Here is a 72089-nt window from a genome sequence, read left to right on the forward strand (position 1 = left end):
AAATCTGGAGGGCTAACGTATTTCCAAGTAGTGAGAAGAAAGCCCACCTACCACAGTTTTGTGGATTTACCTGGTTGTGCTTCTGAGTTCCATTACATATTTGTCTGGACTTCCATGTGTTGCCATGGATGAACATCCATAGTGCATGAAGTCTTGCTGGGGTCGTTTCCAGGAAAAGCCAGCATGATTCTTTGAAGGTAAAAAATTGTTCCCCATTTATGCTAAGTTCCTCTAAAAGAATTCTTTATTTAGACTGTAAACTATGGTCTTTTGCTGTTTCTAAAAGCATAAGTAGACATCACCTTCACCTTGCTACCTCTTATGTGCTGTATGCCAGAGAATCTGCCAAGATGCCTATATTGCTGCCATTCATCCTTAAAGGTCAGACAGGTTTTACTTGACACCCTTCAAGAGTGGCAGGTCCTTCCTATTCCTGTCTTCAGAGGTGGAGTCATGCCAGCCTGCCTCACCATTACCATTTCTGTTCACTATTAGTAGGTATTCAGAGAGAAGGTTACAGGTACAATGACATTCTCTCAATGAGTCATTCTTCCATATCAACTTTTAAAGAAATGGCACTTGATTTCCGTCCTTTCAACAAATAGGTTTGGGAATGTTTAAAAAATCCCTAAAATAACAAATATTCATACTATTGCAAATAGTCTGGGACAAACAAAAACCAATTTTAATGGGAAGTGATGCACTGAAACTTTTGTATTGAAATGCACACTTGATCAGAATAGAAAGCATGATTTTAACAATACCAGTTAAGGATTATTATGTTTCCTTACTGAGAAACTGAAAATAGATTTGAGCATTTTCTAAATCTTATTCTCACACACATAAGCACACACAGACACACCTGTACCTATTTGCATATTACTTTAAATATATTAATTTAAGCATATGCATATTTTTCTTTTAAATTGTTTTTCTGATTATATGGTTATCATTCATTTAATTTGAATAAAATTTTTCATTTTTCTCATAAAGTGATAAGTTAAAAATTCCTTGCTGCAGGTAGAATTTCTTTGATTATTAAAATCAAAATTTTGCAGCCAAAGTGGAAAAAAAAGGTTAAAAAAAAAGTATAGGTTAGGTGTGGTGGCTCATGCCTGTAATCCCAGCGGCTTAGAAAGCTGAAGCTGATGGATCACCTGAGATTCGGAGTTTGAGACTAGCCTGGTCAACATAATGAAACCCCATCTCTAATAAAAATACAAAAATTAGCTGGGCATGGTGACGCATGCCTGTAATCTCAGCTACTTGGTAGGCTGAAGCAGGAGAATTGCTTGAACTCGGGAGGCGGAGGTTGCAGTGAGCTAAGATCACAACACTGCACTCCAGCCTGGGCAACAAAGTAACACTCTATCCCCCCTCCAAAAAATAAAATAAAATAAAAGAATATTACAGAATAATATTTTTATAAGAGTTTTAATTCCACCTAGAGTAAACATAATAGATGAATACGTTCCATGGTTATAACTGTATATTTTAAACTAGATAGCTTAGTTACAACTGACAGATAAGTTTTTCCCTGGAAGCAAGTATGTTTATAAAAATATTAAAAGTGCTAGGGTAAATAGATGTCTATCTAAATTTGCATCTCATTTGATGAATATTAAACACTTTTTGAAAGGGTGAGATAAATCAACGCTCAGACCTAATTGATCTAAATTGAACACATAAAAATATTTTCCACTGATAAAGTTGATTTCAGGAGTTAGGATCAGTACCAATACATAAAATAGTCTGGCAACTAACATCTTTAAGCAACTGCTAGTTCCTTTGAGCCCCTTTGATATTTGCTGTATTCTAAACTCAACAGGAAAACTACAAGTAAACAGGAACTAATTAAGCAAAGATAGTATAAGCAATTTAAAAAGTAACCATTGGAGTTGGAGTACCTGAATTGCATCTTAAATTCTATATATACAATAGGATTTTCCTTATTTATTAGAGTTTTCACTGCCTTTAAAAAGAAAGAAAAACATAGAAAAACATCCTATAGTGTTCTAGTCTCCTCATTAAGAGATACTTTCCAGAAACAAAATAACAACCAAAACAATAGAATATATTTGCCAGATCTCAGCATTCCTTACATGTAAGACACTAAGTTAGAGAAAATGACACACAGGTAAAATGGAGACACATTTAAAAAAAATGCGTACTTAAAAAATGTGTATTTTAAAAAAATGCACACTTAAAAAAATAAGTAGGCAAACAAAACTATTCTTGAAATATTGCGTGGCACTGTCACATTTTTTTCTTTATTGAAAAGTTTTGCACCCTGAGAAGCTCTTACAAAATGCATCATGTTATTTTTGTGAAGGCGGCAGCAGAACAGCAGTCGTGTGATCACATTTTGACAGACTTCAGGAGCATGCAAATAGCATTAACACAAGAACGCTGGTCTATGGCAGCGGACGATGATGTAACAGACAACTCTAATCAATCAGAATTTGACTTCCCTTTATTCTGACAAGGATTCTTAATATAAGTTATCAAAAGTAGTTTAAAACTTGTTAGTCCTTCTGCCCTGTTTTAATAGAACAGGTACATACCTCAGTTGCCATCTTTTCCTTTATTGAAAAACTGACAAAGCATTACAAAATGCTTCTGCCTTAAACATTTGAGGCCAACTGTAAAACATCAAGATGTGCGGTAATAAATGCATCAGTGATGATGTGCTGTGAAAAGTAACACGCATAAAACTGTCAAAGGCAAAAAAAAAAAAAAAAAAGGGAGGGGTGAGCTGGATGGAAGTCAGAAAAAAAAAAGTTCTGTTAAAAAGGCAAGAAACTTGATGGGAACAAGACTGAATTTGGGAATCAGAAAAACCTGACTTTCATCCTTCGCTAGGAGCTAATAACTAGGAAATGTGGGCAAATTGTTAAGTCTCCCCAGGCTTTGCTTGACACATTTGGAAAATGAGGAGGCAGCCTGGATGATTTCCAAGATTCCTTCCAAAGCTAAAATCTGATGATATATTGGTGATTTACAATTTTTAGAAAGAAGACAAGAAAATTCAAATTCTTGCTATACAATCTTCAGATGAGAATAAAGTTATCTTTCTTTTTAATTTACAGAAATTATAAATGAAATAAGAATGGCTATATATAAAAAATAAAATACAAATGGCATATATATATATATATATATATATATATATATATAGTCCTTTGTGTTTCTAGTCAACAGATATATTGAGTCAATGGATATGTCGAGTCAACAGACCTCTAGATTGTACCAGTTCTACACTATTCTCCATTTATGTTTAAAGCTGAAATTTAAGATATTACAATTGATGTCTAGGGCAAATTCTGGAGAGAAAATGTACTCTTGTACTAGATGATGATAAAATTTACCATCATTGTACTATGGTGATGAACTATTTAACATACATGAAGATGGCTGATCAATATTTAGTTAATGTGGGTTGGTTTGTTTTTCTTCCTCTAAAAAACTGTGTTACTGAGTTGGGTGAGTGTTGAGGTAATACCGTGACTTTATTATTTAGATTTTATTAGGCGACATATTAACTGGTTTAAAGAGAAAGATAGAGGAAGTGAGGAGGAGAGAGAAAGAGAGAGAGGTTGATTGCAGGAAAAAACAGTGAAAATTATTTAAGTTTTAGAAAATGTAGTATGATTACATGGAGAGGAAGGACTACTGGATAGGTGCCAGGCCACTGAAGAGTCCTTGCCTTTCTCCGTGACAGTTGCTAAAACAAAGAGCACACTAGGTTCTTTGCAATTCCCTATTCTACTGTCTAAGCAGGAATGCCCTTTTACAGGCTGTAGGTCTTTGTAAACTCCACTTGTTCTATGTTAAATTCTGCAATCTCTAGCTATACTTGGGAAAATGTATGCTCAACAGTTTACAGCTACCTTAAGAGTTTCTTAAGCAGGTGCAACTCTGGGCTGGGCACTCTACAGTGTATACCTTTAGCTTAAAGAAGAATTGGTACTCTCTAATGTCATAGTGGCAAGATAATTACTATAGGTCAGATCTTGGAATGGAATCCCGGTTCCAGTTATGACACTACTGTTACTACTAAAAAATGATAATCATGATCATAATAATAGCTAATAGTAATTGGGTTTTAGACAAATGCAAATGCTTTATATGTGTTATTTCTATTAATACTTGTACAACTCTATGGAGGTATTATTATTTACACAGAGAAATTAAATAATTTGCTTAATGGTTGAGTTGTCATTTCAAAGTAGTTTTTTGACTTAAATTCTGTTCTCTCTACATGTGATAATGGGCATACCATTTAGTTTATCTTAGAGTCATAGCTTCCATTTTCTCAGGTAAAATAGGATTATTTTCCTCTCCTCACGTATTTGACTGTTATTAATATATTCAAACACACACACACATATATACATGTATGAACATATATGTATACACACTTGTCTTTATGTCCGTCATCTCTATCTCCATCTATTGATCTAACAAGTTAACCAGTGACAAACAGTGGCTTATCTTCTCTTCACTTGTGCAATTGGCCTACTCTAATATTCAACTGAAACTAGAGTGCAAGAGGTCAGAATGCATCAGTGACAGATACTTTTTCTTTATTTTGACCTCACAAATTTAATAAATTTGCTTAAGACAAAGTCAGGTCTGATCTTTTTGATTTCTCACATAATGGCTAAATTATAAAAATGATTACCAATATATGAATTCCTATATATTCATAATACTTCATTCATATTGATAACAATTGTAAAAAGTTGTTATTGCTTTTCTTTTACAGATAAGGAAATTGAGGGTTACACTGATTAAATGATTTGTCCTAGTTCATATAGATAATAAGAGTATGGATATGCCTGTCTACTATAGGCTCATATTATTTTGTGAGTCAGATCATCTCTGTAGCAGACAGACCCTGGGGTCGTCCTCATGATTCCTACCTTTGATGATCATATTCTCAAGTAGAGGTAGGATTATGAATTGCTTCTAGCTAACAGAATATGGAAATGGTTGAGGGATTTTGAAGATGTAATGAAGGTCCTAAATTAGCTGATTTTAAGTTAAGCAAGAAAGAGATTAACTTGAGTGGACCTGACAAAATCATGTAGAAGCCTATAAAATAGGAATTGGATCCTCCCTGAGGCAAAAGATTCTCCTTGTGGGCTTGATGAAGTAAGCAGCAATGCTAGAGAAGCCTACATGACTTGATACAGCTATAAGAAAATAAATTCTGCCAGTAACTTAAAACAGCTTGAAAGTAGATTCTTCCCCAGTCAAGCCTCCAGAGGAGAACACAGCCTGGTTGATACCTTGATTGCAGCTACATGAGATACTGAATAAAAGACCCAGCTAAACTATGCCCAGATTCCTGATCCACATAAATTATGAGGTAATAAATGTATGTTGTTTTAAGTTGCCAATTTTGTACTAATTTGTCATGAAACAATAGAAAAACTCAGCAACAAGAAACCAGTATAAACTCAAAAACTATTCATTCAGTAAATATTTGTCAACAATCTATATGCAAGGTACTGTGCTAAAGGCCACATAAAGCACAAAAATAGAAATCCTCTAGATTTCCTGCCCTCAAGAAAATTATAACTACAATAGTGGAATCATGTTGGCTTTTTGGTGCCCCTGATTTATTCTAGGACTTCTATTAGCTTTTATTATAACAAAATCCTTAGTAAATCAAAATATGACAGCTAGATTGTAGTCATTACTTCTTGAATTATGGCACAGATTGAAGTAAGAAAAATATTTTCAAATATAGAACATTGATTTGTGTATGAGTTCTTTTCTAGACCATAAGAAAGCATCATCTCCAAAGATAAACAAATTGGATAGATATTTTGTGGTAACTTCAAGTTTGTTTGCATTTGAAGATTAGCTTCTAGAATTAATTTCCCTTTAAAAAAATATCATTCTGTATTACTATGACAAAATAAGACCTATTATCCCCTGAATTTGAACAACATATTATAGTTCTTAAATTGAAGAAATAAAAAGGGATTATTTAAATTGAAGACTAATTTTCATGAAGTTATATTAGATAGAATGTCCTTTGGAGTCCAATAATGGATATTTTTGAGAGAAAAGAGATTTCTAAATTGAAACGTGTGTGTGTGTGTGTGTGTGTGTGTGTGTGTGTGTGTGTAGAATGGGGTCTCGCTGTGTTGCCCAGGCTGGTCTTGAAATTCTGGGCTCAACTTGTCCACTATCTTCTGCCTCCTAAAGCGCTCAGATAACAGGTGTGAACCACAGTGCCCTGCCAAGATTTCTAACTTCAATTAAATTGCATGGAATATTAAGTAGGTGTGTTCTTATCATTAGCTAAACCTATACTTCTTACCTGCTACAGGATTTTTAATATTGACTTCAAATTTGTTTGCATGTTGTAAAACTCAAGCCATATAGGTCATTCTTATGTTGTAGAGCATATCAATTTAAGTTCCCAAGGAAAACTTAAATGCCTATATTGAAGGCATTTAAGTTCCTATCAATTTAATTTCCCAAGGAAAACTTAAATGCCTATAACATCAGTGATGTTTGATCTTAAGCTTTCAAGCAAGAACTGCAGACATTCTCTTATGCTTTGTTAATCTCAAAATAAAATAGTCCTTGTAGGAGATACCTTATGTTTTTCATCTTTTCTAAGCAAAGACTACGCAGGCAATATTAAACATCAATATGCTCAAATTGCTTGTAAATTAAGCATATTACCATCGAGAACAGATAAAAGATAATTAACAACAAATTATCATAAGTTATCAATAAGTAAAAATTCTGAAGTGAAATTGTACAATCATGGGTACATTCAATATAATATCACAGAATAATTGAGACTGAAATAAATTATAGTAAACAGAACAATGAATTTAAATTTTTGCCTTCCTTTAACTTTTTTCTGTCAGTTTCTACCTAAGTATTCTTTTAAAAAAGACAAAAACAATAAAAAAGACAGCTTTCAGAAAATATCTCTTTAGTGAAAAATACAGTTCTGTTGGTTTTAACTTCTCAAAGAAAATTCTTTTTCCCTAACTTCACTTGATTTACATTACAAATTCATAACAAGAGAAATGAAAAATTTTACTCTAAGAGACAAAGAAACTGGTAGAAAGGTTTGAAATATCAACATGTAATTTTGTTTGCTCTATATAGTCAATCTTAAAACAAAAATAACTAGTGTTATTAATATGATCCACACTCTTTTTTTCCTGAGTCTGTTACTCTTACTAGAAGCACCTGCTGGGCTTGATGCTTTTTCATTAATGGGATCTGTTCAAGAAGAGTGTAATTTTCCCAATAACACTCTTGGAGAGCTTCTTGACTCAACAGCCTCAAACATGTACCTAGAGATTTCATTTCTAATCAGCTCTCCTACTAGTAGTGTCTGTAGACTCTGTGAAGGCACAACACAGTATGAAATAAAAGTAAATAAGTAGGAACTGAAGTGAGCATCATTTCCCTTTCAATTCATCAGCATATGGAAACCCCTCTTTATATTTTGAATACATGAGAAACATATTTTGGCTGCTACCTGCATTTTATCATCTTTAGGAATTTTTATTCTTGCTTTATTTATCTTTCTTTATCATTTGGGAAGTTCCTTCATGGATCTCTGAGTTACTGTGTTTTGTTAGTTAAATCAATAAAACCCTTTATTGAAAGAATTGCATTACAGTGTTGTCAATAATGAATGATTATTGCAAGAAGGGGCTCAGAGAAAATAATTAAGAGGTGGAATTCTCTTAAGAAACTTCTGCAAACCAATTTGTAGATGTAATCTATGTATGCAAATGATGGGAATACATTGTATAGCACCTTTCATTCAAACAGACACTTAACAAATGTGACCATTATACTCATGAATGCATAGTGTATTCTTTCCTTTTTCTGCAGTTGTTTTCATGATGAAATGTTAGCTCTGCTTAATAAAATATTTAGTATGTATTATTTAAGCAAGAAATATAAAAGAACGAATAATCAATTTGAAACAATTAAATTGCATCAGAGCAGTTAATTAGAGAGCACATCTCCAAAACATTGAAATCTGTGGAGGTTGTAACTAGGTCTAGTGGACAGAAATACCTGCTTTTCTTTGGCTTGCATCTCCTTTCTTGTAATCATTAATTGTCAAATTTACCCACCACAACTCCTTCATCTTTTCTTTACTTCATGCAAAATTCTCTTATTCAGCCATTCTCAATCCAAAGTATGAGAACTTACATTTCATATGGTGGTTGTAACTTTCTTCTGACCAAACCACAGTTGTGCTTACTTATATTTTTGGGTTATTCTTCCTATGTTTTATAAAATTCAACTCTTTAAAGATCCATCTTTTGGTTCTCCATCTCTATGAGTAGCATCCTCTTTCTTTTACTCATTTCTTTTAGTAAAATCATGAATTTCTCTATGTGTCAAATATAGAGATTTACATAGTGGCTGTGTATTCAACTTAAGATGAGTGTGCATTTAAAAATAACATCAAGATAGCTGTGTGGACATGGATTGGTTGCAAATGGAATTAGAAGAATAAGTTGCAAATATGTGAAAGATGTGTGTGATGTAGAGAAGGACGATTTTCTTCAGACAATAGAAGAAAGCATTAAGAAATAAGTTTTCTCTACTTGAAAAAAAATATTAAGATAAGTTGTTGAAATGTACTCTGAAATAACCAGTAAATAAAGTGTGGAGGCTAGCTATCGATTCTCAAAATTTGAACCTTATGAGAACTCCCAATTGAGTAGCATTAGGATAAGAGTGTTGAGGCCCAGTCCTTGAGGACTGACAATGATCCAGGCCCTATGAATAGAAAAGGAAACTGGACACAGCAACATTTACTTTTCAATAATTGGTGCATTTGAGATAAAGAAAAAAAAGTCATGACACTTGTTAAAGATGGTAAGGCAAGCTTTGTTGAGATGGGGCCATGGATATAGGTTTAGGGATGACTGCAATGGGATCTTGCAGTAGAGAGAGATTGGACTTAAGTCTAACTCCAATAAGGGCAAGTGGAGACTTATGGCCAAAAAGAAGGATGAGGGTGAGTAGATGGAAAATTACTAAGAGGAAACATCAAGGATAAGGGGTTTCTGGCTAAACTGATTTGAGAGTCGTATTGCTAAAGGCAGATCAGGGTGATAAGATACCCAGGATGCTCGGATAACAAGAGACATAGCAGGATTCTTGCTCAAATTGAATTCTACAGAGAGGGAAAGCTCAAGGTCAGAACTAGTCAAATAGAACACTCAGAGGTATCTCACAAGTTTTGGCCAAAAGAAAGAGTGCTTGTCAGAGTTTATATGGATAATTGCAATAATAAAGAAAAAGGAAAAGAAGTTCTTTATAGTTTGTGGTTAAACAGAATAAAAGCCTATTACTGAGGATTAGACAAGGAGAGGTAAATAGTATCATCATTTTTTGGGCTAATTTATAGTTTGTGACTTCAAATATATTTTGATAGTAAGGCACATGTACCTTTAATTGTAACCTTGGGATCTTCTATGAGGCAGAATAATAAACAAAATTCTCTCAGGGCAGGTACATGCCTATTTTATATCTTTCTGACTTTAAAAATTAATTGACTCTTAAAGCATGGCATTGGATGTATCTCCTTACCAGAGTGGTTGAAAGGGATGATTTAAGAATAGCTTGAAATTACAAAGGCCTTCACAAATTAAGTTAATTCTCCCTTGCAATAGCCTTCCCAGGTAGAAAAATATTGTCCTCCTATAAATGGCAGTTAAAATTGAGATGTAGTTAAAATAAAGTGGTTAACGTAGGGAAAAAGTCAAGATTATTAACTTTATATTAGACTTGTGGCCTGATGTTAAAAATTCCTTCTTCCCTGTTAATGGTAAAACCCTTCAGAGTTATGGCTTTTTTAGGGCATGTACTTTTTGTAGTATCATCATTATCATCATCATTGTTAACAGAATTATTTTCACTAACATTTTCATTGTGATTACAACACTAGTTACATTAACATTTCATGCTGAAATATTCTTCACAACACTCTCCAGATAGTGACAGGATATGATAGATGGGCTGCTTCTAAATAGTTGCAGTTAAGGCTTTCTCTCTTCTGGTCTATGTGTGAAAACAGATAGCAAAAAGAGACAAGTAGAAGGCAAAAGGACAATCATTCCATTGAAATCTATTTAAGAACTCTATCTGGCAAAATACTAAATAACGTAGCTCCTTGTTGAACTCTGCACTTTATTTTCTTCCCTTTTTATTTTTTCTTGGCTCTAATGATGGATTTATTTTCCTATATTGTTTTGTATAAGCCATGTTAGAATTTGTTCTGAGTTGCTAACACTATAAAATGCTTTAGCTTGTAGTCCTTTTCAAGGTGTTTTTATATAAAAGCCATATGATATGGTGTGGCTGTGTCCCCTCTCAAGTCTTATTTAGAACAGTAGTTCCCATAATCCGCACATGTTGTGGGAGGGACTTAGTGGGAGGAAATTGAATCATGGGGTTGTTACTTCCATTCTGTTCTTGTGACAGAGAGTGAGTTTTCACGAGATCTAATGGTTTTGATACAAACTTTTTTCCCGCTTCACTATTCACTTCCCTTTGCTGATGCCATGTGAAGAAGGACATGTTTGCTTCCCTTTACACCATGATTGTAAGTTTCCTGAGGCCGTTCTAGCTGTGCTGAACTGTAAATCAATTAAACCTCTTTCCTTTATAAATTATCCAGTCTCAGGTTTGTCTTTCTTAGCAGCATGAGAACAAACAAATACAGTAAATTGGTACTGGGTAGTGGGGCACAGCTCTAAAAACACTCGAAAATGTGGAAGCAACTTTGGAACTGGGTAAGAGGCAGAGCTTGGAACAATTTGGAGAGCTCAGAAGAAGACAGGAAAATGTGGGAAAGTCTGGAACTTCCTAGAGACTTGTTGAGAGGCTTTCACCAAAATGCTGATAGCGATATGGACAATGAAGTCCTGGCTGAGGTGGTCTCCGATGGAGATGAGGAACTTACTGGGAACTGGAGTAAAGGTCACTCTTGCAATGCAAAAAGGCTGGTGGCATTTTCCCCCTGCCCTAGAGATTTGTGGAACTTTGAACTTGAGAGAGACTTGCTAAGTCTTCCGGCCTTCATCGTTCACCCGTGCTGGATGTTTCTTGCTCTTGAACATCAGACTTCAAGTTCTTCACCTGTTGGACTCTCGAACTTGCACCAGCCCTGGGTTTGTCAGGGCTTCTTGGGCCTTGGGCCACAGACTGAAGGCTGCACTGTTGGCTTCCCTGCTTTTGAGGTTTTGGCACTTGGACTGATCCACCACTGGTTTCCTTGCTCCTCAACTTGCAGACAGTCTATCTTGGGAGTTTACCATGTGATAGTCATGTGTGAGCCAATTCTCTTTAACAAACTCCTTTTGTATATATATTCCATTAGTTCTGTCCCTCTAGAGAACCCTGACTAATATGTTATAATTTTATTGTTCTTTTTTCTTTCTCTTATGTTTTCTAAACTATAAGTTTTGAATAATTTGAAAGGGGCCTGTTGGGGCTGAGATAACATTACCCCAAAATGAAGGTTTCAGAAGCATCCTCGAAGCAAAAGTTTTCTCCACCCTCCTTCTTCCCTCCTGTTTCTTAGTCTCTTTCTCCTCTGGGGTTAGCCATAGAAAGGGAATTCCTCTTCCCCAAGGCAGGCCGTAGAAACTAAAACCTCTTTTCCCCAGAGTCAGGCACAAAACATAAAAATATTACTCTAATTTTCCCTCCACCCTTCTGTGTAAAAACTGGCCATAAAGAAATGATCTAACCTACGTTGTTTGAGTATAAGTCATAAGGTCACCATTCCAGAGAGGGCCCTACTCCATACCCAGAAGAAAGAAATGCCACACAGACAGAACGAGCAGCAAGAATCTAGAAAGACAGGCCTTGCCAGGTTTCCCTATTCAGTCTATTAGCATTAGAACATAACATTTGGTCAATCATATTTCTACATGACTGTCCATCCTTTGTTGAACTAAAGCATAAAAACGGACAATTTCCCATGTGTCTTTGGGTCTCCATTCTGAACACTGACAGACATACATGTTAAATAAATTTGTATATGTTTTCTGCAATTAATTTGTCTTTTATCAGTTGCTTTTTCAGTTAACCTTTAGAAGGCCAAGGAGAACTTGCCCAATGGCCCTTACAGACTCTTTTGCATATTCTGAATTTATAAATTTTGTATATATTTACTAGAAATAATTGGGAGGAAAAAATATTTACTTGGTTTGTTTATCATAGAAACAATCCTAAAAAGGACAATGTTTATTTTCCCGAGAGATCAGTAGTGACAATGTTGAACTTCACCCATGCCATGTGATTCTGGAACAGTGATAGCTAGATAAATCCCCCTACTTTGTTAGAGAAAATAGTTTAATGCAAAAATCATCCCTCCTCGCATGGCTGAGATAAAACTCATGGATACCTCCTTTTTAAACCGAAGACAAGGTCAGACACAGACCCTTCGAATTCTCATTTTTTGCCTCATAAATGATCTGCTTGTCCCTACTGATCAATAGGAATAAAATGCTTGTTAACCAAATGTTGGTTAAGCTCTTCTCCTTCCCCAGGCCCAGAACACTGACATAACCACATCTGGAACCAGCAAACAACTCCTACGTAATAGTCTGTCCTAAGAATCGGCTGACTTCAGGGTAAAACATTTTCTGATCTACTATCTTTCTTTCATCCCACTTCTTATCCATTTTTGTCTTATTATACTCCTCCTTATAAAAGAAAAGACTTTTTCTGCCTAACCTCAGAGATACTTGCAGATCTCATGCTCAGAGCCTTCTCACTATTGCAATAGTCTCACCCACTACATTACAATAGTCCCTTTCCCACTCATGCAATCATTTTTTCTGATAAACTTTCCATATCAATGTCTGGAGTTGTTTTTATTTGACATCTGTATAAACTTGTTAGTTAATGATAGCCTTATATGCAGCAAATGCCTTAAATATGGTAGATTAAATTAAGCTGACTAATATATATATACACACACAATAAATTATTATCAAAACAATTAATACATAAATTATTGTGCCAGTGGTCAATTTATTACCTTTCAGCTCCAAACCTAACCTTGTTTACCTTGCTTTGTGATATTGGAGCTGGGCTCTGTAAACTCCTTTGCCAGTCATTCTGCAAAGAGATAGTAGTAGAAAAATACTACCCTTCTAGATTCAAGATCTTCACATTGACTTTTCAGCCTATTACTCCAGGGATCTGTGCAGACATGCCCCAGTTGTGTCCTTGGGCCATGTTATCCCCGCAGCAGCCCTTCTGCCCTCCTGAAGGCTCCAGCCTGTCCATATTCCAACAGTTGGTTGCTTCTAAAACTATTGTTAGTCCTAGCCCTTTGACAAATTTAATCACTGACAGGCTGTGTGTTCCTTCAGTGGCCACACTGCCTTCGCAGAAGTCTAAATCTCAACATTACTGAGTGGTGGTCTCACCTAGTTCTTAGTTCCTTTATTGTTTCTTTCTTGAACTTAAGCATAAAAACGGACAATTTCCCATGTGTCTTTGGGTCTCCATTCTGAACACTGACATACATACATGTTAAATAAATTTGTATGTGTTTTCTACAATTAATTTGTCTTTTATCAGTTGATTTTTCAGTTAACCTTTAGAAGGCCAAGGAGAATTTGTCCGATGGCCCTTACAGACTCTTTTGCATATTCTGAATTTAAAAATTTTGTATGTATTTACTAGAAATAATTGGGAGGAAAAATATTTACTTGGTTTGTTTATCATAGAAACAATCCTAAAAAGGACAATGTTTATTTTCCCGAGATCAGTAGTGACAATGTTGAACTTCACCCAAGCCGTGTGAACCAATGTTCACCCAAGCAATGTTGAACTTCACCCAAGACTGTTACCTCAGTCTAGAGGTAACAGCAACCCATTTGAGCCTACTTCTAGATCTCTTAAATTGACTTTTACTTCTTCTTGTATTTAACCACTTTTTACCATTGAACACTTCTTTATATTAAAATTTTTCTTTTCAAATAAGCAGTCATTTCTGTCTCCTAACTTCCTTCTCTGATGTAATGAGTGAGGAATAAAAGTTTCTACAAGTGTCCTTGTCTTCAATTTTCAGTATTAATGGATTTGAGGATTAACTTTTTTTGTTTTTGACAATGTCACTTTGTCACCCAGGCTGGAGTGCAGCAGCGTAACCTTGGTTCACTGCAAGCTCCACCTCCTAAGCTCAAATGATCCTCCATCTTAGCCACCTGAGTAGCTGGGATCATAGGTGTGTGTCACTACACCTGGCTAATTTTTGTATTTTTAGTAGAGATGGGGTTTTGCCATGTTGGCCAGGTTGGTTTTGAACTCCTGACCTCAAGTAATCCACTTCCTCAGCCTCCTAAAGTGCTAAGATTATAGGCATGAGACACTGGGCCCAGCCTAGTCTTAATCTCTCTTCAGTAAAATATGCACAAAGTTATACCCCCAACTTTTCAGTCTAGAAATCTGGGAGTCACTTTTGACACTTTCTCTTTTCCTCCCACTAAATTCATTTTTATTTTTACTTTTGAAAAGGAGTCTCACTCTGTCACCCAGGCTGGAGTATAGTGGCATGATCTTGGCTCACTGCAAGCTTTGCCTCCCAGGTACAAACAATTCTCCTGCCTCAGCCTCTCAAGTAGTTGAAATTACAGATGTGCACCACCAAGCCTGGCTAATTTTTGTATTTTTTAAATAGAAATGAGAGTTCACCATGTTGGCCAGGCTGGTCTCAAACTCCTGACCTCAGGTGGTCTGTCCACCTCGGCCTCCCAAAGTGCTGGGATTATAGGCGTGAGCCACTGTGCTCAGCCTCTCCCCATAAATTTAGTTTCAGTTCAATATCAAGTTCTGTTAAGTTCTACCCCCCAGTGTATCCCAAATCTGTATACTTCTCCTGATTTCTGCTAGTCCACCATTCTACAATATCAATGATCACTCTTAAGTGGTTGCCCTTCTGGTATTGTTTCTCAGTTAGCTTCACCTATGAGTACACTGATCTTTTAGAGTACAAATTGAGTCATGTTACTTACCCAATTACAATATTTCAATGACTCAACATTGCACTGAAGATAAAATTAAAATTTATTACTGTAGCCTTCAGGCTACCATTGTGATCTGGCTACTGACTACTTCTTCCTTCATATTACGTTGACAATGCTCTTCACTGTTTGATTATTTTTGCATACAAAATCACCTTTAAAATTTCAGACCGGGCCGGGCACGGTGGCTCACGCCTGTAATCCCAGCACTTTGGGAGGCCGAGGCGGGTGGATCACGAGGTCAAGAGATCGAGACCATCCTGGTCAACATGGTGAAACCCCGTCTCTACTAATACAAAAAAAAAATTAGCTGGGCATGGTGGCGCGTGCCTGTAATCCCAGCTACTCAGGAGGCTGAGGCAGGAGAATTGCCTGAACCCAGGAGGTGGAGGTTGCGGTGAGCCGAGATCGCGCCATTGCACTCCAGCCTGGGTAACAAGAGCGAAACTCCGTCTCAAAAAAAAAAAAAAAAAAAAAAAAAAAAAAAAACAATTCAGGTCAAATTGTAGTGTTATCTTTCTGAGACATTAAAATGGCCCTGAAATTTACCAGTGTGCACTCAACAATACACATAATTCAAGCTAAGTGACAAAAGTGGACAGCTCAGTTCTATGTTGACAGTGACAATGGCACAGTGAATGTCTCCTGGCCTTTAGAGATTATGAAACACCATTGGTGGTAAGATACCATGTAATGGTAAAGTACTGTGAAATGTGAAAAAAAAAATGTGTTTGAAAACTGGTGAAACATTACACATAATTGTGTTTGTGTTATTATTTATTTGATATCTGCCTCTTGTCTGAAAGCTATGTGGCTTGTGTGGACCATTTGAGTCCTAGCACCTACTGCACTGTCAGGCATTTAGGATGTGTTCAATAACTATCAACTGGAGAAATAAGTAAGTTAAATGTTTCTTAGTACTTAGTGATAAGATTCAAGATACTTTTTTCAAAAGAAGGAAAAATGGTGGCTGTTTTTAGCCAATATGATTATCCATGCCTCTGTGGCTGACCTTGAATTACAGAGGAAACCCAAGTAGGTACTGCTGAGCCAGGGATTAGAGAACCAAGAAAAGAGAGTCTTTTAGTCTCAAAAGCGGGTATTTTGCCTCAAAGAGAGCAGTGTACAGGCTTTGTATACACTGGTCACTGAGAGACCTTTTCCTCCTTGTATTTTCGCAATAAAGCCTACAGGCTGTGACTTTAAACCTCAAAGAGAAGCTATGTGTCAAATGGGGTACAAGCATTAGAACATGAGGTTTTAGCCGTATAATTTTAGTGTTCAGCCTTAGTTGACATATTAAATCAATAGACAAATAATTGTTATACTTTATCTTTTTATTAGCCCTATTCAGGATCAAAGAAACAACATTGAAGATAACTTCCTGTATTTATGTGGCCCAATACTCTCAAGAACAACTACCACTTCTCTAACACACTGTTTCTAAGCATGTCTGATTTATTAATTATGTAAGCTCTGACTATGGATGTTGCTTCAAGAGCTAGTCAGGGTTCTCAACCACAGAAATGTGAATATTTATAGATGAGTAGATAAATATGAAAAGGGTGATGAGACTCTATTTCCATGAAAATATTACTTCCATTTGGAAGGGGTCAAAAATGTTTTGGATGAGATTGCCATACATCCCAAGGTCAAAGTTGGTAAAGAAGGCTTGTACTTAGAATGTTTTACTGTACAGAATTTGTTAGCACTGAAAGAATATAAGAAATTGGAACATCAGAGAAATTTCAAGATGTTAGATAAATGAAGCTCAGGAAGTGATTTTAGCTCTGGAAATAGCAAGCACACTGTGGAAGTATCAAGGCATACAGGAGGGGCATACTTAAAAGGAGGCAAGGTCGTTCAAGCCAGACTAGATTTAGATGACAGGCTAAAAATATAGATTTATTTATTCATTTAAAAAAATACTTCTTAGGCACTTGCAGTACCTCATAGAAAAAAAAAAAAAAAGTAAGACAAAGATGTCTGCTCTTTGTATGGCTCATCTTCCAGCAGATAGATTCAGAACTTACTGTTGTTTGAATGGTATTAATAAGGGCAGTGATATGTGAGTTATTACTTGGTTGACTTGGATCAGAGAAAGCTAACAGAAAAGAAGAGATGTGACCTCATGAAGTGAACTGGAGGGATAACTCAGAGAAAGGCTGGATCCCAGGACATATTGAGAGGCACCTCATTAAACTTCAGATACAAGTCAGTAATAAAAGCACTTATGCTAATCATTCATTGAGGAATAGAACAAATTAAAGTGAGTAAAAAATAAAAATTTGAATAAATTTGAGAGAAGCCTCAGAAGATAATCTTGACATGTCTTATCATTTTTAGATTACTTTCAATGTGCCATATATCCTTGGAAATATATGTCATATTGGCATACCAGGAAAATATATAGTTAGGATCCTAAGGAAAGGTACACAAAATATGAAATAGGCTAAAGAGAAACCAGGAGGAGTCTAATCCTGGGCTAATTGAACATGTAATACTAACAATCATGAAAAACAAAACAAACAAAAAACCAAAATCTAATATCTTCATCCAAAAGCAAATGAAAAAAAAAAAAAAAAGAAAGAAAAGAAAAGAAAGTACAATGGGGAGAGAAGCAAAGGGACAGCTTAAAAAATTAAAACCTTAAAAACTCTTCTGTGCCTGCCTAAAAGAAAGTGAGAAACAACATCGGAAAATAAAACACTAGGGGATATCTCAATAAAGCAGAAAAAAACAATTGTTTAAAAAAGTTTCTGTTGCTATTGAAGTTGTAGAAGTTACTGAAGATATAAAAAATGGAAAAGTTGTTAAAAGGACAATTTTTAAGGTGCATTTATGGTCCTCTTTGAATTTCAGGACATGTGTCAGAAGGAGCATATGTAATTTTCATTCAAGATTCTGCCTTGGATAATTTTTCAGCTAAGGAAAAAAAAAGTTTGAGTAGAAACTTCTCCTTAGTAGGAAGATTAAACAGAGTTGAAGCAATGGACAGAACAAGTGACAATAATAAGGGGGTTAAAAAGCCTGATGAGGCAACAAGAAACTTCAGGTTAGACCCAGGAACTGTGGGTGTCACTGCTGCAGACTGGTACATTTTACATGAAAACAGTCATCACAAATGCCACTTGCTAGGAAAGAAGGCAGAAAGAAGAGGTTGGTCCTGCCCCACTTTACTTCTCCAATCCTGAGATATAAATGTGACATAACCACTTGTCCTATCCATTGACAGGAATATCACAAGTTGTGAACTCCATCAGTCTTCACAGCTGATTGGCACCCAACAGAGGTAAAACCAAAAAGAATTTTCCTTGTGTATCATGGAATCTTGGTGGTCTAAGCCTTTTGACAAATAATAGGATTTTTTGGGAACATTAGTATGGAGAATGGATAACAATAAAATTACAAAATTAATTATGAACACTTAATTTCTCATGTTTTCTAAATTTTATGAGTTGTTAAAGCAAACTAAATATATCCTGAGAAGGACTCCATTATTCCGTATTTTAGATCTTGTGGACAAACTGCAACCTAACTTAATAGGTAGACAAGCCTGAGCACCTCACATGGGAGTGTCTGCCTGTAACAGTGCCTGGGTCTTGACCAATCCCAGCAGCCAATGCACTTCAACCCCTCATACACTGTTGAGTGTTCAAAGTGTTCAAATAAGGCCAAGGCTGAGCTGTAACTAACCCACGTGTTTCTATACCACACTTCCGATTTCTGTACCTTTCCTTTTTTGCTTATAAATCTTCTCCCACCATGTGCTTGTGCTGGAGTCTCTCTGAATCTGCTGTGATTCTGGAGGCTGCCTGATTTGTGAACCGTTCGTTGCTCAATTAAACTCCTTTAACTTTAATTCAGTTGAAGTTTTTCTTTTAACAGAGTATAGGGCTAGTGTTGCAATGACAATACATGCCTTAGCAATTGTTAAAGGCTCTTTTAATACAATAACACATACAATAATAATAATAATTTTACAGTATGTGCCATGTACTGTTATTTTTAAGGTCTTCATTTATAATTTAAAATATAATTTTAGGGCTCAATTAATTCAACTTTAAAGGCTAAAAGAAATTTGCTTTTTGGAAGAGAAACCAGTCAAGAGAACAATTTTCTGGGATGCCATAAGAACCCTCTGGCTGAGAGTGAGCAGAGTAAGAAATTGAGAATGGTTATTGTGGGCTTTCTTGAGATTTTAATAGTTTTGGAATGAAACTAAATTTTGGACTTTAACTTTTTCCTGGACTTTCATAAAGGGGAGAAGAATTAATAACATTTAAATGTTGAACATTTAAATATTTGTATACTTTAAGGTATATTTCTTCTATCATTGACCCAATTATCAAATTTCTAGTAAGCTATATCAATCTTTGCAATAAGATACAATATTTAGGATGGAAATTATTCTAGGAAGTAATTTATTTTATTTTACTTTATTAGCCTGTGGGGTAGTGTGAACTTGGAATTAATTTTATGTAATATTTTGATTTAATCTTATATTTTCTTGAGGCAAAAGCTAAATCCACAACCAGTAGTCCCAGGATAATACTCAAAAAAGCTGTATTTGGAACAGGGTAATCATTTTAGGAAGTGGGAGTAGGCCTAGCCTGAGAGAATAATGGTCTTCTCCACCCAGGGCAGAGCTTTTAATTATTAAGTGTTAATTGTTAAGACCCATAGGTTAAGAGAATAAGATCTGGGGAGTGATACAGTGCAATTTATTTCCCTATAAATCTATTTCTTTGAGAAAGCATTTATTCCATTCCCTGAGAGAGAGTAGTACTGAGCAGTTAACTTTTGCCTCTCTTCCTATTTCTCAACTCTTTCCCTTGACAATTGCCTAAAGCAGTTCAGAAGAAAACAAATTGATCCACATAATAATTCTTGAGAATTGAGTTTCAGTTACTGATATTTTGAGCATGGGCAATTTTAGTACATCATGTTGTTTTTGTAAATTTTTATAGATCTCTACTTATTTTAGTTTTAGACTTTTCTCAATTTTGTATTTTTTTCTAATATTTTAAAGTCAATTACACATGTATGTCACAGTTTTTAATATTAAAAACTTGAGTTAATTTTAATATCACACAGTAGGACACTAGTTGGAAAACCCAAAATATCTAACAATAGTATATTGACTGGAGCAACTTATACCTTCAACAACGTGTTGGTTGCAACACTAAATAAAGTTTCTACCATTGATAAAATGCTTAAGTAAAATATGACAGCTTGCAAAAATGAATAAAAGTCACGAGCATAGAATGAGATTTGGAAGTAGAAATCAAGGTTTTACCGGTGCTAGTTTCTGGATGCATGTATTTTTACTGATTTATGTGCTAATTATTCTGTATTAATAATTGCTTTTGTGATAAGGAAAACACAGAATTAATTTAAAAATAAAATTTACTACAAAAGGAAAATAAGTAGGTTTGGAGGATCTTGGTGATTTATACTTAAGAGTGATAATTCATTATAAACTGATTATTCCTGCTCTGCTGGCTTGACTGTATTTTAATTTTATGCTCAGGTGTGAAAAACATTTAGTTTGTACCAATTAATTCCCTCTTGTCGGATATTTAATTTTACTCATCAATTAAATGCATATTATTGAATATTGAAGTTGTGCCAAATTATTTTCAGTTAACATGCTGGGCAGTTGCAATGTGTGTTCACTCTTTAATTAAAGCTAAAATCTTAAAATTAATTAAATATAATTAAATATAGCTTAAAATATATGTATGCTTATATCTTAACCCTGAAAAATACAATTTTACCTTTTTGTTATTTGATCGAATTTTGAAAAGTTATGTCTCTGGGCCACTGCTATGGTTTCAGTATTTGTTCTCTCCAAAGTTCATGTTGAAATTTAATCACCATTGTGGTAGTATTGAGAGGTGAGGCCTTTAAGAGGTGATTGGGTCATGAAAGCTTTGCTTTCGTGAATGGATTAATGGGTTATGATGGGAATGAGACTTGTGGCTTTATAAGAGGTAGAGAAATCTGAGCTGGCCTATTGAGTCCTCTTGCCATGTGATGTCTTGTGTCACCTTCGGACTTTTCAGAGTCCCCACCATCAAGAAGGCACTCACCAGATACAGCTCCTTGACCTTGGACATCCTAGCCTCCACAACTGTAAGAAATCAATTTCTTTTCTCAATAAATTACCCAGTTTCAGGTGTTCTGTTATAAGCAACAGAAAACTAATAGTCACCAATAAAAAAAATTGTTTGCAATAGTAATCATTATAATATTTGTCATCAAATCAATTGATCTTTTCCAAAAACACTTTTTTTCCAGATTTTAATAATGTTGCTATCTTATAACTTTCTCTATTATTTTAAAATAATCCAAAAGTATCATGTTTATTCTTCAATATCTTTTCCATATCCTACTCAATTACTTTCTTCTGCTGTAGTCACCACTTTCATTTTTCTTTCTCCTTATTTCATCTATTATCTTTTTACTTGCTGTTTCCTTCATTTTTTTAATCTATTTTCCTATTTTCATTTTTTCTTTTTATTTTTTCCCTTTTCTTCCCTCCTCCTCTTTCTTCTTCATCTATCCTCCTCCTTCTTCTTCCTTCTTCCTCCTCCTCCTCCTCCCCCTCCTCCTCTTCCTCCTCCTCCTCCTTGCTTTTCCTCATGCTTTTGCTCTTTTCTCTTCTAAATGAAGAGGATCCTTTAATTCCTCACTTCAGTTCTGCTTAATTTTCTCCACATTATTGGATCCCAAAGTGTAGTCTGATAATTTTGGGGGGCTCTCCCTTCTTTAACTACATATTTGTGTGGGGCAAGCTTTTCTGCATGTACTTCAACAAACAAAAAACTGCAACAAACTTAATGCTCGTCAGCTGTTCATCTCTTAATCCCCCAAACCTGTGAAGACATTGCCTTACGTGGCTAAAAGACTTGCAGCTGTGATTGACTTAAAACTCCTGAGATGGGAGATTATGCTAAAGGCCCCAGTGTAATCACAGGTGTCCCTATAAGAGGGAGGCAGGAGAGGCAGAGTCAGAGAAGATGTAAGGATGGAATCAGAGGCCAGAGTGATTTGGCAAGAGCCCAGGACTGTGAGCACCTTCTAGAAGCTGGAAAAGGCAAGGAATGTGTTCTGCCCTAAAGTCTTCAGAAAGAGCATCACCTTTGATTTGCTTCATCAGACCACCAGACTTCTGACCACTATAAAACTAGACTTCTGACCACCAAAACGGTATGATAATAAATTTATATTGTTTTGAGACACTAAGTTTGTGGTAACTTGATACAATAGCAACAGGAAACTAACACATAGCTATGTAAAGATTGATGTGTTAGGCTGGTGGTTGAGAAGTTTTAAAGATTGCAGATTCCAAGTTCCTATATTCAGAGAGTAAGATTTGGTAGATCTAGAATGGGAATTAGAAATTGTTTTTAAGAATTCCTCAACTGACTTGGGAATCAAACAGGTTTGAGAAATGATGGTTAAAAGCACAGATAGAAATTTAAAGGGTGGATACATTCTGACTGTTTAGAGAAAAGCATCCTGGATCTGGATTTCAATTTGTAATTACAAATTGAAAATATCTGTAAATAATGATTTGTAATCCATATGATTATAATTGTTTCTAAAATCTACTCAAGAACCATTGCTTTAAAATTTTAACAATATATATTGAAACTGAGCAGCCATCACTATAGTAATGGCCCAACTTGATATATGGGAAAATACAAAAGTTAATAATTTCCTTTTAAGTAATCTATTCAGTGTATCTTTTTTTATAACCACAACCGATTTTTTACTTTTATTTCTTCAGTTTTTGATGTACTATTGAATTATCAGGTTAACTGGGAAACACTAGTTTATTTTACTTGCAAGGTTGAAGAAATCACAGAAAATGTGAAGTGATTTTTAAAAACCGTGATCTTTGTGGTTAAAAGGAATGGAAATCATTTAAAGTAACTCCCCAAATTGAAATTGTTCAATGGCTTCCGGTTATGTTTAGAACAAAATCAAAATTTCTAAATATGGCCTACATCATCAAGACCTTGGCTACCACTCTGAAAGTAACTCCTGAAACTCCCCTGCCTTACCAACTTCCCACCAGCAAAAGCCTCCTTGCTTTCCTCAAATACATCAGTCATGAGGTGGCAGCAGGTCTCTCACAATTGCCTTTCCTTCTACCTGTTTTCTGCATGATTTACTCTCTCTTCATGTTTCTACTTAAATATTCCTTAGAAAAGGTGTCATGTTTCTGGGTGCTGTATAGATAACTCATATCAGAAGGACAAGTGTTGAGGAAGGGAAAGCAGGCAAAAGACCATTATACATAGTTTAGGCAGGATATTGTGGCTGCTTAATATAAACATATACATACACTGTTAGTGAGTATAAATGGGCACAACCACATTGAACAGCTAAAGTTGAATATCTGCATGTCATATGACCCACTTCTAGGTGCCTTTTCAAGAAAAATGAATATATTTGGCCATTGAAATATATGTACAAGAATGTTATTAGCAAATTTGTTCATAAGGGGAACTGCTCATAGTTACAGCCTATGAACAGAAAGAATAAATAAATTGATATATTTATGTAATGGACTCCGCTGCAGAAATGGAAAATAATGAAATACAATGAATAAAACAATATTGAGGGCTGGGCATGGTGGCTTAGGCCTATAATCCCAGCATTTTGGGAGGCTGAGGTGGGCAGATAGTTTGACCCCAGGAGTTTGTGAAAAGCCTAGGCAACATAGTGAGACCTTACCTCTACAAAAAATGCCACAGTTATCTGGGCATGGAGGCACATGTCTGTAGTCTCAGCTTCTTGGAAAGCTGAGGTGGGAGTACCCTTATGCCTGAGTGAGACTCTGTCTCAAATTTAAAAAAAAAATAAATAAAAAGTTAAAAAAAAAAGAAAATCATTGAAAGACATGATGTGATGTGAAAGGAGCTAGTTACAAGGATCTATGTTGTATGATTCTAGTTCTATGATGCTTAAGATCAAGAAAAAATTATGAGTATAAAATAGACATTACCTTAGAGACATATAGAATGGGTAGAGCATGAGGAAGTCTTCTAATGTGCCAGAAATGTTTTATATCTTCATTTGGATGGAAGTTTCGCAGTTCTTTATATACGTAGAAATTCACCATGCTGTGTTGTGTACTTTAAATGGTGACAACTCATTTAAAAATCAAATTTTAAAAGGGGATTATTTTGGCTTGAATTGATTTTGGTGTGAGCCAGTGTAATTCAGGATGTATACTTGTTGGCAATATTTTACTAAAGAAAAAGTCTGCAAGAGAAGAAAGAGCCATTGGTGATGACTTCATTAGTTTTTGGAATGAGAAAATCCATGAGCTGAGATGAAAGAGTAGCAGAAGGAATTCAAGAACTTCACCATCTTTTGTTTTTAACAAATATATCTGTTAAACAGGAACTCACACACATATATGAAAGTTAAATGTATGAAGTATTTTAAATAGTTACAAATAAAATGCTAAGAATGTTAAAAAGAAAAAGGAACTGATACACTATTTGCTCAATTGGCTTTTACTCTCTGAGTGAGGTCTGGCAAAGCAGGATATTATTAGTCAAATAGAGCAAATCATAATATCTTTTAGGGGAGTTTCAAGAATGGAACAGACTTGTAAGTCCTATAGTGTTTGCTATTACTAAAAATAGTAGTATATAAAACATAAAATGTCCATAATCCAGTTTCAATAATTATCAAGATTAATCAAATCTTGTTTCATTTATAGCCCTGCCCATTGTCTCCCATATAATTTGAAGCAAATCCCAGACAGTATATCAGCACATCTGTAAATATTTTAGTATAATGTTTAAAAGATGATGTCTTTGAAAATCATAAGTCCAGGCATGGAAGCTCACATCTGTAACCTAGCCCTTTGGGAGGCCAAGAGAGGAGGATTGCTTGAGGCCAGGAATTCAAGACCAGCCTGGGCAACATAGTGAGACCCCCATCTCTACAAAAAAAAAAAAAAAAAAGAAGTAAAAATTAGCCAGGCCTGTAGTCCTAGGAATGAGGAGAAAGGATCACTTGAGCCCAGGACTTTGAGGCTGCAGTGAGCCATGATCACACCACTGCACTACAGCCTGGGCAACAGAGCAAGACCCTGTCAGAGTGAGATATAAGCTTAATGCACATGGATGAATGGTTGATATTCTTTTTGATCAACATATCGAAAAGAATTTACATATTTTATTTCTTTTTCTTAGAATTTTTTTTGCTGAAGAAACCAGGCCATTGTCTTGTAGCATTATCCCCTGACTGGTTTTTGCTTTCAGTGAGTGGAGTGTGGATTGGGTAACAGCCATATTTCACTCAACAAATCTTCTATAGATAGAATTTTAAGTGGCGTGCAGTCTTTGCTATTATCATAGTACTTCAATGAATAGCTTTGTGGATACTTGTGTATGTATTTTTGTCTGTTTGTGTTTTGGACAGATCCCTAGACATGGGACTGTAATATAAAAGGATAATTCATATAAAATTTTGCTAGATATTGCCAAATTCCCTTTCATTAGGGTTGTTCTATTTTGCATTTTTACCAGCTAAATTTTAGCATGCATTTCCCCACAGTTTTGCTAACAGAATAGCTTGGCAAACTTTTGGAATTTTGCCTAATAGTTGAAAAAAGCCATCTCAGTATAGCTTTTATTTGCATTTATTTTTTTGTGAGCTGGGTTGAGCATACAGGTAAGATAACTTAAGCTGTCTGTACATTAAGCAATAATTTTTAAATAAACGATTTATGTATACATATAAATAACCAGCAGCTAACCTGGAGAGCTATATTTATAGCTTACAGTTTGCAGGGATATTACATGTTAAAAAGATTTTGATAAATAAAATATTATTAAAATACCATAATTTTAATGTAAGCATTTTAATTTAATCAATTGTAGTATATCTGAAAATATTTTGTAGAATGCCTTTTAGCTGATAACCATAAGTGGTGAAATTGGTAAAAGGTGCTCTTATAGAGTCTGTCAAATATTTTCATGTCTGGAAATACAGAGTTTAGAATTTTTCTTTTTGTTCCTGATATTTTAATATGGCTGGAGGCCTCTTTAATTCAGATTAGAAAACCTGTTAATTATCTAGGAAGAGTGGATTGCTTTAAAATATAGAATTGGACAAAGCAAAGAAGGCATTTCTCCCTTTCCTCCAGTCTCACGGACGAAAGAATAAAGGCAAAATGGAATACTTACCATATACGGTGGGCCTGAGACTTAAATGGGCAAGTGGTACAAGGGGGAAGATGAGAGGTGAGAAGCTGCCTCTTCCAAAAGTAATGTCTTTTTGCTATTTTTTATGTCTGAAAGACTTTTTTGTTTTGTAGCGTTACCCACTTTGGATTGAACTTTTCTTTCTTTTTCTTCCCTTTTTCATGTTTGCTAAATTAAGTGAGACTTTCCTTCCATTCAGGAGGTCTGAGGAGACCTAAAGGAGTCAGGGTAAGATCAAATGGAAACCAAGTACAGAATGAGCAATTTGGAAAATTTGGTTTCATTTGACAAGAAAAATTCAGTTTTTCATTACTTTAAGAGTAGTAAAACCCAAGCCTGGGTCTGGGTCTAGGAGGAAAGAATCAAGGCTATGACTTGACCTACTTTAATTTAGATAAGGCAGTGGGTAAAAAATAGTCCTTGAGATCACAAGGCTGGAATATTATATGCCACTCTGAAGACAAAGATGTAGCTCCCTTGAGGACTTGGAAATACATCAGGACTCTGCCTTAGCCTTTAGGTTTCCCTGTCATTGTTTTTCAACATAAACAAAATTAAATTTCTCCAGGTGCCTAAAGCCTGCAAGGCTATAAACCAGCTTCTGAGGAGTTAAAAATACACAGCTGCTGTGTATTTTTACATATACTGCCCTGAAGAAGGTTGTAACCTTCTTAAAAAGGTACTAGAATGCAGGGCTTAGATGCATGAATTCTGGAGCCAGGCCCGTAAACCTGGATAATTTTGATCGAGTTATTTAAGCTCACTGTAACTTAGTTACTTCATTTAAAATTGTCAATATTAACTGACTTACTAACGGTAAGGTGCTTAGAACATCAATTGGTACATAATAAACTGTTAATTTTTGTTATGATTACAGTTATTTAAAACAAACTCTATCTTTGATTTGCCCCTGTAATAAATGTCTGCTCTTCATTTTTCTAACATACTCAGTTCATGCCTATGGCCAAAGACAGAAAATCATCCCAGATCATTGTGTTAAGGGTCCAGGGAAATATACACTTTTATTTTTCTTTAAATAAATGAAAGAAGTACTTAGTGGAATAAGCACTTTCCCAGTAATGCAATCTTTTCTTTGCAATTAATTTAGTGTGCATATAGAACAAATAATTATTATCTGGAGGTCTTAGTTTATTCATTTTTATAATGTGAGATGTTATCTTTAAAATTCATCATACCTGTAAAACATCATTATTAATGAGTACCCTTAACACAAAAAGTACTTTATTGTTAGGCAGCTCTATGAGAAATTACAAATGCTTTCGGGTGTAGCCAACTACTCTACCTGGTGAAAACCTTGCAATGTGTTACAGCTACTTCTTGGGCTTGGAGGAAATTTTAAATGTAAAGTTTATAGTGCACTGAACTTCAAGTTAATCACAGAGTATTTAAGACTAAGTGCTATATTTTTAGAACTAGCAATTCTCCTTAGAAAACATACCCCATCAGATTTGTCACATCTACTGATCATTTCCAGTCAATCAGGTAACTTTGTCTAGAATGGGAAAGAAATCTATTGGATTTCTTTAATACATCTCAGTATATAGTGAAGCAAAATAATTTGTACATAAATATCAAAAGTAATAAAAGGGGCATTGTATTTTGTAGATCTATCAATATATTAGAAAATATGCCATCATTGGTACTACCACTGCATGTATGTAAGTGTATATGTGTGTGTATGTATATATATACACACGTATGTATGTATATACGTATATACATAGTATGTATACATACTATGTATATACGTATATACATAGTATGTATATACATAAATACACAGTATACATTCAGGGTTAGACACAATGATGGCAAAGATGTATGGGTGTGTAAACAATTCATACTTTACTTAAAACACTGGAATGATTTCAAGTCATTGCAGATTTCTGATTTAATGTTATTTTTAGATTGTTATTCTAACCTTAAGTGATATTTAAGCCTTATAAAACAAAGATTTCAAATGCTAATACTTTATAGTTATTTAAAAACCCTCAAAATTATGTTTAATATTTTCTAGTATGGTAAACTTAAGTAAAAACATATGGAATATTTGACAATGATACTAGCAAACTCTGCTGCAAAAAAATTAAAAGTTCAAAAAACCTACTAGGGATTCATTCATATCTGTAAAAAAGAAGCTTTCATGAGAATCTCTATGGTGCATGGTTTGAGGATGTGAACTTTTGATATGCACTGCCTGAACCAAACTGGCTTTGCTAGTTAACTGTCATCCTGGGCACTCTGTTTCCTCATCTGTTAAGTATATTTATCTGTCAAGTATGTATTTGCCTCACACAACAATAAGGTCATAATTATGATAAGACACCTGAGATCCTTATGAGCTTTAGAATTTTATGAAATAGTAGTAGCAGCTGTTTAAGAGAAGATACTAAGGGCTTCTTCAGCCAGAAAATACTGAACAAAATGAGCTCTCAATTAAATAAACACTTTAATTTTTTTATCATATGCATTATAATATTAAAAAATGGCTTATGGGAGTTAGCTTGGAGCTTGCAAGAATTCAAGGTGATTTGAGAAGAGTGAATATGGCAATAATTCAAAAAACTGGTCTGCTTTAATTTTCTAATCTTGACATATAAGATAATGGATTCATGTAATATCACCTATGTTTTATACGCTACTAAGGTAGCTTTGTACTGACTCAAACTGAGAGTCAGATGCTTTCTTTCCATTTGCTGAGTTTCATGTGTATGTGTTTATCTGAACTGTTTTTAATGAAGTGAAATGAAGAAAGCTGAAAAAGACCAGTCCTAAGCCTGAGCATCAGTTACACAATAGGTTCAGGGAACGTGTTTGAAAAACAGAAAGCCAGTGCCTAGTCATCTGGCTTCTATCTGCCTTGTTCTCTGTAGAGACTTAGATAGTTTACTTTATAAATTGCTGGGGAATGGAGACAAAACTTGATGATTTTAATGGAACTGGCTGTTGTTTCCCTGGAGTAATTCAGTTAAAGTTGCCCTATGTTGAACATCAGTGAAACAATTTCTCTTTCTTCTTAGGTTCATTCTTTATAGAGAATTAAATAGGAAAATAATTACATTTCAGATCTTTTTTGTAAGACCAAAATTTTCTGGCCAGTTTTTAAACATTGCAAAGAATTGTGTAAGTAAAGATTATCCATTTAGACAGTGTTCTCATTTCAACAATAGCTCATTTCTAGTTTTTAATTACATGATGTTCCAAATGATATCATATCATTCCAGTAGAATAGGAGAGCATTCCCAATCACTGTTTTGAATATTTCATCTAATTAGAGAACTGAACTTTTATGTTGTGAGTATAATGTAGTGTTGTAGAATATAATCTCTAATGTTTTTTGATGAAAAAGATGGGAGAGTGATCAGAGAAGAAATGTTTGAATAAACATTTAACATAAGTTCAAATACTCATATGTGCTTTTTATTGATGTAAAACATGTTACATCAAAAAATAATTTTATATTTTGTAATTTTACTAATCTCTAAGGGTTGTCTGAATGAAATGCAGACATTAAAAACTGACACCAGGATAGCAAAACCAGTGAAAAAATGAATATGACCAACTCTAACAATTTAGTTAAAAGCACTTAAGACCCAGAGTTAGACCAACACAAATGCAAACATCTGATTTTTGACAAAGGAAATTCAAAGAAAAAAGGATATTCTTTTCAATGAATGGTAGTAAAGCAATTAAATATCCATAGACAAAAATAATAAACCTTGATCCACATCTCATACTTTGTTTAAAAACCAACTCAAAATAGGTAACTCAAAACCATAATATTTTTAGAAGATAACATAGGAGAAAACTTTGGAACCTAAACTTGGTCACACGTTCTTAGACATGATACCAAAAGTACCCGCCATAAAAGGAAAAATCAATAATTTGGACTTCATCAAAATAAAAAATATTTGCTCTGAGAAAGACCCTTATAAGAAAATTAAAAGACAAGCTATAGAATGAGAGAAAATAATTGTAAACTACATATCTGACGAAGATTTCTATTAGAATATAAAAGAACCTCTCAAAACTCAACAGTAAAACTAACAAACAACCTCCCCCCAAGTAACCAGTATAGTTAGAAAAGGGGCAAAGACATGAAGAAACGTCACTGAAGTGGATATAAAGATGACAAAAAAGCACATGAAAAAATGTTTAACATCACTAGCAGTTAAAATACAAATGTAATCTAAAATGCCATTTGGTATTGTCACTATTTTAGTTCTTCCAAAAGGAAAATGTAGTGATATCTCATTTGGATTACATTTATATTTCCAGATTTCCTAGTCCTACCAGAAATGTATGTGAGATCCAGTTCCTCTGCAGCCATGTAAACCAAAATGAGATATCACTGCATACCTTTTGAAAGAACCAAAATAGTGGTAATACCAAATGCTGGTAGGACTTTGAAATCTGGAAAATAGTTTGGCAGTTTCTTAAAAATACTAAACATATACATACTGCTAGAAAATTGAACACTTGCACTCCTAAGAATCTATTCTGGAGGTAGAGTGGGAGGTAGAGAAACATGTCCACATAGAAACCTATACATGATTGTTGAAAGCAGCTTTATAAGAAATGGCCAGAAACTGAAAAAACCAAAATGCCTTTCAACAAATGAATGGCTAAACAGACTGTGATGCATATATACCATTGAATACTACTCAGCAATAAAAATAAAGAATTATTAATACATACAACTTGGATGTCTTGGATAGATCTCAAGGGCATGCTGAATGAAAAAAAGCCAAGTTATTAATTTAATCTACACAACTGATAATATAAAAATATGCATACACATTGTATTGAATGTCAGTTTCTTGGTTTTAATATTGTACTGCAATTATGTAAGATGTAACTATTGAGGAAAACTAAGAGAAGACTACACTTGCACCAGTCTTCTTTGTACAATTTTTTGCAACTTCCTGTATCTACAGTTATTTCAAAATAAAAAGTTTTTAAAAATACAAACATAAGCAGTGATAATCAGCCCTTCCTAAGCGGGTTTTGTTGCTTGAGGATACGAGGTGCCGAACTGTAGCAGTTGAGGTCCAAGATGGTGGTCAGCAGGAGGTGGATGAAGGACAAGCCTCCACATGACAAGGGGGCCTGATATAGTTTGGATATTTGTCCCCACCCAAATCTCCTGTTGAAATGTAATCCCCAATATTGTAGATAGGGGCTGGTGGGTGGTGATTGGAATGTGGAGGCAGAATCCTCATGAAAGGTTTAGCATCATCCCTTTGGTGCTGTGCTCCAGATAGTGAGTGAGTTCTTGGAAGATGCAGTCTGAGATCTGATCGTTTAAAAGTGTGTGGTACTTCCCCTCACCCCTCCAGTTCTCGCTATGTGATGTGCTTACTCCCCCTTTGCCTTCTGCCATAATCGGAAGCTTCCCGAGACCTCCCAAAATCAAAAGCAGCTATGCTTCCTGTACAGCCTGCAGAACCGTGAGCCAATTAACCCTCTTTTCTTTATAAATTACTCAATCTCGGGTATTTCTTTATAGCAATGCAAGAATGAACTAATACAGGGCCTTCAGGATCAAAACCAGCTTCCCACAGAGTACTCTTTCAAACCACCAAAGATCACATTTAAAACAAAGTTCTATCACCTGAACATTGATGAAAAGAGGAAGGTCTGTCTGCCAGTAATTAGTGCTGAAAACTAGAAGCCAGCAACCAAAACCAACTAAGTAATCCAGTCAGTCTCTCATAGCGCTGATGAACTATCCCCAGCCCAAGCATCCCCTTTGGCCTGAAGAATACTCTGAGGATCATGAAACATTCTGTAAGAATGTTGACTCTATTACCAAGCAATATAGTCAAAAGTGACTTGTAAACTAAAATCTGCTACAATTGATTCCAGCAAATGTGAACAGAGCCCTTGCCTGGGAGCAGTACATTCAGAAACCCACAAAGCAAGGCTCTGTGGAAAATTGACGCATGCCATCCCCTGAGTTCACGTGGGGCAGTTAGTAGCTTTCCACAGTTTGCTCAATCAAAAGTGATCTAGTAACACGTAAAGAAAAGACGAAAAATTTAAGATGCTTTCGTTCTGCATTTTTTTTTAAATCACTGCTTCAATCTACTTCAAAAAAACAATTTTCCTTTTCTTGTCCAAAGTTATCCAAAATCTTCAAGCTACACTTAGCTCATAAGGTTAAAAATAAAGGAAAAAAAATGTCGTTCCCTTTCTTTCTCTGCCCTTGCAACTTCCACTTCTTGCACTCAGTTTCTGTTTGATTTATTCACGTCCCCAGACCCAGGCCCTGCCTCCTACGCATAGGAGAGAAGAGGACCTTGCGTTTCTGATGGCTTTCCTCTCGCTTATTTGGACTGCTCGATGTGGAAGTTGGTTTAAATTTTCCTGACTCCCAGTTTATAACATCATTTAAAAATTTTAAAAACAAGCAAACAGCCACACCCCTCCCCTCCAGCCTGTTCCCTAAAAATCCGTGTAAAGAAAACCAGCGCTCCTGTAAATATCCAGCTAATGTTACTGCAATATAGTCAATGACGTGGGCAAACCTCGATGTCAGGGTGCGTGACTGATGGGCCTGGCCTGCGTAGGGAAACCCAATAATAATAGGTCTGTGGTGACCCCAAAGGGAGGGCCTACCAGCCAACAAGATGCTGTGCATATTGCATGTGGTGACTCTTTGGCCAGAAAGATTCCAGAGACAAAGAGTGGCACTCCTCCCTGCAGCCAGTTAGATCTTCTGGTCCTTGCAAGCATCGCTAAAGCCAGAATGTCCATTTGAAATTTCAAGCTCATCTGTCACCGAGTTCCATCGGAATGCTCCACGGGGCTCACTCTCCACCTCCTGGATGCACGGCCCCACCACAGCCCTCCCCTGGCGCAGTCTGATCCTGTGGGAGACTGGAATTGGAATCGGCAGGACTCGGCTATTTAGAGACCAGAGTGGGTCTCTGGGACCTCTGCTGGCTCATTTGTCCTTGGAGCAGCCAGCCAGCCCAGGAACAAGATAGACTTCCCTCTCCCTTGGATCCTCAGCCTTTTCAGAGTCAAACTCCACTTGAAGTTCACTCAGTAATATCCTTTCAATGTGTCTTAAATTGTTTTGACTGCCTCTTTTTTTTTTTTTTTTTTTTTGGTAGAAATAAAAATCGATCTTCAAATTAAAAACAACACACACACAAAACTACAGCAGTAAAGTGCCCTAAGGAGACAAACAGAAAAAAGCCAATATGCTGAATACGGTATAATTGGAAACATGGAAGACACTTGGCTTCTGATGACATCTTTGGATCACTAAGTTAACTAAACTTGGAATGCCTTATATCTAGTAAATTACTAAATGACTTCATTGTTTAAGCTTAAAAAAAGCACTAAGAGTTTCCTCAAAACTATTAATAGTAAATGCTATAAAATTTAAATAGAAAAATTATTTAAGTAAAAATTTAAAATTCTGGCATATATGTATGGAATTACATCATCTTTGGTGATTTTCAAGTGAGATACCCTGGACTATCTCTCAAAGAAATCTAAATTCAGCATATTTTATTAAACTGCTGAACTCACAGTATATGAAAACACAGATGTTACACACAAAATAAATGCAGAATCAAATTCAGATTTTAAAAAGCATAATGTGAGTTTGAGAAATGGCTTTGGCTCTTAGCAAAAGTTAGAAAATTAGGGATTTTGTCAAGATTTGAAGCGTCTTTAAAATTTGGAAATAATATAAAGGTTTATAAATAATATTTTCTTACAGTTCATGTGATATTCCAGAACAAGAGATAACTCTTAAGTTAATTATTCTAATTTTAGTTATAAATACTTCTTGTTTTCTCCCTAGTTTTGCCACCATGTAAAAATCTTAGTGCAATATTTTAGTTACTACATGCTTTGAGTTTAATCTATGTTAAACTTTCAAAAATTTTTACACTGGATAAAGAAAATGTGGCACATATACACCATGGAATACTACCCAGCCATAAAAAACGATGAGTTCGTGTCCTTCATAGGGACATAGATGAATCTGAAAACAGAAAACCAAACACTGCATGTTCTCACTCATAGGCAGGTGTTGAACAATTAGAACACATGGACATGGGGGGAGCATCACACACTGCAGTCAGTTGGGGGAGGCTAGAGGAGAGATAGCGGGGGGTGGGGAGGGATAATGAGGAGAGAAATACCAGGTATAGGTGATGGGGGGATGAAGGCAGCAAACCACCTTGCCATGTATGTACCTGTGCAACAATCCTGCATGATCTGCCCATGTACCCCAGAACCTAAAGCACACACACACAAAAAAATTTTTACATTAGTTCTATGGGTTGAGTCATTAGTGTTTCTACAAATTGTCTTAAGATTGAAAAACAATACAATTGTATTTAACTAAAAGGATTCATAATAATGAATAACTTCTACAGTGATTAAGCCTATAAATTCTTACATTATAACCAATTACATATACTTAATTTGCTTAACTTTAATTTCTAGAACTTTAAAGCCTGAAGCTAATATTTTATTGAGGTAATAATTTAATCTTTGCATACTTGAACAATTTCTAAGGAAAAAATAGGCAAAACATTTGTCACTAATCACTGTTATATCTGCTCTTTCTATTATTTTTATATATTATACTATGGTTGTGGAGTAAAAATATAAGCAATTTTCTTTAAATGGTCAATAAAACAAAAAAATATTAATCTGGTAGATTTGGGCTTATAAATATTTTTTAGCTTTCTGAGTTCTTTTTATTTTTAATTTGAAAAACAAAATTTGGTTACTTTGGATAAAGATAGTGCTTTAATCAGAATGTGTCCTCCAAAATTCGTGTGTTGAAAACTTAATCCCAGTGCAACAGTATTGAAAGGTGGGGCCTAATGAGAGCTGTTTAGGTCATGAGGGCTTCATCCTCATGAATGTATTTATGCTGCTAAAAATGGGCTTCTGGGAGTGGGCTCACACTTCTGCTCTTCTACTACATTTGGACACAGTTTGTCTGGTTTTGCTCTTCCACCTTCCACCATGGGAAGATACAGCAAGAAGGCCCTCACCCAACACCAGATGCTTGTGCCTTGATTTTAGACCTCCCAGCCTCCAGAAATGTGAGGAATAACTTTGTTCCTTACTGCGTCTTAGGTACTGACAGACTAAGGCCAGACGGTAACATAACCCATAAGATAATACTTGGTTTAGGAGTTACAGAAAAATACAAATGTGTATTGTGCTAGTTTTCCTAGGGATACCATAATGAAGGACCATAGACTGGGTGACTTAATCAACATAAATTATTTTTTCTCACATTTCTGGAGGCTAGAAGTTCAAGATCAAGTTATCCACAGGGCTGATTTCTTTTGAGGACTCTCTCCTTGACTTGTAGGTGGCCATCTTATTCCTTGGTCTTCTGCTTGCTCCTCTTCTGTGTTGGCATGTATTTTAATCTCCTGTAAGTTTCTTACCTCTGTTTGAGAATCATGTTAGATTAGTGCCTATCATTACCACCTTATTTTAACTTAATTTCCTCTTTAAGGGACCTTTCTGCAAATATAGTCACATTCTATAGTACTGAGGTTTAGGACTTCAAAACATCAATTTTGGGGAGATATAATTCAATATATAACATATATACATATATATAATGATAAATATGTGTATTGGTGCAATCTCAAACTGCTCTAAAGAACTACCTGAGACTGAGTAATTTATAAAGAAAAGAGGTTTAATTGACTCACAGTTCTGCATGGCAAGGAAGGCCTCAGGAAACTTACTGACATGGTGGAAGGTGAAGGAGAAGCAAGGCATGTCTTACATGGCAGCAGGAGAGTGCAGGAGCAAGGGTGGAGCAGCCAAATACTTTTAAATGATCAGATTTCATGAGAACTCACTTACTCTTATGAGAACAGCATGGGGGAAACTTCCCCTATGGTCCAGTCACCTCCCACTAGGTCTCTCTCTCAATATGTGGGGATTACAATTTGAGATGAGATTTTGGTGTGGACACAAAGCCAAACCATGTCATTCCACCCATGGCCTCTCCCAAATCTCATGTCCTTTGCACATTTCAAAAAACAATCATGGCTTCCCAACAGTCCCCCAAAGTCTAAACTCATTCCAGCATTAATCCAAAAGTCCAAGTCCGAAGTCTCATCTCAGACAAGACAAGTCCCTTCTGCCTACAGGCCTGTAAAATCAAAAGCAAGTTAATTTCCTCCAAGATACAGTGGGGTACAGGTATTGGGTAAATGCTTCTATTCCAAAGGGGATAAATTGGCCAAAACAAAGGGGTTACAGGCCCCACAGGAGTGCAAAACTCAGCAAGGACATCATTAAATCTTAAAGCTCTGAAATAATTTCCTTTGACCCCATGTCTCACATCTAGGGCATGCTAGGCTCCCAAGGTCTTGGGCAACAACTGGGCTCCCAAGGTCTTGGGCAGCTCCACCCCATGGGTCTGCAGGGTACAGCCCCTATGGCTGCTTTCATGGGCCAATATTGAATGCCTGAAGCTTTTCCAGGTGCAAAGTGCAACTGTCAGTGGATCAACTATTCTGGACTCTGGAGGATGGTGGCCTTCTCACAACTTCACTGGGCAGTGCCTTAGTGTGGACTCTGTGTGGAGGCTTGGAGGCTTCAACCCTACATTCCGCCTCAGCATTGCCCTAGTAGAGGGTCTCCATGAGGATTCTGCTCCTGCAGCAAATTTCTTTCTGGACATTCAGTCATTTGTATAATCCTCTGAAATCTAGGCAGTGGCTCCCAAAGCTCAACTCTTGTCTTCTGTGCACCTGCAGGCCCAAAACCAGGTGGTAAGCTCAAATGGTAAGCTGCCAAGGCTTGGGGCTTGAACTCTCTAAAGCCATGGCTGGAGCTGTACCTCGGTCCCTTTTAGCTATGGCTGAAGCTGGAGTGACTGGGATGCAGGGAGCCATTTCCTAAGGCTCTACAGAGTGATGGGGCCCTAAACAGGCTCACAAAGTCAGTTTTTCCTCCTAGGCCTCTGGACCTGGGATGGAAGGGGCTGCTGTAGGTATTTCTGAACTGCCCAGGGGACATTTTCCCCATTGTTCTGGCTATTAATGTTCATCTCCTTGTTACTTATGCAAATTTCTGCAGCCAGCTTGAATTTCTCCCCAGAAAATAGGTTTTTATTTTCTACCACACAGTCAGTCAGGCTGCAAATATTCCAAACATTTCTGCTCTGTTTCTTTTTAAACGTAAGTTTCAATTTCAGACGATCTCTTTGTGAATGAATATAACTGTACACTGTCAAGTAAAAACAGATCACCTCTTGAATGCTTTGCTGATTAGAAATTTCTTCCACCAGATACCCTAATTTATCTCAAGTTCAAAGTTCTACATATCTATAGGGTAAGGGTGAAAGACTGCCAGTCTCTTTTCTAAGGCATAGCAAGAGTGACCTTTACTCCAGTTCCCAATAAGTTTATCATCTTATCATCTCTGTTTGAGAAACCCTTAACCTAGAGTTCATTGTACATATCACTATAAGCATTTTGGTCAAAACAATTCAACAAGATTTTAGGAAGTTCCAAACTTCCCCACATCTTCCTATCTTCTTCTGAGCTCTCCACACTCTTCCGACCTGTGCCTGTCAAAGTTGCTTTTACATTTTCAGGTATCTTTGTAGAAGTGCCCCAAACTTCTGGTGCCAATTTTCTGTATTAGTCCATTCTCACATTGCTATAAAGAAATTCAGACTTGGTAATTTATAAAGAAAAGAGTTTTAATTGACTCTCAGTTTCACATCACTGGGGAGGCCTCAGGATACTTACAATCATGGCAGAAGCTGAAAAGAAAGCAAGGCATGTCTTACATAGTGGCAGGAGAGAGAGAGTGAAGGGGAAACTGTGAAACACTTTTAAACTATCAGATTTTGTGAAAACTCACTTACTATAATGAGAATAACATGGAAGTAACCACCCCTATGATTCAGTCACCTCCCACCAGGAACTTCCCTCAACATATGGGGGTTGCAATTCAAGATGAGACTTGGGTGGGGCACAGCCAAGCCATATCAATATGGTTTGGTTAATACTCCAATATCTCATCTTATGGACTTTTTAGACTGGTGAAAGGATCTGTTGTGGTGGTTTAATTTGGGTACTCTTAGCTCCTGATCAAGAAGAAAATAAAAAACTATTTTCTTAGTATTTGCTATGTTGTAACTTCAAATATATGATTTCCAGAATCTTAAATGCTGTTACAAAGCCACTGTCCCCCAAATAATCATTTACCAAAATAATAAAAAGTAAACATTAGAAAGAAATTGATCACAAGAAAAAACCTTATTATGTCATCATGACTCCATAAAGAGTGATCCAGATTTGGACTGATCATATCCCCAGATTATATTGATTTATTATCCAGCACAGGCATAAAAACAAGAAATGACAGAGAACTGTGTCCTCTTGTGATAATATGATACCATATTTGTTTTGTCCCAGGAAACTCTTCCTCAGGAAGTTAAGAGTATAAACCAAAAAATAACCACTCTTTACTTCAGGAAATTGCTGTGACCCAATTTATCTGGGCAAACAGTTTGCTCCTTTGGACAAACAGCTCTTTTGTCTGGAAAATAGAATACTCATTGGTGCAAACAGCTAACGTAATATATAAGATTTTACTTAACCAAACCCTTCCTTCATAATGCATACCATTCTAAACAGTGATTTAGACTCAGTATTCTTACTTTATCTCCCTTTTTTGAGATACAGTGAGGACTCTGTCAAACTGCTGTTTTTCCTTGTAGTAGAAAATTGGATCAACTTACCATTGTTTGATTAAAAGACTTTAAAAATAATCTTCTTGGGGATATAACAGTTGATGTATTTTACATCTAAACTGTAAGTTACATGTTAAAGTTATTAAGAATAATTGGTTTGCTACACTTACATATAATTTTGAGAATTTTATTAGTTCTTATTTCCTCAGTGTTAAACTTTATCTTTTAAATAAATTCAAACTAAGTTAAAAACACATCAAATAACCTAGTATTAATGATAATAATATGTTATAATAATAAATAACATAATTATAGAGGCAAAGAATAGATTAGTGGTTACCAGTGGTTAGGAATTAGGGGAAGGTGTGGGTGTAGCTACTAAGAAGTCACATAAGGGAGCCTCTGGTATTGGTACAGTAATGTATCATGATTGCAATGGTAATTGCAGAAAAAAACACGTGATAGCATTGTATAAAGCTGTACCTACAACATGTGTGCATTCCAAGTACAAGTATGACTGGTGACATCTGAATAAACTCTATGAATTATACCAATATTGATTTCCTGGTATTGACATCGTACTCTAGCTTTGGATAATATTGACATGGAAGGAGGCTGGGTGAAGGGTGCGCTGGACTGCACTGCACATTTCTTTGCAAGTTCCCGTAAATACATAATTATTTTTTAAAAGTTTTTAAAAAGCCCAACAAAACCACTGAATTTAAATTTTGGTGATTTAACACATAATCATTAAATTACTTTATTGATTCACCTAAAAATTGTATTCAATACTGAAATTTGATACTGAAGCAGTGGCAAACTCTGTGCTTTGACTGCTTAACTACCATTTAGGTTTCCCCTTTTACTTCCTGCCAAAGGTCACTTTTCATAAAGGCTGAAAATGTTGGATTCCCATTTGTCAGGCTCCCTTGCAGTAAACCTAGATGAAAGAAAAACTGTGTGTGTGTGTGTGTGTGTGTGTGTGTGTGTGCGTGCTTGAGAGAGAGAAAGAGAGAGAGAAACCTGTTATATATGAGAGCATCTGACATCTTCCTTGTTAAAAAGACAGTGCTGTCATGACAGAACCTTAACTTTCTTTTTCCTTTGAATTTTATTGTGCAAGGATGTGATACAAAGAGATACAACATTAATCTTAAAACCATGAAGCCACAAACTGAAAATAAACAGCCAGCTTGCTTAGATTAATGAGTGGAAAGGCATTGGAATTTTAGTGACATTGAGACATGGAAAGTATCTACCTTTAGACTTCTTGTTATTTACAATAAATATTTCTTTCATTATTTAATTAATTGACAATAGGTTATTTCATTATTTGCAGCCAACAGCATCTATAAATAAAATATTTAACACATTAATGATTTTCTGAGTAATAAGTTATTTACTAGAAAAATCTATTTTATATGAATTAATATCCCCTCAAGAAACATAGTGTCATGCCACTCTCTCATGGTTGTAAGATTTTTGCTGAAACATCTGCCAGATGTACTGACACTGCATTGTACTTGTTTCTTTTCTGTTGCTGCTTTCAGGATCCTTTCTTTATCCTTAACTTTTTGGAGTTTGATTATTAAATGTCTCTAGACAGGCTATTTGAAAATACATAGTCAGAGGAGACAAATAAAAAATAAAAAACAATGAAACATGCATACAGGATCTAGCAAATTGCCTCAAAAGGGCAAATCTAAGAGTTATTGGCCTTAAAAAGGAGGTAGAGAAAGAGGGGTAGACAGTTTATTCAAAGGGATAATAACAGTGAACTTCCCAAACTTCAATATTCAAGTAAAAGAAGATTATAGTACATGAAGCAGATAAAACCCAAAGAAGATATCTATAATCAAATGTAGGAAGGATGTGAAACAGCAGGCAGATACAACCCAAAGAAGACTACCTGGAAGTCCTAGCTACAGCAATCAGACAAGAGAAAGAAATAAAAGGGATCCAAATAGAAAAAAAAAGTTGACAAATTATTCTTGTTTGCAGATGATATAATCTTATATTTGATAAAACCTAAAGACTCCACAAAAAACTATTAGAGTTGATAAACAAACTCAGTAAAGTTGCAGCATACAAAATAGACATACAAAAGTCAGTAACATTTCTATATGACAATAGCAAATCATCTGAAAAATAAATCAATAATGTAATACCATTTACAATAGATACAAATAAGATACCTAGGAATTAACCTAACCTAAGAAACGAAAGTCCTCTATAAGAAAAACTGAAAAAAAAAAAAAAAACAAACTATGAAACATTGATGCAAAAATTGAAGCAAATACAAAGAAATGAAAAGATATTCCATGTTCATGGACAGGAAAAACTGATGTTGTTAAAATATCCATACTACCCAAAGCAATCTATAGATTCAGTGTAATGTCTATCAAAATACGAATAGCAATCTTCACAGAAATTAAAAAAAAAAAATCCTAAAATTTATATGAAGTCACAAAAGTTCTAGAATAGCTAGGGCTATCCTGAGCAAAAAGGAAAAAAATTGGAAGAATCACATTACTTGACTTCAAGCCAAACTACAAAGCTATAGTAAACAAATCAGTATGGTACTGGCATTAAAAAAAAAATAAGGACACAGACCAATGAAACAGAATAGAGAACCAGAAACAAATCCACGTATTTTCAGTGGATTCATTTTTGACAGAGTTGCTAAGAACATGCATTGGGGAAAGGATAGTCTCCTCAAAAAATGGTGCTGGTAAACTGAATAACCATAGGAAGAAGAATGAAACTATGCTTCTGTCACCATATACAAAAATCAATCCAAAATGGATTAAAGACTTAAATCTAAGACCTCAAACTAAGAAACTAATACCAGTAAACCTTGGAGAAGTCTCCAGAACATTGGTCTGGGCAGAATGAGAGAAATGAGAGAAAGTATTTGCAAACAAATAGTTCAGAATGAGAGAAAGTATTTGCAAACTACTCATCTGACAAGGGGTTAATGATCAGACTATATAAGAAGCTCAAGCAACTTCACAGGAAAAAAAAATAACTTTATTTTAAAATGCGCAAAAGATCTGAATAGCCATTTCTCAAGAGAAGACACATAAATTGCAAACGAATATATGACAAGTTGACAAAAGGTGCTCAACAATCAAAACTACAATGATATTTATCTCCCCCCAATTAAATTGGTTTTTATCCAAAAGATAGGCAATAACAAATACTGGTGACAATATGGAGAAAAGGGAGTCCTTGTAAACTGTTGGTGGGAATGTAGACTAGTACAACCATATGGATGGAGAACAGTTTGGAAATTCCTCAAAAAACTAAAAACAGAGCTACCATATAATCCTGCAATCTTACTGCTAAGTATATGCCCAATAGAAAGGAAATGTGCATATTGAAGAGATATTTACACTCCTATGTTTATTGCAGCACTATTCACTATAGCCAAGATTTGGAAGCAACCTAAGTGTTCATCAACAGATGAATGAAGAAAATGTGGTACATAAACACAATGGAGTACTATTCAGCCCTAAGAATAGTACTGTTCTTAATAGTAATAATAATTATATTCTTATTCTAATAAGATCTAGTCATTTGCAACAACATAGATGGAATTGAAGGTCATTATGTTAAGTAAATAAACCAGGCACAGAAAGACAAACTTCACATGCTCTTACTCATTTATGGGAGCTAAAAATTAAAACAATTTAACTCATGGAGATCAAGAGTAGAGGGATGGTTACCAGAGGCTGTGAAGGAGAGTGGAGGGGAAGATGGTCTATTTCAAAAAGTAATTTAAAAGAAGGAATACAACCTACATTTTGATAGCACAGCAGGGTGACTCTAGTCAATAATAATTTAATTGTACATTTAAAAATAAGTAAAAGAGTATAATTAGATAGTTTGTAACACAAAAGATAAATGCTTGGTGTGATGGATCCTCCATTTACTCTGGTGTAAATATTATACATTGCATGGCTGTATCAAAATATCTTATATATCCCATGTATATGTGTGTGTGTGTATATATATATATGCTGCTACTATGTGCCCAGAAAAATAAAAAAGTTAGTAAAATAATTTAGAAAGCTAGAATGCAAAGAATATATGAAGCCAATCTAAAATGAGAAAAAGAAACTTAAAAAGCGAGTGTTAGTATGTGCTTATGATAAAATGTAAAATTTGATGTGGAAAACATTATGTTGAAAAAAATTGGTCATATTTATAAACAACACAATTTGCTAATAAATTAAATTTCTCAAGAAACTAACAACTGCAAGGAGTGACATTACCAATATGGCAAAATAGAAAGCTTGTCACTCTCCCTTTACATGTTTTCACCAAGTAAACATCTATTCATGGATCAGTTCTCTCTGGGGGAAAGTCAGAGACCAGTCGATAGACTCCTACTTACTGGGCCTATGACAGAACATTCACACTGAATGGGCAGGAGAAACTTATGCACACACAGGCATAAACGTCACTCTAGGTATGCATTGTGCCATCTAACTAGGAAAGAAGTTTCAGCATTCAGTTTCTCCTTGTGGAGAGGAGTGTCTAGATCTCACATACAGGGTTTTAATCCCAAGCTTCCCTGTGGTTTGATTCTTAATTCACATACTCTGGGAATGGAGGGGATTAGACACATGCCATTCCCTCCAGATAATAGGAAATAAAGTACCCATTTTTTTATGGGCATGCAAGCACTTCTAGGGACTTCATTGTCCTAGAAGCAGTGCACAAAAAGGGGGCTTAAAAAACTACAGATCTCTGTTTCTTCTGGGAAGGAGTTTACAATGTACCCCTCCAGTGGCTGCTGGGTGGCCTGGCTTTTAACTAACTTGCATTGGCAAGTTAAAGAGAGAGTCAATTATTAACCTGCCACCAGTCTAGAAGGAGTCTACACTCACACCATGTGCCTCAACTATTACAACATCCACCTAAGGGACTCATTCACAAATCTCCTAGCCCTGGGAGTGGGAGTGTCATATACATATCTGTCTAGATGGCAGACAAAAAAGCAGTGTCTTTAAATGTGTAAGCAAACTTCTCCAGGGACTTCATCCTCCTGGAATGTCATCCTCCTGGAACTTTATCCTTCTGAAACAGTGCAGAGAAAGAGCATAAAAACAAACAACTCCTCCCCAACCCCCCCACTTTTTTTCCCAGAAGGGATATAGGATGCTTAATGAGAGCCCCAATATTTAGTTACCTTTCAAAAGACTCCATCCTAAACCTAGTAGTTCTAGGAGCAGACGAGACTAGGCATATGTGAGTATCCCTTGATCTGAGAGGTGGTTTTAAATGGTTGTCCAAACATTTCCAGGAGTTATGGCCCCTTAAAGCAGTGGAGAAAAGGGGCAGGAATGTTCAGCTATCATTTTCTCTCCAGAAGGGATACAATGACATAGACTCTAATAAACTGTCATTGGGAGCTAACAGAGCAAAACAAACAAACAACAAAAACCCAATAGCCCTTTCATAGCTAAGAAAGAACTCAGAACATCATGAGATCTCCCTCTGGATCATTTTAGAGGTAAATTCAGGCCTGTCTACCCTGGAATGTGTTTGGTCATGCCCCAAGCACCATAACTTCCATAGCTTCCATCTGAAAAGCTGTCCCTTTAACAACTCACCTCCGGAACTTGAAGAAGTGTCTTTGTGATCCTGAGTAGTTCAAGACCACAGAAAACAAACAGGTGGATGTACGATGGGCCTACTCCCAGGATCAGAATGTGTGACCTGATCATGAGTGTAGACATTTACCACAGATCCTCTCCTTGGCTTAGACCACAGAGAGTGGGAGATAGACACCCAGATTCAGACTTGCTGTGAAGATAGAAAGAACTGGAACTCACATTCAACATCCCAAACTCTTCAGCTACACTTAAAGAGTCTGTATCCTATTTTACTTGTCTTTGGGTACTAGAAAGCTGTGGCACATCTTAATTAAGCTCCAGGTTCTACCAAAACAAGAGAGAGCAGTCTGGACAGACGCAAAGATTACATCAGATAGGCACTTTAAATCTCTGGCTGGGGAGGCAGTGAAGGTACTCAAAACTGCACAATCACATGGAAACTGAACAGATTGCTCCTGCATGATGAATGGATAGAAAATGAAATGAAGGGAGAAATAAAATGTTCTTCGAAACCAATGAGAATGAAGACACAACGTACCAGAATCTATGGGACACATTTAAAGCAGTGTCTAGAGGGAAATTTATAGCAGTGAATAACCACCAGAGAAGCAAGGAAAGATCTAAAATTGACACCATATTCTCAAAATTGAAAGAGCTAGAGAAGCAAGATCAAAAAACCTCAAAAGCAAGCAGAAGACAGGAAATCACTATGATCTGAGTAGAACTGAAGGAGATAGAGACACAAAAAACCCTTCAAAAAATCAATAAATCCAGGAACTGGTTTTTTGAAAAGATCAACAAAATAAACCTCTAGCTAGACTAATAAAAAAGAAAAGAGGGAAGAATCGAATAGATGCAATAAAAAATGATAAAGGGGATATCACCACCGATTCCTCGGAAATACAAACTACCACCAGGGATTACTCTAAACAGCTTTATGCACATAAGCCAGTAAATGTGGAAGAAATGGATAAATTCCTGGATACTCGCACACTCCCAAGACTAAGCCAGGAAGAAGTTAAAACCGTGAATAGACCAATAACAAGGTCTGAAGTAGAGGCAGCAATTAATAGCCTACCAACTAAAAAAAGTCCAGGTCCAGATGGGTTCACAGCGAATTCTACCAGAAGTACAAAAAGGAGCTGGTACCATTCCTATTGAAACTATTCCAAACAATACAAAAAGAGGGAATCCTCCCTAACTCTTTCTATGAGACCAATATCATCCTGATACCAAAACCTGGCAGAGACACAACTAAAACAGAAAATTTCAGGCCAATATCCATGATGAACATTGATGAAAAAATCTTCAATAAAATACTGGCAAACCGAATCCAACAGCACATCAAAAAGCTTATCCACCACAATCAAGTAGGCTTCATCCCAGAGATGGAAGTCTAGTTCAACATATGCAAATCTATAAACGTAATCCACCACATAAACAGAATCAAAGACGAAAACCACATGATTATCTCAATAGATGCAGAGAGCCCTTCAACAAAATTCAACAGTCCTTTAGGCTAAAAACTCTCAATAAACTAGGTAACAATGGAATGTATCTCAAAATAATAAAAGCTATTTATGACAAACCCACAGCCAATATCATATTAAATGGGCAAAAACTAGAAGCATTCCCTTTAAAAACTGGCACTAAACAAGGATAACCTCTCTCACCACTCCTATTCAATATAGTATTGGAAGTTCTAGCCAGTGTAATTTTGCAAGAAAAAGAAATAAAGGGCATTCAGTAAGGAAAAGAAATAAATTGTCCCTATTTGCAGACAACATGGTTGTATATTTAGAAGACTCCATCTTTTTAGCCCAAAACCTCCTTAAGCTGATAAGCAACTTCAGCAAAGTCTCAGGATACAAATTCAATATGCAGAAATCACAAGCATTCCTATACACCAATAAGAGACAAACAGAGAGCGAAATCATGAGCAAACTCCCATTTACAATTGCTACAAAGAGAAAAAAATACCTAGAAATACAACTACCAAAAGATGTAAAAGATCTCTTCAAGGAGAACTACAAATCACTGCTCAAGGAAATAGGAGAGGTCACAAACAGATGGAAAAACATTCCATGCTCATGGTTAGGGAAAATCAATATTGTGAAAATGGCCATATTGCCCAAAGTATTAATATTTTCAATGCTATCTCCATCAAACTACCATTGACCTTCTTCGCAGAACTGGAGAAAAACACTTTAAATTTCATATGGAACCAAGAGAGCCCACATAGCCAAGACAATCCTAAGCAAAAAGAACAAAGATAGAGGCATCACGCTACCTGACTTCAAATTATACTACAAGGCTACAGTAATCAAAACAGCATGGTAGCAGTATCAAAACAGAGATATAGATCAATGGAACAGAACAGGGGCCTCAGAAGCAAAACCACATATCTACAACCATCTGATCTTTGACAAACTGGACAAAAACAAGCAATGGGGAAAGGATTCCCTGTTTAATAAATAGTGTTGGGAAAACTGGCTTGCCACATGCAGGAAGCTGAAACTAGACTGATTCCTTACATCTTATAAGAAAATTAACTCCAGATGGATTAAATATTCAAACATAAGACCTGATACCATAAAAACTGTAGAAGGAAACCTAGGCAACACTATCCAGGACATAGGCACAGGCAAGGACTTCATGAGTAAAACACCAAAAGCAATGGCAACAAAAGCCAAAATAGACAAATGGGATGTAATTAAACTTAAGAGCTTCTGCACAGCAAAAGAAACAATCATTAGAGTGAACTGGCAACCAAAGGAATGGAAAAAAATTTTGCAATCTACCCATCTGACAAAGGGCTAATATCCAGAATCTACAAAGTACTAAAGCAGATTTACAAGAAAAAATCAGACACACCCATTCAAAAGTGGGTGAAGGATATGAACAGACATTTTTCAAAAGAAGACATATATGCGGCCAACAAACATATGAAAAAATGCTCATCATTATTGGTCATTAGAGAAATGCAAATCAAAACCACATTGAGATAACATCTCATACCAGTTAGAATGGCAATCATTAAAAAATCTGGAGACAACAGATGCTGGAGAGGATGTGGAGAAAAAGGAACACTTTTACACTGTTGGTGGGAGTGTAAATTAGTTCAACCATTATGGAGACAGTGTGGCGATTCCTCAAGGATCTAGAAATAGAAATTCCATTTGACCCAGCAATCCCACTACTGGGTATATACCCAAAGGTTTATAAATCGCTCTATTATAAAGACACATACACACATATGTTCATTGCAGTGCTGTTTACAATAGCAAAGACCTGGAACCAACCCAAATGCCCACCAATGATAGACTGGACAAGGAAAATGTGGCACATATACACCATGGAATACTATGCAGCCATAAAAAAATGATGAGTCGTGTCCTTTGTAGAGACATGGATAAATCTAAAAACCATCTTTCTCAGCAAACTGACACAAGAACAGAAAACCAAACACTGCATGTTTTCACTCATAGGTGGGTGATGAACAGTGAGAACGCTTGTGCATAGGGAAGAGAACAACACCCACTGGGCTAGGTGGAGGGGTGGAGGGGAGGGGAGGAGAGGGATAGAGGGTGGCAGGGAGGTTGGGGAGGGACAACACTGGGAGAAATGCCTGATGTAGGTGACAGGGTGGCGGGGGTGTGTATGGGAGTTGGAGACGGCAAACCACCATGGCATGTATGTACCTATGCAACAATCCTGTAGGATGCTGGGTGTGCACATGTATACCAGAGCCCAAAATACAATTAAAAAAAAATTCTGGCTGGATGGATAGGTAAAAAGCTTCTCCTATATAAGTCCACACTTAAAAGATGGCATCTTATCTAATGTACAGATACCAACACAGAGATCAAGGAAAATGAAGAAACAGGGATATATTCCAAATAATAGAACAAGGTAAATCTCCAGAAGCCAACCCAAATATAGTAAACTTTTGTGACTTACCCAAGTAAATTCAAAATTATGGTTATAAAGAGGCTCACAGAGGTCAAGACAGCAATATAAGAACAAGCTGAGAACTTTGACAAAGAGAAAGTATAAAGCAATACCAAAGAGAAATATTAGATGTGAAGAATGCTATAATTGAACTGAAAATTCAATAGAAACACTCAGCAGCATACTAATTTAAAGGAGGGCAAAGGATCAGTGAATTTGAAGACAGGTCTCTCAATCTGAGGAGCCAAAAAGAATGAAAGAGTGAAAATAGCTTGAAAGCTTATGGGGGATAATCAAGGAGAATACATACATAATTGGCATGCCAGAAGTAATAGAAAGAGAGAAAAGGACAGAAATATATTCAAAGAAGTAATGGCAGAAAATTTCCCAAATCTGATAAAGAAATTAGAGAACCAGATCGAGGAAGCCCATAGGACACCAAATAAGGTGAGTCCAAAGAGCCCCACACCACAACATGTGATAGTCAAATTGTCAAAATTTAGAGACAAAGAAATTTCAAAAGCAGCAAGAGAAAGGTGAATTGTCACATAAAGGAGAATCACTATAATAATATCAACAGTTTTTAGCAGAAATTAAGCAAGCCAGAAAATTTCTTTCTTTTTAAAATTTATACCTTTAATTTTATTTGTCACATATCAAAAATATTTTCCCAACTTTGAGGTATTATCCCACTCCTTCAGAAATAAAGACATAATGAGTTTACATCATTTGCCTGAAGTCATGACACAATTTTTTAAAGGTAAATCTTGGCAATTTTTCTACCCAAAGCAAATGGAAACCAGGAAGAGAAGAACTAGAACTATATTGTCATTGTGGTGATTTTTGCTGCAGGATAATAATGTTATTCGTATTTTTATTAAAATCCTATATAAATTTGTAAGCATAGTATATTGCATCTAAAAATGAATTTCTTAAATGGTGGAAAAACTATCTAAAGAGATTTATTCTGTGTTGAGATTTATCTGAAATTAACTTTGCTTTGGTGGCTTTGCATTCAGTATACAGTCTTTGGAATTAGGTTTCAAATGAATTTCAGGAGGATTTGCACAATGTGTTTATACGGGTTGCAATATTTGCTGAAATTATGTTTAGGAATAAAAACATTTTAGACATTGCTGTTGTGTAATGGAAGATAAAGATGTATCTTTCTTCTGCTCTCCTTTCTTTATATGTACAACTTTACTTCCTTTTCTAATTCTAATATACCTACTCTACAACTTTTGGTTAAATATTTATTTAAAATACTGCTGATTTTTTTTTTTATAGGTGAGCTAAGTGCTATTATTATTTTCCCTTTATTTTACATTTCACTTTGTAAATATAGTAAATAAACTTTGTTTTTTGATTTGCCTAGCTTTCTGTTCACCCTATCAATAATTCATACCTAACTTCTATGGTAGATTTGAAAATAGCTCCTGAATATGTTGAGACATATCAGATATTCTGTCTAATTTTCTTCTAGCAAACAGTGTCTTAGAACAGTTCTCCTGCTACAGCCTCAGTTGTTTGCTCTCCAGCTTGTTTCACAAAATGTCATTTTAAATTTCTCTCTTTGGGCTGGGTGCAGTGGCTTATGCCTGTAATCACAGCATTTTGGGAGGCTGAGGTGGGCAAATCACGAGGTCAAGAGATCGAGACCATCCTGGCCAACATGGTGAAACCCCATCTCTACTAAAAATACAAAAATTAGCTGGGCATGGTAGCATGTGCCTGTAGTCCCAGCTACTGGGGAGGCTGAGGCAGGAGAATCACTTGAACCAGGGAGGTAGAGATCACAATGAGCTGAGATCGTGCCACTGCACTCCAGCTTGGGTGGCAGAGAGAGACTCCATCTCAAGGAAAAAATAATAATAAATATTAATAAATAAATCCCTTTCTTTGACTTGTATTATGTCTGTTATTTTTTGATTTTCTATTTTCTCCTTGTTGGTTTAATCCCTCATTTTGGTGATGTACATTCACTGTAGCTTTCTGAAGAAAATTCTGAATTTATGAATTGGTTAGCTTCTGTTTGGCTTTATCGCTTAAAAGTTTAGGTTTTCTCTGAGCTATTACATCATATATCATTAGTTCATTTATTTGCTAAACTTCCTGTTTTCTGCTCTTCACTTTGCCCTGGGGGCTAATACCTCTTTTGTATTTTTACTGTCCGTTTAAAGGGTTTGGTAGACAGTATCTAAAATAGTTCCCAATGATTCCTGACTCTTGATATTCAAGAGTATAATGCCCTCTCCCTTCCTTGAGTGCATATGGACTTGAGTGCAGGTTGGACTTAGTGACTCACTTTAAATGAAGTGTGGACTAATGTAATGCAATGTTATCTCTGAGATTAGGTTACAAATAATCATGATTTGGTCTTTTCGTCTTGCTCTTACTCTTTTTCTTGCTCTGTTGTTAGCTCTGAGTGTAGCAAGCTGCCATATAGTGAGCTGCCCTACAGAAAAGCCCACATGGCAAAAAGCAAAGGAGGCCTCTGGCCAAAGCCCTTGAGGAATGTTGGCACTCAGTCCACCAAGCTGAGAGGAACTGAATTCTGCCACATGAATGAGCTTAGTAGCACATTACATCCCTCACTCAAGTCTTTAGATCAGACTGTAGTCCCTACTGACACCTTGATTGTAGCCTTATAAGAAACTCTGAGGTACAGCAACCCAGATAAGACATACCTAAGTTTTTGATCCATAGCAACTGTAAGATAATAAATGTTCATAGCTTTTCTGGCTTCCAAGTTGGGGTTATTTATTTCAGAGCCATAGATAACTAGTATAATCTTTAGGAAGAAATAGAGATTATTGCATGTGTTTGGTTTGCCATGTTTGAATAGAAACTTGAAGGCTCTTCATAAGAAGTCACTATATGTCTATTTTGAAAATAAAGTCAAATGATAATTTAAAAGAGTTGTTATTAGGAAAGCTTATGGGGAATATACTGCAGGGAGAAAGACTGGAATAAAGGAGCTATTGCTGTAAACAGATGAGTATTGATGAGGGCATGAATTAAGTCAGTATTAGAGGACACAGTGGAAAGAAGGCAACTTTGAAAGCTATTAAGGAGGTCTCATTGATGCAATGTAATTATTGAATATTTTTATTAAATAATTAAATTTATTTTGGATTCCAATCTTGAGGTAATAAGTGGATCATGGTCTTGTTAATAAGAATAAATACTAGAGAAAAAGAGGTAATTATGGAGAGGATGAAGATGAGTTTAATTTGAATATTTTGAGTTTGAAATATCCTGATATCCCTGCATAGAAATAAGAGTAATGAAAATAAAAATATATAGCATGCATTAAATGCTTAATTATCAACAGGTGCTGTTTGATGCATTCTACATGGGTTTTTAAATGTTATCCTCAGACAACATTATCTAATAGTTGCTGTTATTGTACTTAACAATGAATAGTCTGAGGATTACAGAGGGCAAATAACTTGCCCAAACAGCATAGATCACTTTTGAGATAATATTATGAATGTAAGTAGTCTGTTTCAGAAGCTCAAACTTCTTAATTCCATACTGTTCTTTTAGAACCAGCTTACACACACACACACACATACACACACACACACCCCCCCCAAACAAGCTGATCTTTGTCTTCAGAATTTTTGAATTTCTTTTGGTTGCTCTAAACATTTTTGTAACTAGACAACTCTGGTTCTAATTATATGACTGGGCCTACAGCCTAGAGGATAATTACAGGCATTTAACATTTTCTGGTGAATTATTGTATTTTGTAAATCAATTACATGTAAGATATGTTGTTGATAGATATGGAAAAAGACAGGTCTGGATTTTAGTGTTAAAATTAATCATTATGGTACAAGCCTTCTGGGTGATGTTTCTTGCATTCATTTAAGTCGATTATAATATTGACTGTTTAAATCCAGGATCTTCAGGAATAAGAGATTGCATAGCATAAGAATAGTCTGTGATTTTTCAAATGTTTTAACTTGAATACAATACTGAAAAATTATGACTCAAATAGTGTCATATAATATCATTTACTTTTGTTTGTTTTAACTTGGCTTTACTTTTTAGAAATAATATTCTGCAAATTGCAGCTAGCTTGGATTGACATAAAAGTTCATTATATTTTCTGAAATAATTATCAATTTGGCAGAACATTAAAATTATGAAGCTATATATCTGAGAGAGTGAGAAAGAAGAGAGAGAGAGAGAAAGAGAATGAGAGAGAGAGAGAGAGAGAGAGAGAGAGAGAGAGAGAGAGAGAAATACCTGGGTTTCTTTTAGGGCCCCTAGAAAATTTTTATTTTTGAAATGAGTAAGTAAACTTTTATGAGGTGCCTGAATTCAGTGTAGGAAGATTTTAAGACAATCAGAGCTATAGAGGTATAGAAGCTAATAGGGAAAGATAAGACAATTAAGAAAAGACTTGCACACTGAAAGAATTTCAATTCCCTCAGTGAACTCTTCTCTGAAATATTTGTTTGCATTCTGTCTTCTGTTATTTTTACATTCATATTCTGAACTTAACTTCACGTTATCACCTTAGGAAGTTTGGTGAGTGCCTCATTTCCTTCGAACTTTTGTTTATTAAAATTTTAAAACATACAGAAAAAAGTATAACAAACACCTGATCTTCTTTGTCTAGTTTTAGCAATTGTTAGTTTGTCATATTTGCTTGTGTGTATGTGTGTGTGTATTTTAATTCATTCTTGAATATTCCAGAAAGCATCTTTAGAAATAAGGGATTCTTTAGGAGTTATTTATCATTGTTAATGACAAGAAAGAGAGTGTGGTGTAATGATTAAAAGCAAAAGTATTAGAGAGCTAAGTTTGAATCCCAAACCTGCTACTTACTAGCTAAGTGAGCTTTACCTCTTTACTTCTTAAAACCTCAGTTTCATCATATATACAATGGGGATGAAATATTTTTCCATATAACAGGATTACTGTAAGATGAAAGAAGAGAGTGTATGCAAAATGCTTTAGTCTAATGCACTGTAGAAGATGAATGCTCAGTAAATGGTGTCTTTTTCTTAGGTACTTGATGTTTATCCCTATCTTTGTCTCACTGCTTCTTGTTCCTGATGTTCAGTTATTACATGCTCATACCCAATACAAAATCAAATTAAGATTGAGAATGGAAATTTGAAAATCTAAAAAAGGTTTGGAGAAGGTACAGTTCTGTTGGTTAACACAATTTACTTGATTCAATTTACAAAAAGAAAAAAAATAATAACTAGCAGAAAGACTTGCCTACTATTGTCCTTTGCTGAGAATAAACAGATTGAGTTTCTTTCTATCCAAGCTAATTTTGCATACTTATTTAGGAAGCCTTCAAAGATGGGTAAGTTTAGAAACTTTTAAACAACCTACCTTCAAGTAAGAGTATAGCCAGTGATCAGTGTTTGTCATTTGGAAATCTTTGTTTGTATTTTCACAGAGGACATAATAAGAGTAATTGGGAGGCAGCTGGAGCCCTTTGACATCTCTTAGATAAACAAGCAGTATTTCTTCGGGAAAGGATTACTAGCACTATATTTAAGAGAAAGAGCACCTATATTGGGTTGAGTCAGTGATACTGGCTTTAATGTTGCGCAGGGTGGAGAGGGAGCTCTTTCTTTGTTAAGAGACCAACTGGGCTGGCTTCAGGATGAATTATTCATCCAGAGAAAAAGAGAAAGGAAACTACTAATAGAATATTTCATTTTGTCAGATACTGAGCTAACATTGTGTGTGCATGTGTGTGTGTGTGTGTGTTTCTACTTTTATTGAATCTCCACAATGACCCTTAGTGGTATTGATTGCCATCTTTATATATATTAGTAAGGAAACTGAGGATTTGAGACATTAGGTCTTTTGTTCAATGGGACCCAACTAGTAAGTAATGCGGTTACAATTTAGACTTAAGCTTGTCTCCCTCAGAAATTGGTACTCCTTCCACTGTGCCAGTGGTTTTTAAACTATAGCCATTGACCCAATGGCATCAATATCGCTTGTAAGAAATGCAAGTTTTCAGGCCTCATCCCAGATGTACAAAGTCAGAATCTCCAGAATTGGGGTTAGCAATCTGTGTATTAACAAATTCTCCAGGTGATTTTGATGCAGGCTAAAGAGAGAGGCCCCTTGCAATATATTATCTTTTCCCTGTAGCATTTGAAATGTAGAGAATTTAGAGAAGAAAGTAACTGTTAATAGTAGACAGTTCCAACTCAGCAATTACTGTTTTGATGACATCTCTCTGAAAGTAGTATAATCAAAGGATAAATCAAGAATAAAACTAGGGGACTTCCTTTGATAAAATCTATGAAACCACTGGAGGACTGAGGCTAAGAGAATCCATCCAAATAGGGCTCCTAGCAGAGGAGGACATTTGTGGAGGGAAAGGTTGATCATGCCAGTGGGGTTCACCGAAATGGTTCAGTGAGAAAATCGCTCAGAAGGGCACTTTAGCTGATTATCTGGGAATTGTTGATTCTAATGCTCATTAGGAGAGGATTCTTCAGATACTACTTTGGAAAATATTTGGTATGAGGACATTGTGATAGCTGTGATTTGCCTGATTCAAAATACATAGTATTTGCTTCTTTCTTCTATTATCTTTCAATAAAATTATCTCCTAATCCACTAAGATCACTATCTTGCAAGTTGGGTTATAGATGGTAGCCTCATACACTACCACCACCACTTGAAACATACCTATTGAAGGTCTAGACAAGGTTGGGCAGTAGATAAACAATATGAATTTACTTGTTGGGGATCCAAGCCAAAATAAAAAATGACATATTAAAAAAAATTCTAAGTTTCTTTGTCCTAGAATCTTTGACAAAACAGAAGGATAAAATTTTGTCTTATGCAAACTAAAATTTTGATTATCCAAACAAACTCTAAGCTGCAAGCTAAAGGGTTAGGCATAAAGTTGCCATTTATCACAAACCAATTAAAAATAAATATGGTAAGCAGATGTGACACTGTAACTAGAGGAAACAGAAGCAAAAATTAGATGATTTTACTTAAACAGATGAACAGATGCATGGAAGACAACAAAACCAGCAAAACAAACAAGCATTTGGAATAAGAATTTTTAAATTAAGAAATGAAGCAAAAGGGAACTGTGGTCCTAAATGGACATATCTGGTGTGGTAAAGTGTTGTCCTTTCATTCCTTTGGCAAATCTCATTTTTTAGGCATCTGCGATTAGCATAGTGCTTTCCAACTCCGGGTTTCTCCCTAATTTAGGTCTCATCCATGCCTGGATGTGGGAGGAACATTGCCACCCATCCAAGGTTTCTGGATATTTAGTATTCAAGATGTCCAGTGAATAAAGCAAAGCCTGGCATGTGGCCACTGTGGTCATGTTTGTGGTTCCCACACTCCCAGACTCTTTGGACTGCCAGAATAAATTTGGCAGTAGCTAGGTAAGTTCTTGCCAGTAATAGGTTTGAGCATTGTTTGGACCAATTTTCTTAGTATCTGGTTGCTTCAGAATTTCCTTATTTCTAGTATAAAGGAAGATATGGGAATAAAGTTTTTAAAAAATGTTTTTTAAAAAGATATATTTAGAAGGCTTTTCATAGTAGAGCTAAAGAATTACAGAGTTGAATAAGCTCATTTTAGTATCCTTTACTGTCTTTTGGCAATCTGTGTATTAACAAGTCTTCTAGGTAATTTCGATGTACACTGAAATAGGAGAAACACACAGACATCCTCTATTTAAATGCATACTCTTTCTTCTGTAATAGCATCTCTACAATACTGACTTTTCACATCTAGATTACAGCCCTCTAGCAAAATAACATGTTTATAGAGAAATACTGTACTGTACCATACATGAATACTACATGGCAGTGCAATATCATATTTTGAAGTTTGAATTTTGAATCCTGGTTGGGTCATTGACTGTCTTTTCTGCATTGGAGCAGACACTTAATATATCTTATCTAGGCATACATAATTTTATAGCACTTAACTTTATTGCACTTTGAAGATACTGAATTTATTAAAAAATAAAAGTTTGTGGCAACACTGCATTGAGCAAATATATTGGCTCCATTTTTCCATTAGAATGTCCTCACTTTGTTTCTCTGTATTACATTTTGGTAATTTTTGCAATATTTCAGACATTTTCATTATTATAACATCTGTTATAGTGATTTGCAGTCAGTGATCTTTAATGTTACTATCATAATTGTTTTGGGGTGTCATGAACCATGTCCACATAAGATGAAAATTTGGCTGTGTGTGGTGGCTCATGTCTATAATCCCAGCACTTTGGGAGGCTGAGGAGGGTGGATCACCTGAGGTCAGGAGTTCAAGGCCAGCCTGGCCAATCCAAAAAAAAAAAAAAAGCCGAATGTGGTGGCACACACCTGTAGTCCCAGTTAGTCTGGAGGCTGCAGCAGGAGAATCGCTTGAACCCAGAGGCAGAGGTTGTGGTGAGCTGAGATCACGCCACTGTGCTCCAGCCTGGGTGACACAAAGAGACTCTGTCTCAAAAAAAAGACAACCTTAATGGATAAAGGTTTGTGTTCTGACTGAATCACTGGCTGGCTGTTTCCCATCTCTTTCCTGCCCTTCAGGCCTCCCTATTCCATAAGATATGATGATCTTAAAATAGGTCAATTAATAACCCTACAATGACCTATAAATATTTAAGTAAGAGTTGTATGTCTTTCACTTTAAATCAAATGGTAGAAATGATCAAGCAAAGTTAGCGCAAGTTTGTATCCCCCCTATACTACCACAGCTGGTGCTCTCTTGCAAGTACCATCTCCTGGCTGGAGGCCAACCAACCTAAACCATTATAGCAACTCATAACAGAACAATCATGCTCCAAGAAAGGAGAGAACAACAGCTAATTCCACCACCTGTAACACGCTGGCCAAGCAGACATCCTACATGTGTCCACATGATAACTTCACTTCCAGCATAACCAGCATTCAAGAAAACCAGTGCACTAAACAAAACTACAACCAAGGGCTCTCACAGAGTCCACTTCACTCCCTGGTACCTCCAGTGGAGCAGATGCTGTATTCATGGCTGAGAGACCTTAAAATGGATCACATCACAGGACACTTTACAGACACTCCCCAGTACCAGCCTGGAGCCCAGTAGCTCCACTGGGAGGCTAGACCCAGAGGAGCAATAGCAATTACTGTAATACAGCTCTCAGGAAGCTCCATCCCTACAAGAAATAGGAGAGCACCACATCAACATTGGTCCCATGGGACCAAATAAATATGAACAGCAGCCCTGGAGCCCCAGATCTTTCCTCTGATATAGTCTATTCAAATAAGAAGAAACAGGAGAAACAATTCTGGTAATATGTCAAAACTAGGTTCTATAACACTTCCAAAAGATCACACTAGCTCACCAGCAATGGATCCACACCAAAAAGCAATCTTTGTATTGCCAGAAAAAGAATTCAGGTCAATTATTAAGCTACTCATGGAGGCACCAGAGAAAGGTGAAAACCAACTTTAAAAAAATTAAAAAAAATACAGGATATGGAGGTAAAAATTCTCTAGATAAATAGATATTATAAATAAAAAATCACAACTTCTGGAAATGAAAGACAAACTTAGAGATATGCAAAATACATTTGAAAGTTTCAACAATGGAATCAAACAAGTAGAAGAAAAAATGTCAGAGCTTGAAGACAAGGCTTTCAAATTAACCTAATCTGAGAAAAGAGAAACAGAAAAAAATTTTAAAAATGAACACAGACAACAAGTTTGGGATTATGTTAAATGATCAAACATAAGAATAATCGGTGTTCCTGAGGAAGAAGAAAAATCTGTAAGTTTGAAAAACTTATTTGAGAGAATAGCAGAGGAAAACTTCCTGGTCTTGCTAGAGATCTAGACATTCAAATACAAGAAGCTCAAAGAATACCCAGGAAATTCATCACAAAAAGATAATCATCTAGGCACATAGTCATCAGGTTATCTAAAGTCAAGATGAAGGAAAGAATCTTAAAAGCTGTGAGACAAAAACATCTGATAAGCATACCCCCTTCGCCTACAGTGGCCGCAGCAAGTCCCACCCAAGGAGAATCTGAACTCAGACACATTTAACCCTGTAAGGAAAACTTAAAGGATTAATATATAAAGGAAAACTTATCAGATTGACAGGAGATTTCTCAGCAGAAGCCCTACAAGATAGAAGAGATTGGGATTCTATCTTTAGCCTCCTTAAACAAAATAATTATCGTGAAGAATTTTGTATCCAGTGAAACGAAGCTTCAGAAATGAAGGAAAAATAAAGTTTTCAGAAAAACAAATGCTAAGAGAATTTGCCATTACCAAGCTAGAACTACAAGAACTGCTAAAAGGAGTTCTAAATCTTGAAACAAAACCTTGAAATACAGCAAAATAGAACCTTTTAAATCATAAATCTCACAGGGACTATAAAAGAGTAACACAATCTAGAAAAAGAAAACGTTATTCAGGCAAAAACTAGCATGATGAAAAGAATAGTACCTCACATCTCAATACTAACATGGAATGTAAATGGCCTTAATGTTTCACTTAAAAGATACAGAATGGCAGAATGGATAAGAATTCACTGACTAAGTATCTGCTGCCTTCAAAAGACTCACCTAACCCATAAGGACTCAAATAAACTTAAGGTAAAGGTGAAAAAAAGACATTCCATGCAAATGGACACTAAAAGCCAGCAAGCTTAGCTATTCTTATATCAGACAAAGCAGACTTTAAAGCAATAACAGTTAAAAAATACAAAGATAGACATTATATGATGATAAAAGGACTAGTCCAACAGGAAAATATCATAATCCTAAATATATGTGCACCTAATACTAGAGCTCCCAAATTTATAAAACAATTACTGCTAGACATAAGAAATGAGATAGACAACAATACAATAATAGTGAGGGACTTCAATACTCCACAGACAGTGCTAGACAGCTCATCAGGACAGAAAAAAACAAGAGACTTAATATATACCCTAGAACAAATGCACTTCATAGGTATTTACAGAACATTCTATCCAACAACTGCAAAATATATATTCTACTCATCAGCACATGAAACATTCTTTAAGATAGACCATATAATAAGACACAAACAAGTCTAAGAAAATTGAAATGATATCAAGTACTCTGTCAGACGTCAGTGGAATAAAATTGGAAATCAACTCCAAAAGGAACCTTCGAAACCATGAAAATACACAAAAATTAAATCTGCACCTGAATAATCACTGGGTCAACAATGAAATCAAGAGAGAAATTAAAATATTATTTGAACTGAATGATAATAGTGACACAATGTATCAAAACCTCTGGGATATAGCAAAAACAGTGCTAAGAGGAAAGTTTATAGCATTAAATGCCTACATCAAAAAGTCTGAAAGAGCATAATCTAAGGTCACACTTCAAGGAACTAGAGAAATAAGAACAAACCAAACCCAAACCCAGCGAGCTGCTTTTAGGTCAGCTCTCTCTGAGAAGTTGTCAATTACTGCTTTGCTTTACAAGTTGGTCATTTCTTCCTTTGAATTTACTCCTCTTTCCACCATGGTCTCTTTTTAAATTATTTATTCTTCGAGCTAAATTAATTTCATTAAAAGCCACCTACCTGCTTCCTTGAATATTTCCCACCAATGAGCACTTGTTCCTGGCACAAGTTGTGATAGAAAATATTCCATCTCAATTTAGCTTGAGAGTACCTAGATCCTCTCACAAGAGATTCTAGTTTCCTCACTGTTTTCTATGTTAGTATCTACCCCTCACTGTCTGCTGCACATGCCATAGTTATGGCCAAATTGTGAAGTGGCATAAATTCTCCCCTGGGTCAATTTGTGAATAAGTATAAAAATATCTCTGTATACTGCTTTAGCATTTCCGGTTCTGGCTTCAGATTTTACGTTATCTACTGGCAAAAAAATCCAACTAGTCTAATATCAAGTATAGATCTTCTTGCACTTGCTAGCTAGAAATCTGTTGTGAGATCCAATGTTCTTATTACAGTTTACGGTTCTACATATGCATGTCATAGAATTTTTTTTTTCTATTACATAACCAAAACCAGATGTATTTGTTGGCACATGCCCTGAACACTTTAATATTAAAAGAGTATCTTTCTCTGTTTTAGTCATGACTCTTAGCGTTGTAAATGACAAAATCCTCATCAAAATTTGCTTAAGCAAAAAATGAATTTATTGGATCTCATAACTAAAAATTGCAATGGTAGATCTGGCCTCCAAATTCAATGTTACTAGAACTCATTTTATCTTCTGTCATTTCTTGGTTTGCTTTCATCTTTTTGGTTCCAAGTGGTAACAAGATGTTGGTATGATCTCCAGTTTGTACATAACCTCAGCCCTTACAGGAAGGAGCAGGAATATCTTTTCTAGAAATTATAGCAAAATCTTTCATCTCCCAAACTCAGTTTTTCCTTATACATCTGTTTCTTCACCATCACAGTGGCCAGGCAAATGCAAAAGACATCTTGGCATATTAAGATAATTAAGATTCTGAATATTAAGATTTTGAGAAAGTCAAAATACAGTAGGAAGTTATTGGGTATGCAAAACATGATATAATACATAGGTGTGTATATCAGATGTATTATTATCAATGATTTCCCCCATTCCTGAGGCTTTCCTTTTCATTCTTTTTAAATTTTCTCCTTATTTTTCTGCAATTGATTTCTTCTGTTACCTTTATTATTCTACTCAGTTTAGGTTTATTTTCTTCTCTTATTTTCAGTTTTTAAATTGGAAGATTAAAATATTGATTTTGCAGTTTTCTAATAGGACTATATAAAGATGTATGTTTATATTTGGTACTCTAATAGCTGCATTTTTGATATGTAGTATTTTTAGTATCATTCAATTTGAAACAAAATTTTGTGTATGATTTCTTCTTTGACTTATTAATTACTTAGCAGTGTATTATTTAATTTTAAAATATGGGAATGTTTTGGTATTCGATTGATATTGATTTTGAATTTATTTTGGTTATGATAATAGTACATATTATATATATTTTCAGTATTTTGAAATTTATTGAGACCCATTTTATGACTCGTTATATTGTTTATCTTGGTGAATAATATATGTGTAGGTAAAAAAAATGAGTAAATGTTCATACTGTAGTTGCAGGGTGAAGTATTCTATAATACCAAGTTAATTTGGTTGATGATTCAAATTTTTAATATTTTTACTGATTTTTTGGTCTAGTTGCTCTTCAAGTTATTAAAATGTGACATTAATGCCTCCAGTTAGGATTTTATATTTTTGTATTTATTTGGTTCTGTTAATTTTTGTTTCACAAAGTTCTGTTACTTAGGTCCATAAAGTTAAATGGTTGTGTTTTCCTTATTATAGTGTCATTTTATAGTTTGAAATATGCTTATTTATCTCTGTAAATACTTCTTTGTCTTAAAGTCCATTATGTCTGATATAAATTTATCTAAACAAACTGTTAGGATAGTATATCTTTTTCTGTTTTCTTTTCCCACATCTTTATCTCAAGATTTGAATGTATTTATTGTGAATAGAATATAGTTGGGTCTCAGTATTTTATCCAGTCTGATAATTTCTATCTCATAATTACAGTGTTTAGATTCATGCTTAAAGCAATTGTTGATAGAGTTTGGTTTAGATCTACAATCTTGGTACTTGATTTATATTTGTCCCATATTTTAAAATTTTAATTCTGCTGTTGTTTCTTCCTTTCTTTCTGTGTATTCCATTTTAACTCTTCTAAAGACTTTAACTATAAGTCTAATGTTTTTCTAGTGATTGTCTAATTATTTCAATATGCATCATTAACATACTATGGTCTGCTTAGAGTTAATATTGTACCACTTCACATAAAATGTAAGAACCTTATATAAGTATTTCATTTATGTCTCTAAATTTTTGTTATTTTTGCCATAAATTTTACCTTTGTGTGCATTGTAACCATCATAAGATAATGTTATCATTTTTGCTTTAAACAGTGTCTTTAATGAAATTAAAAGAAGAAAACTTTTTATATTCACATATTTATTATTTTAAAAGATACGAGTTTCATTTAAAAAACTTTCCACTAGCATTTATTGTAGTTCATTTAGTTCAGGTGTATTAGTAACATTTTTTCATTGTTTGTTTGTCTCAAAATATTTTAATTTCACATCATTTTTATAGGATATAGAATTCTGTATTTACACACTTTAAATAGGTGTTTCTATTGTTTTGATGAAGAGTCAGTCAAATATTATACACACTGTGTCTTTTTCTCCTTTCTGCTTTTATTTTCTGGCTGTTTCAACATAGGTTTGCATGTGATACACCTAGATGTTGTTTTCTTTTTGTTAGGTTTTTAGATCTGTAGCTTGAAGTTTTTAAAAAAGATTTTGGAAAATTTGGGCAGTTATGTTTTCCCTTCCAAATAATGTTTTTTTTCCCCCACAGTGTATTTTACTCTTTTTTTTAGGGATGCAAATTATATGTATGTTGGATCATTTGAGATTTTCCTACAAGACACTAAATACCTATTTATTTGTTCCTATCTTTTTTTTTCTTTCTCTTTTAATAATGGAATATTTTTATTGTTCTGTTTTCACATTAACTGACCATTCACTTTATAGTTTTCAGTATGCTGTTAAACCTATCTAATGCAGTTTTTCATGTCAGATAAAGTACTTTATTTTTTAGATATTAATATTTTCATTTGATTCTTTCAACATTTTTCATATCATTGCTGAGATTCTCTATTTACATGTTTTTCTTTTCCTTTGCATTCTTACTCATAATTATACTTAATATTCAAACTCTTTGTCTGCCAGTTCTAATATTTGAGTCTTTTTCTTCAGATTTATTTTGGCTGCTTTTCCTCTCGATTGTTTTTTCATGCTTCTTTGCCTTTAGTGAATGTTTTAATCATATGGATATTGTCAATGTTATGCTATTGAGTTTTGCTTAACTAGTCTTCTTTTATGGGTATTGAATATGGTTCTAGAAAGTAGTTAAATTACTGGGAGATCCTTTGATATCACCAGACTTGGCTCTATTATTTGTAAATGTTAGTTACACTTTTGTTCTTAGTCCTAAGTTGTGCCCATTCATGTAGTAAGCATTTCTCATTACCGATCAGTGAATTCTCTGGGGTGTCACTGAAAGGGTTAGGTGCTCAGAGAATTCTCTCTACTCTGGCTGGGCCAGAACGTCACTATTTCTCAGCACTGCATGACCTATGCTATCTCAATTCAACTCTCACTCAAGCAACAGCTGCTCTTACTTAGTCCTCAAAGAATGTTTCCTGCTGATGAACAGCTAAGCTCTTGACAAATGGCCTGTAGGAAATCCTCAAAGATTTTGATGTCCACTTCTCTATTACATTTCGACTGCTGTGAAACAAATCACCACAAATTTAGCAGCTTAAAATAACATCCATTTATTAAGTGACAGTTCTGAAGCTCAGAGGACAAGGCATAGAGTAGCTGGTCCTCACCTCGGCTTCTTAAAAAGCTAAAATCAAAGTTTTGACAGAACTATGTTCCCTTCTGGAACCTCTGGGGAAATAATACTTCCAAGCTCAATCAGGGTATTGATAGACTTCAGTTTCTTGAGACTGGAGCACTGACATCCCTATTTCCTTGCTGGCTGTCAGCCAGTGGCTAAGGTCAGCTCCTAGAGGTTACCTGGATTCCTTGCTATGTGACCTCAGTAGGCAGTTAACACCATGGCTGGAAGAAATGTCCTCTGCAACTATTTGGAGAAGACAAAATGACTCACCTAATCAGCTTAGCCTTATCCTGAATAATGCATCTTATTCAAATTCAACTGTGCCATATAACAATACCTTATCATGGGAGTAAAATTCATCATATTCAAAGTCCTGGGATCTGTACAGTTGTGTACACCAGAGGACAGGGACTCAGGGGCCATTATAGAATTTTGCCTACCACATCCTCTCTGTAAGTCACTTCTCTCTGGTACCTTACTCTGAAAATATGGTCTTTTCTATTACTGCAACTGATATCTGCCTTAGCTCAATAATAATAAGGTTCGCTGCTTAAATTCTATCTCCCTGCATAGTGTTTTGCGGAGTGTCCCTAGGCAGAAAGCTGATGTGAATATAAGGCTTACCTCATGTGTTTTTCTTTCCTCAAAGACCACAGTATTGTTTTATCCAATGCTTGAAAACAGTTGACTTAGGACTGTTGTTCAGCTTTCTAGTTGTTTATCTCAGAAGGGCAAGTCTAATTCCGGTTATTCCAACATAACTTGAAAAACAATGGGAAACACTTTTCTAAAGAGATGAGCCATGCAACTACCTGAGAAAAAGTATACTAGGAATAGATAGCAAGTGCATCCTTCTTACATTATTATCAAATACATTATCCACACTATATATAAAAGACCATAGTTACAGAAGAAAAGGTATTTTTGGGGAATGCAATTTGTGTAAGGTAGCTTATTTATTTAGTTAGTTAGTAGTCTTAGTAGGCATGGAAAACAAGAAGTATTATTGTATACAGAGTCTATCAGATAGAACACAAATATCTTTCCTTTGTTATTTGCATGTACTGCCAAGGTAATCAATCCATGACAATCCTATGACTTATATATTGTCCCATGCTCAAATGTAGGACACTCTCAAATATATTTCTTTAGCCCTAATTTCCCACTTTTAGGCCAATATATCTGATCCTCTACTCAATGTATTATCTTGGTTGGTTAAAAGTCAAATTAAAACTAATGTGTCTGAAATCAGATTTGTCCTCACTTACCCAATGAAATAACGTATCTTCCCCGTCTTTCCTATTATATTAAATGACAATTTTTATCCTTACTGTCCCTCAGGCTAAAAGCATGGGGAAATTCTTGACTTCTGTCTTTCACAAGTATATCACAATGATATTTACATCTTTTTAATTTTTACTTTTAGTCTTGAATCCTACCAAACAGCAAAATTTGTTGGCTCTACTTCAAAATATGCTCCAAATTTTACCACTTGTCATTCCTTCCAGAGCTGCAACTCTAAAGCAAGGTCAACAAAATCTCTCACCTTGATTATTCCAGTTGATTCCAAACTGTTTATATTCTTCTCCCCAACCTCAACAGACTCTTCTTACAACAATCAGATGGTTCCTTTAAAATGAGTTGGAATCTCCCCAGTCAAAACCCTCCTATGTTCCCCAATCATGCCTAGGAAAAAAAAAAAAAAAGAAAAAAGGAAATACTTGGTAAGGTTCATACCTTATATGATTAGCTACTTGTTACTTTTCTAACTGTATCATCAACTATTATTTATGGTAGCACATGCCATACTCTTTAGAAAAGTATGACAGTCCTATGACTTACACGTTGTCCCATGCTCAACTGTAGGACACTGTCAAATATATTTCTTCAGCCTTGATTTCCCACCTTTAGGCCAATATATCTGATCCTTTAATCAACATATTATCTTGATTGGTTAAAGGCAAATTAAAACTAATATGTTTTATGGTTCTTTTAAAATATGAGTTGTAATCATTTAGTCATTCATGCATTTATTTATTGTCTACTGTCAACAAGACAGCATTAAAAAGCAAGTGCGCCAACCTGATTTTCAAGTAAAGAGACATTTAACAAAGAATTTGATTGCCTTACCATTACATGAAGAATCAAACATCCCACTGGTATTTATTGATATTTATTTTCAGAAAAATTTTTACCTCAAAATCCATATGGTTTGGTGCCTCACATGGTTACTGCTCAGAGGTCACCTCTACAAAGGAATCTACCATAACCATCCTATCAAAGTGGCAGTCCTCTCACTGTGCTTTATTTATCTCCTAGTATTTATCACTTTTTGACACTATATTAGACATCAATTTGTTTATTATACTCCTCCTCCACTACCATGTAATGTAGATGGAGCCAGGAGTCTTGTCTGCCTTGCTTGATGCTGCATCCCCAGCAACTTTGATGTAGAAAGTAATCCCAGTTTATCAGAGAGTAAATTACCTGAGTCTCAATGGTCACAGAACTAACAAGTTGCAGTTTCCAAACAGAAAAACATTTATTCATTCATGCACTTATTTCCTGACTGTCTACTGTCAATAAGACAGAATTAAAGAGCAAGTGATCCAACCTGATTTTCAAGTAGAGAGACATTTAACAAAGAATTTGTAGACATTGTAGATATGTGTCATATCTCATAGAAAGAGCATACACAAGTTGTTAAATGTTGTTTAACATAATAGATATAGACGAATAATGCTATATGTTTTGTGAAAATGGTTTCAGGATTTTTTAAGACCTGTGCTAGAAATATTCTAAAGGATTTTTCAGCAACCATTTCCTATCAGGGAATAGCTGTTCTCTAATACATCCTTTTATTTTTTCTTTATTAATAAACTATCAAAACTATTATCACTATCAAATAAAGATATCTACATCTTACTCTTTGTATAACAAAATATTGACCCATATGATCGAGCATAAGATACAAGACAGATTTTGAATCACCATAGGTTAAATTATCTCTTAAAAGAAGCTTCCTGTTTATAAGATTGTGTCTTAGGTGGCAAGTAGGCTCATTAAATACATTTATTATTCTTCCTTTTGTTAGTATTGTTGCATTTTTCTCCTTTCCCTGATGAAACATTTTACAAAGTTTATTGCATGTGCTAATTAGATTAGCAATTAGCAATTAAGTTAGATTTCAAAGTAGCAATCAAATTTGTATCTTAATTTGTTACTTTGTCACTAATTAGAATAGCAGTTTTTCTTAATGGATTATGTGTAAATTATAACAATTCAGTCCAATTTTTAAAGTCTACATATATTTAACTAATTGAAATAGTAATCATTAGCTTATATTTGAATTTAATATGTCAAGTTGGTAAAGAGTCATATGATAGTTCAAGCCTGTGTAAAATATGGTAAAAGTCATCAGAAAAAACTAGAGTTAATCATATTGTCCAATTTTATCCAGGTCTGAGTTAAAAGATGAGTGACATATTACCTAATCATGCTTTTAAAGATAAATAAACTAAGTTTTCTGGTAAGAAAAACAACAACAAAACAGAACATAAAATAAAATTTATTAAAATATCCAAAATACACCTTTTATGAATGAGCCTTTCATCTGGCAGTAGCTGATTAGTATACCTTCTGGTGCAGTAGAAGCCAAGATGCATGGATTGTATCAGAGACAAGTAAATAAAATTAAAAAAATTTTAAATTCCTGATTAGTTTTAACATCCGAACTTTCAAAATTGTTCAAAGATCTATATCTTTTTGCTGACTTTCAACAAATATATTGTGAACAATTATATTGACAGATGTTTTCTTACTATCATATTAGAGATACATCAAAGACATATAAAATGTTAGCAGTAAGATACAATAGATGTACATGTGAAACTGCCTTTACTAAATTATGACAGTAAGAGAAATCTGACTGTTGACTCCCCAACTTGCTTCTAACCTCCAAGCTTTCCTTTGTCATCCTCAGCATAGGCTATGCTACTTTTGGAGGAATTTAGTGTATAGTTTAATTTTGAAACAAGAATAATAATAGTACCTCTGTAAAACTAATTGCCTCCTTGTTTTGGATATTGAAATTGCCTTTGTAAGACTTATGAGAGGTCACAAGACAGGTATAGTTTCTACAATCCTTTACTAGTCAGGGATAATGTGGCCAGAGGTCACAAGATTTGTGACTTTCTCAATTGCTCCTATAGGCCACATCTATTATTTGGTTTTTTTTTTTTTTAGATGTTTTTCAGACTGACACCACCCAGACTCATGACTCAACTAATCTATTACCCTACCCAGAGGCAGACTCAGCAACACAGAGACAATTTTTTACAACTTCTATGATTTCAGCCCCAACCTATCAGTGGTACCCTAGACTCGTCCACCAAATTGTCAATAAAAACGCTAACCTCCAGGCATTCCAGAAAACTGATTTCAGCGATAACTCCAGTTCTTCTGCATGGCCAGTCTTTTTCTACTGCAATACCATCGTCTCAACAAACTGATTTTGTTTGTGCAACAGGCAGGAAGAATCTGTCAGGCCATTACATATTTACTGGATAGACAACAGCCTATAAAATGACTATAAATACTTGACTACGTTAATGTCTTCCTACATTTTCTATGTAAACATTCATATTTTTTTGTCTATTTACTATATTTAATGATTACTTTAGTCAAGTATAAGATGCTGTATTGTTTAGCACAGTTCTCTAGCCCTAGGCTAAATAGGAATACCAGTAGAAAAAAAATATAACCTTTGTTTATAAACTTTCATAAATCCTGAAATTGCAATCTGCCTCACTAGACTATCATTACATAACTCACTCTGGTTCTTCACTCTTAGTTATGACCCCAGTATGGTAAAAGCTGACCTACATTTACAAATTAGTAAATACATGTATTTTAAGATACTGAAAACCAAAAAACAGGCCTGTCAACCAATTAGGATAAAAAATGTATTACTCTTTGTTCTCCAAACATCAAATTAAATATTACAATAAAGAAGTTACAATTAACATTATAAGTATATTAATGATAGAACTCTTGGCAAATGAACTAGTGAATACTTTCTTATGAAAGAGTCCATATCTATGGAATGCTTTTAGCAGTTGTCTACAATAGGTTCATGGTAAACAAATACAAATCTTTGTATTTATGGGGTAGCTCTCTGGAAATGTCCCAGAAGCTATGTAACTATCTGAATAGAAAGTGGAGATGTTTCATGGCCCAGCAACGTTCCTCTGTGTAAGTGATGCAGTACATATATTATCCCAGATCTTTCCTTGTCTATGGTTGTGATTATTTATAAGATCAAAATGATTACTAAAGTTATCAGACTAAGTTAGATCTCTGATTCATATGAATGAGATTTGACAGTCTGATCCTCTGTGTTATCATAGAATATGTTTAATAGGTTAACTATCTGTCAGACTAAGTTTTGTTTTTTTTTTTTTAATTATTAATTGATAATGAATCTCGCTCTGTAGCCCAGGCTGGAGTGCAGTGACACAATCTCAGCTCACTGCAACCTCTGCTTCCCGGGTTCAAGTGATTCCCCTGCCTCAGCCTCCTGAGTAGCTGGGATGACAGACATGTGCAACCACACTCGGCTAATTTTTTTTGTATTTTAGTAGAGATGGGGTTTCACTATGTTGGCCAGGATGGTCTCAGTCTCCTCACCTCGTGATCTGCCAGCCTCAGCCTCCCAAAGTGCTGGGATTACAGGCGTGAGCCACTGTGCCGGGCCCAGACTAAGTATTTTTAAACAGTTGCATGATTTGGTGAAAAATATGTCACAATCACTTAAAGCACCTATCGTTCAAGAATATGTGAAGAATATAAGATCTTCAGCCTTGCAACAAATATTCCTAAGAATTAACTATTTGTTTAATAATCCAATAGTTAATTTAATCTAAAGATCTTTTGTCTATGAAGCCGAGGTATAAACCAATCCAATTTTTATTAGAATTTTAGGAAGATGAATTATGACACGAAAACCATTAACCTATTCTGTATAGAGGGTAAGAGAGTGGGAATGAAAAATCAAATCAGGAAGTTAATTTTCACTCATCTATTTCAAAGCTATTGTAACATATCCTCCATTTACTTTAGGTTTGATCTTCTCTTTAATTCCTCTTTTATTATTGATTTCCTCCTAGTTTTTTCTCTCACCTAAGCCATATGACTTTGTGTTATGGCTCGCTCCTTCCTTCCTTCCTTCCTTCCTTCCTTCCTTCCTTCCTTCCTTCCTTTCTTCCTTCCTTCCTTCCTTCTTTGCTTCCCTTCTTTTTGCAGTGGCATCATAGCTCACTGCAGCCTTAAACATCTAGGCTCAAGCGATTTTTCCACCTCAGCCTCCCAAATAGCTGAAACTGCAGGTGCATGCCACTGCATCTGGCTAATTTTAAATTTTTTTGTAGAGTCAGAGGTCTAGCTTTGTTGCTCAAGCTGGTCTTGAACTCCTAGACTCAAGCAACCCTCCTGTCTCAGCCTCAAAATATGGTGAGAGTATAGGCATGAGTCACTGTGTCCAGCCTTAAGTAGATTTTTGAATAAATTATTTTTGTTTGTTATTATTACAAACAAATTGTTTTGGGTCCCTAACTTTGAACTTCTTATTTTTATTTTTTAAATTTACTTTAAAAGTAATATGAAGAAGTTTGTAAATAGGAAGATAATTCCATCATAAATGGGCCATTTCCACTCAACTATTTGTGTAAAAATTTAAGATGATAGGCTGCTAGTGTAAAATACAACAAAAAATGTGTTTAACTTACACTGTATCTTTCTTCTATCTATGCTAGAATGCATTCATCCTTATATTAGCTCCCAAGTTGAACGTCAAATATCTGGATGAAGGATTAATAATGTACTATTTGCTTAGTTCAATTTAAACAAATTTGGTAATAAGGAATCGTTTGAATACATTATCATTTCCAACTATACTTTTTTCTCAATTAGGATGAATAAAAATGAAATCTTGTAATTTGTTATAGTTTTTAAAAATTTATGTCTAGATCTTACTGAGATTCTAGTTCTTTGGTATAAGAGATTTGTAAAGCACATGCAATCCTTCATTTCCAGTCACAGTTTCAACTTAGATAAGTCTGAAGCTGGTTCAGCTCAGAACCCCACCTAGAGATATTGGGGCTTCCACCACCACTACGTCCTCCTGCTACCCCCGACTAGGTGCTAAAATATTAAATGGACAGGGAAAATGAAAGGGGAAATAAAAAAAAATAACAGATTCATATGATAAAAATGTATCCCAGGCATCCAGCCTGAATGACAGATGAAAGCAGAACTGATTTGCTGTTCCCCTGAGCACCTTTCCCCAAAGTGCCAAATAGCGATGTTTTTAAAGGTAATATGTTGACAGGATAGTTATTAAAACTATAAAACAAGGGGAAGTGTGTAAAAGTAAAACCTGGAGGCTGTCAAAAGATCATGCTATTCTTCCCAATCAACCAATTTTACAGTCCTGTTGAGACCTGCCCTTTGCTCAGTTCTTTGTTGATGAGACCCAGCTTTCCTATATCCACACACCTCTTTTTCACCCAAACCCCATAAAGGAATCCCAGAGGTTCCATAGAACTCAGTTTAAAGCAAAACACACACAAAAAATTGAACTGTCTTAGTTCAATACACTCATTCAGTAGATGACATTTGCACTCAAATAGGTGAAATATTTTACTGGAAGTTATGTGTCTCAGTCTATTCATAACAAGCTACTATAGACTGGGTGGCTTCAAAACCAGATAAATTTATTTCTTATGGTTCTGGAGCTGGAAAGTCCAAGAGCAAGGCACCAGATGAGGAAGCATCCTTGAGTCCCTGATTCCTGGTTCAGAGAGGACTGTCTCTCACCGGGCTCTCACAAGGTAAAAGGGGTGAGGATTTGTCTGAGTCCTTTTATAAGAGCATGCATCCCTAATCACCTGATCACTTCTCAAAGGCCTTGTTTTCAAATAACATCACATTGGGGATTAGGTTTCAACGTATGATA

Source organism: Aotus nancymaae, unplaced genomic scaffold, assembly GCF_030222135.1.
Source record: "Aotus nancymaae isolate 86718 unplaced genomic scaffold, 86718_ANA_hifiasm-v0.15.2.pri h1tg000006l, whole genome shotgun sequence".
NCBI lineage: Eukaryota > Metazoa > Chordata > Mammalia > Primates > Aotidae > Aotus > Aotus nancymaae.